The 69,948-nt window shown below is 53.8% G+C and overlaps 2 protein-coding genes across 2 annotated transcripts; both read right to left on the bottom strand.

The window, feature by feature from the left end:
- Positions 1–15,607: 15,607 nt before the first annotated feature.
- Positions 15,608–33,247, bottom strand: LEMD2 (LEM domain nuclear envelope protein 2). Its single transcript, XM_060109150.1, has 9 exons — positions 32,424–33,247; positions 30,661–30,701; positions 27,377–27,452; positions 24,195–24,271; positions 23,224–23,303; positions 21,417–21,562; positions 20,333–20,434; positions 20,153–20,255; positions 15,608–16,966 (listed from the first exon to the last, which is right to left on the bottom strand). The coding sequence occupies exons 1-9, from the start codon at positions 33,193–33,195 to the stop codon at positions 16,816–16,818; spliced, it is 1,548 nt and encodes a 515-aa protein (XP_059965133.1). The 5' UTR covers positions 33,196–33,247; the 3' UTR covers positions 15,608–16,815.
- Positions 33,248–33,474: 227 nt separating this feature from the next.
- MLN (motilin) lies at positions 33,475–46,516 on the bottom strand. Its single transcript, XM_060111456.1, is given in 5 exon segments — positions 33,475–33,488; positions 40,900–41,008; positions 44,315–44,382; positions 44,385–44,427; positions 46,400–46,516. Coding segments are annotated over 5 exon segments (351 nt in total).
- Positions 46,517–69,948: the final 23,432 nt, after the last annotated feature.

Genomic DNA, 69,948 nt, shown 5'->3' with positions numbered 1-69,948 from the left:
GGAAGGAGGGAGGTGTCATCCGGTCCCCCCATGGGGACACAGGGAGGGGACCTGGCACAGGGCTGGTTACGTCCCCAGCTCACATCTGGCTGGGACTTTGTGAGGACGCCTTCGCCAGACAGTGCTCGGGGGGCGGATTCTTGTGGGCTGTTAATCCGAGCAAGAGCCAATGAGTAGCACTGAGGAACCGGTTACACGTCAGGACTGCAGCATCTGCCTCCTCTGCCCCTTAACTTTTATGAGGCCTCCCCGGTGGCTGACATCAAAGGCCATCAGAGGAAGGACCATGCCCTGCCCTGCCCTGAAGCCCAGAGACTTTGCCACCGTTTCTAGGGTGGAGGACTGCCCTCCTGGAGGACACAGGCTGCCACCTGCTTTCTGGGCGTGAGGGAAGGGGCACCGGGGGTGGCCTGCCCCAGAGCAGCTCCCCAGGAGGTGAACCCACTATTCGCGCCTTTAGTTTTCACAACTTTGTTGGTTCCGCTGGTCAGAGCAATGCTTTATAGAAAGAAATAAACTCTCAGAACATCTGAGCTGACGGGACCCTCAGAGGCCACCGGCCAACCTTTTCATTTTACAGGAGAGGAGAGAAAAAGCAAGGCTGCAGAGAGATGAAAGGACTTGCCCAGAGTCACACAGCGGCCAGTGAAGGAGCCAGACTTGAACCCTTGGCCCGCGCTGCACGCGATGGGGGGCTGGTGAAGAGTGTGGACTGAGATGTGGACACACCTCAGTTCGGAGTTCCAGCTCTGCCATTTCCTGGTGATGTGATCCTGGACAAGCATGTTAACCTCACCGAGCCTCAGTTTTCTCATCTGTGAAGTGGGGATAATTTTCTTAGGGTTATTGTGACATTGCAATGACGTAGTACAAGTAAAAAAATGTTTAGCACAGTGTTTGACAAAAGGCCCCCCCAAAATGTTGACTATTATTATTATTATAAATGCCAGCAAGTCCTCGTGTGAACTGGGCCTCAGTTGGGGAGGGGAACCACAGTGGCCACACTTTCCAACCCTGAATTCAGTCTCATGCCCTGACATGGTTATATGGGGACAGTGGCCCAGAATAGTTGAATCTTAGGCTGTACCCCCAATGCAGGACCCATGGGTACCACAGAGACACATATGAGGTGCTGTGGGAGTGTAAGGAGGGAGAGATTAGTCAGCTTGCCATTGGGGGGTGCCCTTCAAGGCATCCAAGCTGGACCTTGAAGGGTGCATAGGAGTCCCCAGGCAGAGAACTGAATGAAGGAACAGCAAGGGGAAGAGCATCCACGGAGGCTCAGAGGCCTAGAAGCGCATGGCATTCCCAGAAGCCTTCAGAGTGGCTGGAGTAGGGGTGGGGGCAGTGAAGAGAGGACCCTTCGTCTCTCCCCACTTTAAGGGGTGCTGCATTTTGACTGTGAAGCCAGGACCATACTTCCTGGCAAGGGCAACCCTTCATAGCTCACACAAACTTTTTCTGTCATTTCTCAGATAAGGAGCCAGAGGCCCACTGAGCGGGTGGCCTCCTGGGGACCCGCAGCTGGGTGGGCAGAGCCAGGTGGGAGCCCAGATCCACCTGCTCTCAGGCCAGGGATTGACTAGCAGACGTGGGTGGTGGGAGCTGGGGAGGATTTAATTGGAGAACTGGGATGCACAGGGTGATGGTGTGGGGCTTGCAGGAAGGGCCAGGCTGGGCCTGTAAGAGTGATGGGCAGGGGTGACAGCTGGGGGGCGACTGAGACACATTATTTATGGCTGACGCACATTATTTATGCCTGTTTCTCCGCGAGTCCTTCAGGGCCGCAAAGGTAATTGAATAAGTGAGCATGAGCAAACGTGGGCGATCATTTAATTGTGGCAGAAAATGAAGTTGGTTGCAGCTGGGGGCCGCCAGCCCATTGCCGTTGGCCCTGGTTTCTGCTGAGCTGGGCAAGTGGGGCTGGAGCAGCCATCCATCCTTGGCCTGCCCCCATCTGTCCCTGGGCAGCCGACCCCATGCCAGCAGGGCCCAGGGAGGCTGGTGGTCAGGGAGTTTGTTCTTTGGGCAGCCGCTCCCCAGGCCCGCTTCTCTGCCCCAGGAAGGCCCTGGAGGCTGCTACAGACAGTGAGGGGCCTGGGAGAACCCAGGAAGGCAGGTTGAATGCCTGGGGCCTGGTGGCAAGAACAGGGGTTCAAATCATGATATTTTCACAGCAATGTCAGCAGACACGTGTAAGGCCCTTGCTAAGTGCCAGGCACTGTTCAAACCACTAATTTTTATCAACTCCGGTTAATCCTCCCATCACCGTATGAGGGAAGTGCTATTGTTGTGCCCAAATTGCACAGGTAAGGAAACTGAAGCTCTGGCTCCTGACTCCTGGCCCTGGATTGAGAAGCTCTGAGATTCTGGGGAGCCCTATGGGGGGCTACAGCAGTGATCAGGTGAGATGTAGCAGGGGCCTGGCTACGAGGATCCCACAGGGCCCCGTAAGCTTTCTCTCCCTCACCTCTTGCCCTATTTCAGCCTGGGTGGCCACCTACTGCCTGTCCCTCTGGGCAAGACCAGGGCGGAAGACTGGACCCCAGGTCCTGAGGCAGGAGGAGGCCCTTGTAGGCCTGGGCCAGCTCATCCCCAAAGCTCTGGCCCTCTGGGCTTTGTTCCTCTGGTGTCCTTTCCAGCCCTTCTGAGGAAGCAGAGAAAATTAGGCCTGAAATGTGAGAAGCCAGTTCACCTTCCCCAGGCAGGGCAGCCACAGCGGCCCCAGGGCGATGCCACAAAGGCCCAGCCCAGCTGTCTGGGGGGCCAGAGCAGGGCTGGGGGCTGGGCTAGACCAGGCAAGTCCCTGCGCTTCCTGCGTTTTATCTGACGACCCTGCCTGCTTCTGGCCCCAGTCTTCCCCTCCATTCCCCTCCACTCCCACGCTGGCACTGGCCCTCATGTCTCACGTGGAGGGCATCCCCATCCTCTCTGTGCACCCGGCCTTCTTGGGGCACAGCCGTCCTCACGCCTCCACCCAGGCTGCAGCAGGGCCGAGCAGTGGGGCAGGGCCGATTGTCCGCCTTGCACTGGACCTCCCTGCCGCCCTGCCTGTGCCTGGAGCTTGGCTGCCCAGATAGCCTTGACCAGCCACCCCTTCCAGCCTCCTCTCATGCCTCCTCTGTCCTCCCCGCTGGTGCAGGTGGCGTGCTCGACCTGGCAGCCGAATTCCCATAGCCTGTTGGCTGCATGGCCGCCTGCAGAATCCGTCCCATTCTGAGTTCTGGTGCAGGGATTTGTCTATCTGCTTTCCCCTCCCTCCAACCTGCATCCTCCACCCCATGGGGCTGTGAGGTTTTTGAGAGTAGAGGGTCGTGTCTCTCTGCCTTTCATTCATTCGTTTATCCAGGTGGCACCTGCTACATACCAGGCATTGGGCTGGGTCTCAGGGGGTTTACAAAAACGAATCAAAGATGTCCTTGCAGTTAGTCCACATGGTAGAGTGAACACTAGGTCCACAACCCCTACTAAGTGATAGCAAAGGGGTCAAAAAGAAGGAGCCACAAGGACAGAGAGGATGAACCAGGAGAGGGCTGTAGGGGAGAGAATCAGTTTTGGGAGACGGAAAGAGACAGACGAGTGGTAACCAACTAATGACCAGCTTTCTCCACTTTGGGGAAGGCCCGCAGTCAAGGGATTCAACAAGGAACAGGGCGGGGGGCCTCTGAAACGAGGCAACTTATACACCTGATGCAGGAGGATGGGCTGAAAGCTGAGCAGTGGCAAGACCACATCCCCTCCCCAGCTGGGCTCCAGGGGCTGGCGATGTCCTACTTCTAGATCCGGGCTCTGGACCAGGCCCTGCCTGCAGGGTCAAGGCTCCCACAGACAGAACAAGGGAGAGGCAATACAAGGAGGTCCAATGACTCAAAGCCAAGTCCAGAAGAAGCAGTCATCATTTTCACATGTATTCCAGTGACAACCTCTTGTTTCATGCCACTCAACTGTGAAGGAAGGCAAGAAACACAGTCCAGCCAGGTAGCCCCGCTAGCACGTGCAAGGAGGGAAAGCAGATCTTGGTGGTTGCCAGCAGTCTGCTACAAAGGGGTCAAAAAATCTAATTCCCATGCAGCCTGAGTCAGAAAGCTCTTAAAAGATGACCTCTACCAAAATGAGGAAAGAAACCAAGAAAGAGAGCAACCCAGCACCTGGCAAGCAGGGAATCTAATGTTGGAAGGTGGTGGAGGGGAGGCCCAGGGCCTCAAGGTTCTGCAAGCTTGGAGAGCCTTGCAGGTCAGATTACCAAAGGGATGTGACCACCTTGAGAGGAGATGTTTCTTCTGTTTGTTTGTTTCGTTTTGTTTTGTTTTTTTCTGTGCTGCATGGCTTTCAGGATCTTAGTTCCCTGACCAGGAATTGAACCCAGGCCCTGGCAGTGAAAGCGCCGAGTCTTAACCACTGGACTGCCAGGGAATTCCCCTGAGAGGAGGTTTAAAGTCTGGTCAGAGAGTCTGGCATAGACTGATGACAGTTACACAGAAATCTCAAGGAGTAAACAAACAAAAAGCCTCAAAAGGCAACTTATTAACTTCAGGAAACAAGAAGTTTCCTAGGAGAGAAAATGTAATCCTGAGGCACTATAGGACTCAGATTCAATCATATGTACATGTTGTGACAGGAATGTAAACAGGAGATGCTGATTTAATAAAAATGGCAATAGAAGTATGAGGCAGGAGGGGGAGGGGAAATAGCAATAGATTAGTTAAATCTTAACGGGAAGTAAAATTCTAATCTACAGTAAGAAATCAATAGAGGGACTTCCCTGGTGGCACAGTGGTTAAGAATCCGCCTGCCAATGCAGGGGACACGGGTTCGAGCTCTGGTCCGGGAAGATCCCACATGCTGTGGAGCAACTAAGCCCGTGTGCCACAACTACTGAGCCTGCATGCCACAACTACTGAAGCCTGTGCACCTAGAGCCTGTGCTCCCCAATGAGAGAAGCCACCACAATGAGAAGCCTGTGAACCATAATGAAGACCCAACGCAGCCAAAAATAAATAAGTAAACAAATAAATAAAAGAAATCAATAGATAAAACCTAAAATAGAAAAATCACGGACTTCCCCGGTGGCGCACTGGTTAAGAATCCGCCTGTCAATGCAGGGGACACGAGTTCGAGCCCTGGTCCGGGAAGATCCCACATGCCGCAGAGCAACTAAGCCCGTGAGCCACAGCTACTGAACCTGTGCTCTAGAGCCCTCGAGCCACAACTACTGAGCCTGCGTGCTGCGACTACTGAAGCCCACGAGCCTAGAGCCCATGCTCCGCAACAAGAGAAGCCACTGAAATAAGAAGCCCGTGCACCACAATGAAGAGTAGCCGCTGCTCGCTGCAACCAGACAAAGCCCACATGCAGCAACGAGGACCCAACGCAGCCAAAAGTAAAAGAAAGAAAGAAAGAAAGAAAGAAAGAAAGAAAGAAAGAAAGAAAGAAAGATCACAAATTTGTAATATCTGCACATAGTGTAGAAATGAGACAGAAGCAGAAGAAAATGGCCAACAAAGGTGAAAGTAGGCCTGGGGGCGGGGCAGGGGCAGCTTTCTTCATCAGCCATGAAGTACTATTTGATTTTTACAATTATGTCCATGTGTTACTTTGATAAAAGTTAAATTTACTTAAAAAGGAGGGGAGGATGTTTTGCCACAATAAAAAAAAAAAAAGAAAAGGAAAGGAAAGGAAGAGGTCTCCCGGCATAACGACCTAATGCACCAAGGTGGACCCCCTTGCTCAGCTGAAGCCCGCAGGTGGATCCGGGCAGGGGGGCGGGGCTGTGGATGCAGAGGGCAAGGACGAGGGAGGTCCCAGGCTGATGTCAACGTGAGAAGCTAATCCTAGCTAATGGGTTAATCGCTCCGCCTCTCAGATGTCACAAGGGCCTTCAGCAGCTTCCTGCATACGCTCCAAAAATATTCACTGGCTGCAATCAGTAGCTCTAAATCAGAAAGCAGCTCCTGGGGGATGCAGCTCAGGGCAGCCACCCTGGAGAGGTGTTGGGAGGGGACGGTAGAGACCATTCCATCCTTGCCTTCCCCGGAGGGTCATCTGGGCCCAGAGCCTTCTCTGTTCTGTATTCCATGTCACGCACAGGAGCTGGAGGGTGAGAGCTGGGGGTGGGAGCATGTCCGCACATGTCGTTTCTCATACACGCACAGGTGTGCACAAGAGCCCATGGATGTGCGGACGTGCGCACATATGAATGGTGTCTGGTTGGAGGGCTGTGAGTCTGTTCTGTCTGTTCTCACTCCCTGAACCCAGGAGCAGCACTGGGAGGCTTAGCTTCCCTCCCCTGCAGGTGTCTTTAGAGCTGGCCCTCACCCAATGCTGTGTAGGCAGGGAAGTAAATCGTGAGAAACCCACTCCCCTGCTCTCTCCCTTGGCCTCCTCACATTTTTTCTTCTCCAGGATGCTATGCATTCTCTCTCTTCTTTCCTTTGACAAACCTACTCTTAAGTGAGGCTCTGATGGGTTTGCATTTTTAAAAAGGACAAAGTGTTAAGCTAAAGGAATGAATTTTTAATGGTGGAATTTTAGGCCTTTTCCTCTTAGGAGAGGTTTTATTTGTTTTGGCTTTGGTTTGGTTTTGCCAGGGAAGCTTCCCTGTGTCCCTGGAGTCACCCTGAAGCCCCAGGCTCCCTCTTGGATGCTGCTGGACAGGTCATTCTCCCCACGAGTTACCAGAGCATTCCCTGGGGTGGGGGTCATTAGTTTCCTCTGGCTCCAAGTGGGCCCCCAGCCAGGGAGGATCTGCTCTCCGGTCCTCTGCTGCACCTTCAGCCCGCCCCTTTCCCTCCTGCTCTGCCCAGAGGGAGGTGAGGGGGGCTCTGGGGGCCAGGAGTGACCTGCACGCCCTCCCGAGAGGCAGGGGCTGGGCACCTCTGAGTCTGGTTAACAGCTGTGACAGCCGGGCCTGGCTTCCCTACCTCGGTCTGGGGCGGCAGCTGCCTCCTCTAAGGGGGGAGGCCTCAGCAGAGCCAGTGAAGGAATGAACCCCTCACATACCCTCAGCCCCCAGCAGCCCACCCGGGGGCTCTGTGCACCAGAGTGGGCTGCAGGGGATGTATTGGGCTCCCCCTCCCTGCCCACTCTCAGAGCAGCCCAATTGCGGGCTGGAGGTCAGGAAGGGAGATGTACCATCTTTGGGTACGTGGCTGAGTCCCTGCCCCTCCCTGGATCTGGTCTCCTCATCCTCGGTCTCCTGGCCCCGGGAGGCCCCCAGTGGAGCTGAGGGAGGGCTCGACACAGGGCGGGCATGACGGATCCTGGCAGCCCCCACTTTGGAGATCAGAACAGATGGCCGGGTCCGCTACCCGAGTGACCCTTCTGGTGGCTGTACCCAGAGCTTCGTCTCCTGGGGTGCCAGCACCACTGTTCTGGTCTCCCCAGTCTGCCCAGAGCCCCCTAAGGTCCACTGTGTGTTCAGCTACGGGGCTCCTTATGGGAAAACTTAGAGCCCTCCTTTTCCCATCACCCCTGCCCAGACCACTGGGTGTCAGGACTCTGGCCTGACCTGCTGGACAAGCCTCAGCCTGGGCCAGAAGCAAGGCTGCCTGACTCGGGTATTGCTGCTGTCCCCACAGCTGTTGGGGAGGTTAGTGGTGACCTCCCTTATTCCTGCTGTGCTGCTGACCCCTGCTGGCCATCCTCACACACCTGGGAGGCCTCCCCTCCCTGCACAGGCATCAAGCGCAGGGTTTGAATACTTCCCGGGAGGGGGGGCTCATCACCCCAGGCAGCAGCCTGCTCCAGGGCAGAGATGTTTCTGCTTCTTGGACAAGTTCTTTGTAATGAGCTGAAGTCTGAATACTGGCGAATTCCATCTGTTTATACGTTTTCAACATCCTCATCATTATCAATACTGTCTATGCGCCAGGCACATTGCAAAATGTCATTTAATCCTTTCAGCACCTGTGAAGTTGGTGTCTATGTCATCCCCATTATATAGATGGGAAACCTGAGGTCCAGAGGAAGTGTGTCACCTAAGTATGTCACACAGCCAGGAAGTCACAGAACCTGGGTTTCCAATCCAGAGCCCAGGCCCTTGCCAGCTAGGGATGTGCCCATCCCACCCCCACTGTCCGCTTGGCCCCTCTCTCCGGCTGTTCTTACTTCTCTGCCAGGTGCTGCTACCCCACATAAACTCACACCTTCTCCCCCAGACCCTGCAGCTGGATTAACTCCTTCCACAAAGCCCTCCCGAGACAGACAAGGGGTATGGAGGGAGCCCTCTTCCCCAGCTATCTTCTAACAGTGAGAGGAGGAGAGGTGTCACGTTCAGGAGGATTCCCATGGATCAAAAACCTTGGGTAAGGGCTTCCCTGGTGGCACAGTGGTTGAGAGTCCGCCTGCCGATGCAGGGGACGCGGGTTCGTGCCCCGGTCCGGGAAGATCCCACATGCCGTGGAGCGGCTGGACCCGTGAGCCATGGCCGCTGAGCCTGTGTGTCCGGAGCCTGTGCTCCACAACGGGAGAGGCCACAACAGTGAGAGGCCTGCGTACCACAAAAAAAAAAAAAAAAAAAAAAAACCTTGGTTAAGCTTTAACCAAGAGCTTCCCTAGTGTCATGCCAGCTCATGTAGGGCAAGACCTTCAAACTCATCTAGTTCCATCCATCTATTCCATGCTAGCATCTCTGTTGAATGCACGTGCAGCCTCTGCTTACATACCTCCAGTGATGGGGGGCTCATTACCTATCAAGGCAGCCCAAGGCTCAAAATAACAAGGGCCTTCCTTCTCCTACAGAGCCGAGGTTTGTCTCCTTGAGGCTTCTGCTCACAAGGCCCAGCCCTGCCCCTCAGGGGTCATCAGAACTAGCCTAACCCTTCCCTTATGATGTTTGGAGCAAGGGACCATCTTCCTGCTGAATCTTCTCCCAGTCACAGCCAAGAGAGGGGGCCAGTAAGAGACCCCTCAGAGAAACTGGGAGGTGCTGGCCAGACAGGAGAAAGACATGTCACTCCCAATCCTCAGCTGAGCTGCCAAAACTCTGAGCCTGGCCCTGTCAGCTTTGGGGTGCAGGGTGGAGAGAGTTCTTGGAAGAAGTGACCTGAGTCTGCCCCCACCCCGACTTTGACCACTTTGGGAAGTCCCAGGCCTGTCTCTTGCTGGGACGGGTTTGAAGGGAGAGGCTGCCTGGGGGGGCCCTGGCCATAGGAAGGAGAGATGGACATGGGGGCCTGATTACCAGGTGGATAGCATGGAGGGAAGTTGGGCTTGAGCTGCCTGAAAGGTACCTGCCCAACGGGACGGCCTGACCACATGGAGCTTCAGACTCAGGTGCTCTGACTCACGGTCCCCGCTAATCTCCTCAATCATGGGTGCTATACCTTTATTGATGCAGCCACAGACCGACCTCCCCATTGCTTCCCATAGAACTGACCATGATCCCTAAACCCCCAGTCCCCTGCTGGAGCTCAGCCCCGGCCCCTTCCCCACCCCCAGGTCTGCACAGTCAGGTCTGTGGCCCTGAGTGCAGGCATTTCATTGCCTTCCTCCTGTGAGCCACTATTCCTCCCCCATTCCTTCGTGCATGGAGGCAGGGCACAAATCAATAAATAAAACAAACTAAACATGTTTGTCCCTGTTAAGTTTCATCTCGTTAGATCCACCCCATCGCTCCGGCCTGTCATCTTCCCTTTAGATCCCAGCTCTGTCATCTGACCTATTTGCCATCGTTCCCCCCAGCTATGTGGCATCTGCAAATTTGATAAAGTACATTGAGAGTGTCTGTCTCAGATGAAGCCCCCTCCTCCCATTGGGTGGCTGGAGCACAGCCGTGCATACACGCCTGTCCACACACACACACACACACACACACACACACACACACACTTCCCTCTGTCTGGGTCCTGTCAGCCCTGTCCAGCCACCTTCAAGATCCTGGTGGGGACACTGGGCACCTGTGCCCCACAGAGGGCAGCCACTCACTGTGCACATGTCCCTTTGGGGGATGGGACTCTCTGGGAACATCCACACCTTCTCACTCTACTGGCCACTGTTTAAACAGCCTCTGACCTGGCCACACCCTATCAGCCTCTTCCACCAAGCTCGGGGCAAGGCTGGCCAGCCAGCCTGGGTCTTGGCTCTCTGGGACGGCTGTGTGGTCCTCCCTCCCCTGCTAATCAGGCAGCACATCCTCCTCTAGGTTGTGGCTGTCAGTGTAGAGTCAGCCCAACTGCCTGGGGTGAGGACTCCTCGCATGCGCCTGCTGTGCACGTCTCTGTGATCCTTCTCTTCAGGGGACCCCAGACCTTGTCTTTGGAGTAATTGCATAGCAGGGGTAGCCAGCTTGGAAAGATCCAGATTCTCACTACAGAGCCTGCCAGACACTGCTTTAGCAGAACGAAAACAATCCCAGGGCCTAAACTGATCTTCCAGAATCTTCTAGTCCATTCCCAGCCTCCAGCGTGTAGAGGACTCAGGCAGGCTCCTCCTTCTCCCCTACTGCAATACCAGCCGTTCGTTCTTCCCTCTGGGCAGGTGGCCAAAGTTAGTCGCCTGCATCTGTCAGCTGATGTTAGTAACAAACACCCCCAGATTCTGGGTGGCCTATGCCAACATACAGTGATTTCTCACACTACTGCACTGTGGGTCCGCTGGGGATTCCGATCCAAGCCGTCGTTGCTCCAGGACCCAGGCTGCAGAGGCAGCCCCAGCAGCAGCCCCACCGCAGAGGAAATGAGGCAGATCGGTACCAGCTCTCGAAGCCTCTGCCTCCTAGGGCCATTGCCACTTCCATTTCATTGGCTAAAGCAAGTCACATGGCCAGGCCCAATTTTCAAGAGAGTAGGGAAGTGTGATCTTTTCTTGTGGCAGGAATTTTGGCAAATGGCCTCAGTGACACCTCTGCATACTAGCCGTTCCTGTCCCTCAGTCACTGGAGTTCCCACCGTACCACTTGGATGCTGGTTCTCTGAGCCCAGCGTGGAGGGCTCGTACACCTCCCTCCCTAAGGTCTGTGTGCCCAGGGTTTGGCCCTTGTCTCTCACATTTCTGCTCTACAGTGCGTGTATTTTCTCTCCTCTTCCAGCCTCAGTGTTCCACCCCTTCCTTTGAGAGGCCCTCCTCCCACCTCCTACCTTCAGTACAGGATGTGCCCTGGCCCAGGGGAGGCCCAGGTTCAGTTCTGAGCAGCCTCTGGTTCCATCCCCAGTGACTGGCTGGGAGGCGGGCCCCCACTCATGTCCGTCTGAGCCCTTCCCGTCTCTCCTTCCCTTCGATGTCCTCAGAGCGGTAGTAGCCAGGTGGAGGAGACCTCTGAGAACATGTGGCCACACCCAGGCCCTGATGCTCCGCCTGCACCTGGGTGGAGCTGCGCTGAGACCCGCCCACCCCTGCCTCTCAGGGGACTGGCTTACCTGAGCCAATGCTTGCACCTTGTGCTGAGGTTTGTCTGTGTTTCTGTCACTTCTAACTGTAACACACACTCCTGGAGATCTTGTCCATACCTGTATCTGTTCTATCACAAGCAACAAACCACCCGAAACTTAGTGATTTTGTGTGATAAAATTTCATAGAAACACACATGAAGCACATGTCAAACTGGTGAGACCTAAATAAGGTCTGTGCCCGAGTTAATAGTATTGTATCAAGATCAGTTTCCTGGTTTTGACAATGTACCATGGTTCTGTGGGGTCATTGGAGGAAGTGGGTGAAGGGTACAGGAGAAATCTCTGTACTATTTAAGCCTCTTTTCTTGAGTCAAAATATTTCAAATGAAGAAGTTACAATAATCATACAGACTTAGTAGCTTAAGACAACACCAGGCGTTTACTCCTGATCCACTGATGTGCCAGAAGCTTCTGGATTTGCCCCTGGGGTCTGGTCCAACCTCCTTACTTGGGATGCGGGGATGGAGGCTGGAGAGGGGAAGGGGGTCAGCCACACGGAGAGGGCCATGGGTTTAGGGGCAGAGCTGGACTCCCAACCAAGGGCTCACCCCACGTTACCCCAGGGAAGCCCCAACCTCATGCCGGGCCGCTTCACCAGTCTGGCATCGCTGCTTGGGATTCTGCTTTGCACATGTTGGTGTTTGCAATCAGAAAGTTCAGCGGCCCTTCCAGTGTGCTTAAATTAGTCCCCATGCAAACCAAATCATTTCATTTGCAGAGAAGGGCTTAATTGCAAGGGGAATGAGGCAAAGGGAATTCTGTTGCCTGTTTTCATTGAAGAAAATTACTGCACTTTCCCCTGTCTCCTTACTAAACAGAAGCAGCTTAGAAATCGGGCTGTAATCACCAGTGATACCTCTCCTACCCTTTCTTCTCAGAGCCTGCTCAGTAATTCCGCGCTCCTGAGACCCTGCTCTGAGCTGTTCTTGCCCGTCTGCCTGGCCTGAGCAGCTGGTTCCATCCCTGGTGCTGGGTAGCACCTCCCCGGTTTGGCTGGAGTCTCACCTCACCCCTGCAATGCTGAGAGGATGGCCCGAGATGTCACAGGGGCCTCAGCCAGGGATCAGCCCACACTCTTGGCAGGAAGAAACATCTCATCACTTTCGAAACACATGAAATCTGCTCCAAGCCCCCACTCACCAGGGCTGCAGAGAAGACACATTTCGGACGAAGGACATCCCCAGTCAATATCTTATACAAATCCTGGGGCTTGTCTGCTTTGGTGCCTGGCAAAAGGTAGGGGACCTGGACCATCTTCACCACAGCTCCTTCTGTCCTAGGATGCTGTGGACTGGCAGGTCCTCGGGGCTCTGTTGGGTGTCCCCCAGGAGGAACTCCAGCAAACAGACCCCCTCCTGTCTGGGGAGGCTGGTTCCTTCTCTGCTTCTCTGCCCAAGAACCCCACCCTGGCTCTGATAGTCCAGCCCGATTCCCACTGTGGCCAGTGTTTCCCTAGGGTGGGGCTATGGACCCTTCAGGGAGCCAGGTAACAGGCTGGTAACCTGCAGGGGGCAGGTGCATGAAGAAGTAAAATATGTAGCACGTCTAGTGTTAAGAGAGAAATACAGGAGGACTGGGCCCTAGAGGGTGTGCAGGGTGGGAGGGCAGCTACAACTCCCCACGGGGATGGTGGTCTGGAGGAGGGAGTGAGCCACGTGTAGATTGGGGGTGGGAGGGATCAGCAGGGTGGGTGGAACAGCTAGCACAGAGGCTCAGAGGCAGGAGTGGGCCTGGTCAGGGCGAGGGCGGCAAGGTGTGTGGCCCGAGTTGGGGGAGAGCGAGAGGGCAGGTCAGAGGAGCCTCCCAGAGCCTCTGTGAGGTCCTGGCTGTTTGTCTGGAATGAAGTGGTTTTATTCTGTTCCGGCAAACCCACAGCAGCACAACAGATCTGAGGGCTGCTTCCTCTTCCTTTCTTTGGAGAAGGGAAGAGAGCTGGGCTGTCTGGGTTCAAACCCCGGCTCCATTACCTTCCTGACCTCGCCACTCCTCAGTTCCCCCCCCAACCCCAACCAGGAGGGGTAACAACAGCACCTGCGGCATGGGGCCATCCTGAGGCTTCAGTGGGCTACGGTGATCACGCTATACTGTGTTGAGTAATTTTATCATCTTTTAAAAAAAAATTTTTTGGCTGCGCCATGCAGCGTATAAAATCCTAATTCCCTGACCAGGGATCGAACCTGCGCTCCCTGCATTGGAAGCGCAGAGTTCCAACCACTGGACCGCCAGGGAAGTCCCTATCATGCCCTTCTTAGTAACTTCCCCTGCTACAGGGATAAGTTGATTTGCCCAAGGTCCTTGCCAATAAAGGGCAGAGTTGGTCCTGAGGATGCCGTGTCCCCACCCCCACCCCCTGGAAACACGGCAGCACCATGCAGCATCGTGCCCCCCACTCACCCCTCTGCCTCTCTTTTCCCGGGCGCATCATGGGACACTCTGTCCAGATTCTCTTCTTCTCTCTTGAGCTTTCTCTGGGGATGGGGGTGCAGAAGCTGTCCTGGCTGCCCAAGGAGGGCTGTTTTGGAGCAGTTGGGTTGACTTCCTGCATAACTGCTCCCCTGATCCCTCCCTTTGGGGGCGGCTGACAGGATAATGTATTTGAGTCCACACACCTGCCTCAACGAAAGGATTTTTTTTTTTTTTTTAAGGCTCAAAGTCAACGGTGTATTAATTAAGGGGGAGCAGCTGCTACAGCAGTTCTTATGATAAGTCAGTGACAAATGGCCGTGTTTACCTTTTTCCCAAGCAGAGACTCCGGAAGGTGGCCTGGAGCTCCTGGGTGGACGTCCACGGGCGAGATTTGTGGGGTATACCTCTCCCTCCCTCAGCCCTCAAGCTTCTTTATTGGTGCCCCCCAAGTCTGAGAGGGCGTTTGTCACAGAGGAAGACAGGGCTGCAGCTTGGGGAGCCTTGGAAGGGACTGGGAGGAGCAGCAGAAACTTCTCAACAGTGGCCGCCACCCAATGATGCCCTCAGACCCCTTCCTCGGGCAAATCCCACCACCCCACGCTGTTCCTTCTGAAATCAGAGTCGCTGAAAAGAGGGCTTGGCCCTTCAAAGCTGAGAAAGGGTGCAGAGTTGAGCCGAGACGCCTCGCTCAGGGCTTTTGTGCCAGGCACTCTCTACCATAAAGGAAGAGGCTGGACATTGGGGGCCTTTTGTTATTTCTTTATTTTGATCTCCCTCCTGCTGTCCAAACAGCGTCACAAAATAGAGCCTTGCGTTAACTCCCTTCTCAGCTTAAAACGAAACACGGCAGCGCAAAAATCTTGTACTGAAAACCAGAAAAAGGAAAGATGGGCTCATTTTTTTCTGAGTTGTGTTTCTGGGTCCTTGACTACCCATTTACCCACCGAGTTTCCAGCTAATGGGAGGATAGCAGGATGGCGCTCACGTACCAGTCGGACCTGTGTGGACGGGCCGGCAGGGTGGTGGAGCAGCCTTCCTCCCAGGCTGAGAAAACGAAGGCCCCGCCACATGGGGCGCGGACCCCCAATGCCAGCAGTTCACTCGCTGCGACCCCAGGGTAGAGGCAGTGCTGGTGGAAAGCGGCAGGACCCCCAAAGCACTCCCAGCAAACCCCTGCCTCCACTGCAGGTGGGGGACCCCCATGTGTCCCCCGGGCTGTGCTGTTCTCCCCAGTGACACCATCAGCTGCCAAGAGGCCCCGTCCAACCTCACCCGCCTCCTCCTTCCTCCCCCTCCCAGGGCTGGTGCTGAGCACCTCCAGGAGCCTCTGGGGCCTCGAGGGAGGCAGAAATGGGGCCGGAAGAAAGAGGCTCTATTGGCCCCCACTCCTTGCCACCCACAGGAACCAGGCATGCATCTTGCGAGTTCACCCTGCAGGGTAGGTCGTCACACCGTGTTATAAACGTGGAAACCAAGGCTCCGAGGTATGTGGTTTGCCCGAGAACCCGTCACAGGGAGGCCGCTCCCACCTTCTCTCCCAGCTGACCTCTCCTGGGCCAGCGCTTAATGACTCAGGACGTTGCCTCTCCTTACACATTGCTTTGAGGGGAGAGGAAAAGAACCACGGACGAGAAACACATCCATTTTTAATAAATAGTTTATTTATCCAACAGTTTCAGCCCTGACAGTGAAGCCTGTTGCAGTTTCTTCTTCTGGCTGGAGCCTGATTATGAGACTGTTGCGTTGCCACGGCACCGGCGCTCGGATTCCAGCCCCGCCGATCACCCAGACATCAGAGGAAATGAGAGAGAGTATTGCTCAAATGAGAAAGACTGGCGCTTTATTAGGGAAACAAAAAACCAATAAGACCAGAGAGAGGTGCTTAATGCCTTTTGGAGGCAGCTGTTCCGTCTTCTCGGCTCGCCCCCTCTCCCGCCCGCCGCGGACGAGAACTTGTGGAGATGCTGCTCTGATGGAGAGGCTCTCGGCCCTTAACTAATAAGGTCCCCGCGGAGGTTTCCGGAGGTCGCTCCGCCTGGCGGGGAGGCGCTGGCGGGCGGGCAAAGGTCCGCGCAGCGGGATCGCTCCCGGCGGCCAGCATGGGGAGGAGGTGCGGCCGCACCCCGCGCACTGAAACCGCTGGCTGAAGTTCCCGCCAAAGTGCGCGGGATGGGGAGGCGTGGTCGCCGTAAACGAGGCGATCTTCGCCCATAGAAGTGCGCAGATCCGCAGGTCCTGGAGCGCGATCGGGTGACGCGCCGCGGCTGCAGGCCTGGGCTGGGGAGGCCGCCTCCGGCGGGGCCGCCCAGATAGGGGCTGGCGGCGGCTCGACCCTCCTCTCTGCTCTGGGGGGGCGCGTCGTCGCCGACTCCAGGTTCCTCCGGGGCCACCCTAGCTGCTCATTCCTCCTGACCTGAGGCCCCGTGTGCCCGGGGCCGCGTGTCTAGACAGTTCTCCTACAATACTTGTTCTAATTTCTAGCACCTTACCCCTCCGGGATAAGAGGCCCAATCCAGCTACAGGACAGGCTTTCTCCCCTCACCCTTGAGCTCCCACGTAACACCCCCCAAAGGCACATGACCGAGCTGCTCCCCAACCCCTGCTGTCCCAGCCGCCACCCCGACCCACCTCCCACGGGCGCGGGGCCCACCTCCCTGCCGCGTGCTCCGCACACCCAGCTGCACACTTGCTCTGCAGGGGCTCATGGCTGCTGAGCTTTTATCTTTTCATGAAAAACCCTTCTCCCCTTTCTGCCAACAAAATGGGGCAGGGAGGAGCGGACCAACGCAGAGGGCAGCTGCCCACCTGGCCTTCTCCCCTGGCCTTTCGAGGAAGCCCACGCTTTCCTTCTGAAAGCTCGTCTCTGAAGAGTCTCACAGAGACACCTTTGGAACCAGGGTCAGGAGGAGGGTGAAAGTCAAGGCAAGTGTGAACTCAGCACCAGCAGGATGGTGGCCCTCTCACGTCCCTGGAGGGGACTGGCCGGGGACAGGCTGATTGGGAACAGGCCCCTGCCCAGGGTTTATCGCTCTGAGTCAGAGAAGGAAGAGGGCTTAGTCCATCTCCACACCAGCATGTCTTCTCCGGCCACGCGGTGGGACTCTGTCTGGATCCGGGATTCGTTGGAGGCCAGGAACTCCACGGCCCGGTCCCAGACCCGCTTCATGCGTCTCCTGCAACGAGGGATGGGGGTGCAGGCTCAGCAGGCAAGCGGCGCCCTTGGCCGCTGTGCCCAGCGCTGCCAAGAGAGGCAAGCTGGTCTCTGGATGCCCTCTGTACAAAAGGGGGCACAAAGCTCCAAGAGCCCACACAGAATTTATCTGTGGGAAGAAGAGCAGTCAGGTACTAACTGGACTCCTGCAGAGGAGAGAAATTTCATGGGCCCCAGAGAAATGATTCCTCAACATTCTCTGCTTCAAAAGCGTTCAATTAAAGGGAGCTGAAAAGGGCTGGAGCGCTGCGCCCCCCCCCCCCCCCACCAACCGGGTGTCCAAGTGGGAAGACTCTTGCTGGGACCCATTACTGCTACAGCCCGGCCAGGCGGCCCCCCCCAACCCCCGCTTCCAGTGCAGGCTGCATTTTAATGCCTCGTGTGGGCTAATTAAAGAGTGGCCACTGGGCTGTTGAGTCCAGACTCCACAGCACTTCGGGATGGGGATGAACTAGGCATCCAACCGGGGAGGCCAAGACGCCGGAGCTGCTTTTGGAACCTGAGCCACCAGGTAGGGCCCCTCCGCAGACACCAGAGTTCCTGCTCTGCTGGATCCCCGGGGCATTGGACCCCTCAGACAGCCCCCTATTTCCTCGTTCCCCCTCCAAACTAGACAGGAAGATTCCAGGGCAGTGGGGGAGGGCTGCTTTGACACCTATGCTTTGGTGAGCCCCGGCCTCCTGTCTGACTGCAGACCACTCCCCAGCACCCCACATGTGCCGAGCGAATATGGGTATGTGTGGAAGCAGGGGGTTCAGCTGGGGGAGCGCAAATGGAGGGAAACTCCCGGGGTGGCCCGCGTGTCAGGAGGCAGAGTCGGGTGGTGGGGCTTTCTTCCCGGGGTGGTGAGGTCCTGCTGCCAACCAAACTCCACGGCTGTTCAGCAGCCCCCACTTGGCTGGTCTAGCCCTGCCACACAGGCCCTGGGGGCTGAGCCCCTCACACCGGGTCCCGGAGGTGGGGGTATTGGCACCATGTGGGGGCCACGGCCTCATCCCCAGCCCCCTTCCCAGGCTGCCCATTACCAGGTGATGTACAAGCCACCCCCGTGTGCCTCCCTGGACAAGCTCTTCAGATCTCCCCCAACCTCCCACAAGTGGGCCCTCATGCACAGGACAGTGTGCCCACACAGGGCCCACAGGAGCTGATGGGTCCTTACGAGTCGAGAGCTCAGCTACACTGACCGGGCGGCTGAGCCTCCTGGGTTCACGGACAGGGGTCCAGACCCTGCGGGGCAGCTGCCCGCCTGCAGTCTCTGCTGATGCACAGGAGCCGAGGTGTGGTGGCTCAAACCCCTGATAAGCTGCAGTGCCACTTCCTGCTCTTATTAAAATGATCATGAGTGCTGCCCTTTGATGAGGGCTCAAGTGCTCCGTGCTGCCTCGGTGAGGTGGGAGGCCACCTCTCTGACACCCTGCTCCCCTTTCCTTAAGACCTGCCACTACCTAGTGGCAACACACTTTCCTTATGCGTCTTGTCTTCTTTCTCCCCAGAACCAATGCTCCAGCAGCGCAGGGATTTTTGCTTCTTCCTCTCCCCGTCTCCCCATGACCCAGTAGAGTGTGGCATGCAGTAGGTGCTCAATAAACATTTGTTGAGAAAATGAATGAATGATGGCCTCTCTTCAACACAGCCCTCTGCAAGGCAGTGGGATTATCTCTGTATTACAGCTCAGACATGGCGTTACCCATGGTCACATGATGATGAATTCTGGCAGGTCCAGGAATTAGGGGGGAGTCTGGATCTACCAGTGGCCTCCCCTCAGAGCTGGAGGGCTGTGTGGCAGACTCATGCTGGGGACCAACAGCTAGCACAAGCCCCACACCGTGGCTGGTCTGCTCTAAGCTTCCTGCCTGCCACTGTCCAGGGGGTGGGGTGGGCATGAGCGTTATTCAGCATTTTCACATTTAAAAGGGGCCCTTAGATGCTCTACTCTTCCAGCTCCTCTTGGGTTGACAGAACGGGGTGACCTCGACCACAGAGCCTGGCACTGGGAACACAGAAGGGGCACCAGCCCTGGGTCTCTGAGCACGTTCTTAACCTCCCTGTGCCTCAGTGTCCTCATCTGTACAGTGGTGTCCTCAATGTACTCCCTCCGAGGGCCATGCTGAGGGTGGAGTGAGCGAGCCTCACCTGTGCAGGGCTCAGAGCAGTGCCCAGCTCACAGCGAGCATCCAGCGAGGGTGAGTGCTTAGCACCATCCGAGAGAGGATGGCATCTGGCCGGAGACTGCGGCAAAGTCCGAGGTGACACCGCAGTGGGCCCTGCTGGCTGCCTCCTGGGACTCTGTCCCCCAAATCTACCCTACTCCTGATTTTGTCAGGGATCTACCCAGCATCCGCAGCCCATTTGGAAGGTGGTCCTGGAGTCGGGCATGACAACGGCCTGCCACCCCCTCCCATGAGCGGTGCACCCTGGAAGCTGACCCCATTCCCTGCTGTGAAACCATGTTTCCAACTACGTGAGTGTGCCTTCGTGCATGGGAACTAGACCATGACAGCTTAGGTAAGATGTGTTTCTGACTGTACACCATGGTTTAAAATGTTTGAAAAACAATCTCTTCCTCCTTGCCAGCGACTGATTGAAGAATAGACAAGTAACCAATTCTGGCCAGCGGAGCCTCAAAGAGGTGTGTCCCCGGTGGCTTCTGGGAATGTTTTCCCTTGCTCATGAGAGCAACAGGTAGCCCGTCTCTCCCCTGCTGGTTGTTGCAAGGCAGGTGTTGCTCCGGCTAGCTGCTGGCCACCATCTTGTGGTCACCAGGAACTCCAGCCAGCCAACAACATCCACAGAGGGCAGGACCATGAGAATCAAGAGCAATGGAATCAGAGCCCTTACTGTTCTGTGCCTGGACTTCCATTCATGGAAACCCATCAGGTCCTTCCCTGCAAAGCCCCGCGGGGAGGGGAGGGGTCGGGTCCTAGGGCTTGTTCCCCAAAGCACCCCAAAGCGCCATCTCTACAGAGGAGCGGGACCATGCTTCTGTACCTCTTGTCTGCACTCTGCCTTAATAAGCTGATGGCAAGAGGTGTGGATGGTGCCCCACCTCCAGCGATCCTGGGGCTGAACTGCCCCCCTCCCCACATGACTGACTCGAGGCTCTGGGCCTCCTTCCGTGGCACTCAGTGGGGTCCGACCCGGGTCTCACCGGCTCTGTGGCGGGATCAGGGTGTCACGCACGTGTAGGATGCCCACGTATGGGTAGCGCTCCATGTCCTGCTCCCAGTCCACGTAGTGGTCCTGGACCACATCTGCAGGACAGAGGGCACTGTTTAGGGTGAGGACCCCCTGGCGGGAGCCAGCAGCCCTTTCACTGGGGGCCACGCACCTATAATCTTCTTCACCATCTCATACATGGCCTGCTCTTCCTCTTCCAACTTCCGCCACCGGTATTTCAGGAGGATCAGGAGGCCCCACAGAAAGGCCAAGCCTGGGAGGGAACAAAGCACTGTTAATCATGCACACCACCTTCCCCGGCCAGGCGCCCACTGGCTGTCTCACTAGGGCAGGTCACTGCACTGGAGGCTGAGAGGGTTCTGAGTACCTACTGTGTGTCAGACCCAGGGCTAGTAAGCAGGTAATGAAGGACTGGGAAATGCAGAGGGAGGACAGGCTATTAAGTGATCATCTTTCTCCCTCCGGCTGTCACCACAGAGGCCTCCCCAGCTGTCTGGATCTCGGCTCCTCCCAATCTCATTCTGGGCTTTCATCTCTTCCCTTGTGAACCAGAACATGGCATTTCATACATACATACATGCCGGGCCCTTTGTATTCCAGATGCTGCTGCCGATAATGATGTCTGTGCCTGCCAGCGAGGGGGAGGGAGCCGTGTGCACGCCCAGACGGCCTGTGATTTGTAACCCAGCTCTCTGCAGAGCTGGTGGTTTCTGTGTGGCGGCCTTTGGCCTTCAGAGACACCCCGAGGCCTCTGCTCAAAGGCAGCCCCTCATGTCGGGAGACTCTGCTTTGCCACTCAGCACCCTGGGCCCTGCCTGCTTTCACTGGGCGTCTGTAGCTCCTGAGGAGGTGCTTACATTGTTCAGGGAGTAAAATTAGGCCAAGCTCCTGCTGGGCCTCCCCCTCGGAGCGGCCTGCGGTCTGGGGTGCCGGAAAGGACAATGCCCACCTCCAGCCCAAGCCAGCACCCTCTCGGGGATGCTGATGGCCCCCGGCCCCAAATCCAGGATGTCTTCTAGTTATCTTCCTGCTCCAGCCACCCAGTCTCCAAAGGGAAAGATGACCCAGGGCAGAGGCTGACTGGTTCATCTCCTCAGTTTCGTGAGACAGACCTCAGGTTCACTAGACAGAAACGAACTCCGAGAGACCGCATCACCCATGCCCAGAAGTGTTGCTGAGCTGGGCTCCCCGGAGGCGCAGTGGGAGGGACAGGGTGACACGGTGGCGGGACTTACACCAGAAGAAGATGAGCACATTGGTGACAGCCGTGAGCAGGGCGCGGCTCAGGCGGCAACCGACACCCATGCGGGGGCGGGTGGACTCCAGGCAGACCACCTTGTCCACCGTGGTCACCAGCTCAGATGGGTCTTCCCCTTTCAACCTGAAACAGGACACAGGGCTGTAGACACGGTCAACAGCTCTGAGGAGCGGCTGTATAAGCCTCACTATCAGCAGAAGGAGGAGGAAGGCGGGGCTTTGAGGTCTCCACTTGCTTATAAAATGGACTCGCTATCCTGGTTGCACTCTTCCCAGAAATTTCCCACGTTGGCTACTTAGAAAGAATAAAACTTTAAAGACGGCAGCAGGCTTGAACCCCTGCCGCTGAAGTGACGCATCCCTCTGTCGGGCGGAAGATTAAAGTGTAAATTGGATGCCCCCCGCCCAGCACAGAGAAACGGAAATGTTTACGGAATCACCGGCTTTGTGCAGCACGGCAAGAATGGAAACAGAATCTGGGAGGGGGTGCCTTTCCTCGGTGATGAGGAGGCACATAAGCTGTTTACGTGCACAGACCGTGGGGTGCCACGAGACTCAGGAGCACGAACACCGCCAGGCTCCTGGAGGCCAGACCCCAGCCCCAGCGAGGAGGCACCAGGACGCGTGGGGACACTTGCCGACACTCCACCTTCTCCCAGCGAGCCAACAAGCTCCTGCTCTGGATTGCACAGCCGAATGGCTGGTGCCCAAACTGTCCGGATTTCTCATGACCCACTTCTTTTTTTTTAAATTGAAGTATAGTTGATTTACAACGTTCTGTTAATTTCTGCTGTACAGCAAAGTCTCACGACCCACTTCTAACACTGGTCGTGGGAGCCAGGCTCAGCTCCCCACAGGCCACCCTCCTCAATGTGAAAAGGCAGTGTCATCATTCCTCTGCGTTAGCAGCTTCAGTGCATGCTGCCGAGGATAAAATCCGTGTTTTTTGCCTTTCCAACACACAGGAAAATCGCTCAGCCACTCAGGGAAGTTTCTTTTTTTTTTTTTAAGCCAACGAATTTTAATCGTGCCATGCATCCAGTTATCAAGCTTTAGGCTGAGCTGCCCGAGGGGCTTCTGCTGGATGCACTGCTGATGGAATCAGTAATTTGGGTAGATTAGAGAGAAAGAGAACAAAACCCTAGAGTGTGCTTTAATATCAGCAGCTGTAACCTGAACAGAGACCCCGACAAACCCTGAAGGGTGGGAGGGGGCGATGAAGCGAGTGTCTCTCCAGCAGGGGACTCCGGTATCAGGCAGTGGCTGGTGCCCGCCCACCCCTGGGCCGAGCAGCCAGATAGGGCCTTTCAGGAGGGTGAAGGGCACGCTGTCTCTGCTAACCGTGCTCGCCAGAGACAGAAACAGGTGGAACTGCCCAGCTGGAATAAAACCCAGTCTTTCCTTTTGCAATTTCCATACTGAGTGAAACCAACATACGGAATCATTTCATCTACAAATGAAAACTAGCACCAAGGAAAGGAAGTGCAAAAAAATGCCATCTCCAGCAAACTGTGCGGGGCCCGTGAAGGAAAGGGGCACAGACTATGAGTTACCTGAAACAGGTTTAGCTGGACTGCTAGGCGATCCCCGACACCTGGATTTTTGTGTCTCATTTTGAAACTGCTCTGTACACTGCATTCCTAATGCTTCTCCTTCCGCTGCCCAGCTTCAGGCCTGGCCCAAGACGACTTGGCTGGGAGACCTGCCCTCTACCTCCCGGCCTGAGACACCTTGATGGGCGATGACAGGGCCTCAGGTACTTCCAGACGCCCCGCCCACACTCACCAGATGCCCACGTCCTTGTTACTGCTCAGTATCCAGGTCAGTGCGGCTTCAAACTTGGCGGAGGAGCTGCTGGTCACATTCTGTGGGAGGGGGCGGGAGATTAGTCTTCCATCTGGGCGGAGCAGTTGGAGCGACATTATTCTGCTGCTAGAGTAAGGAAGCCCTCTCCATGTCCTCCGCCTGCCCCAAGGCCCTGTTCTGCTAAATGCCCAGCACACTGGCAGGAAGGAGGCCTGTAGCTGATGATACCAGGGAAGAGGCTATAACCAGAGGAGGTGACGCGGAAGCACACACAGGAGCACAGTGCAGGTCTGAGACAGCAGAAGCATGTCATTTTCTCAAGGACTGAAGCACCAGGCCAGAGAGCTGGCAGCTCATCTGCAGTGAGATGAAAGCAAGTGTCGGGGTGGGGGCCCCGCGGCCAGTCCCGGCTGTGTGGCCTTGGGCAAGTCCCTCCCCTCTCTAGGCTCCAGGTTCCTCATCTGTGAAATGAAAATTGGACGAGGTTTCTGCCAGTTCCAAAAATCTGTAATCCTGTCACCCTGAGGCCACAGTGAAAATCAAATGGACTCAGAGCAACCCCGACGGTAATCCTGAGGGGAGAGAATGACAGGTTAAATGTCTTAAGGCTGCTGAGAAGGGGGGAAAAAATGAGCCAAAGGAAGAGCAAGTCACAGGGCCACTTAAAAAAGGGGCAGCGGCAGCAGCCCACGCCGGCTGGTCAGGGAGCAGCAGGTCAGGAACGAGCTGCGGCAGGCCTGGCTCTGGCTCACAGCTCACCTTGGGCCCAGTCACCCCGTCACTGCCTTAACTTAAGGTAACCTAACACTCAACTGAGTTAAAAAAATTTTTTTTTTTTAAAAAGGAAAGCAAACACAAAACAAAAAGGGGGAAAAAAACGCAGGGCTTTAAAGATCAATACAAAAGCACCAGGACCTTCCGGGAACGGACGCGCACTGCAGCCTACTTACTGCTATATATTCCTGGGCTTCCATTACAGGAATGCATTTGCTTTTTAGCTTCTCTGGATTTCCACATTCAAAATTACCTAGGAGGGAAAAAACACACATTCAAATACAAAGAAGAGGTGAAAAAAATTTACCCTGAAACCAACTAAAAACTGCAGCAAAAATCAAGCCATCAGCTCTGATGCGGAACATGTGGCCCGGCGGCTCCAGCTTCTGTGGGGCATCTTCACTCTGCAGCAAGATCAAAAGCCACTTAGCTTGGATCGATTCCAGATCATTAAAACCTGACCTGCAAAGCAGTGCAGCGATTTGCATTAAATGACTAAAAAGCTGCCCAATACCAAGGTCTGTTTGCAACTGATCCCTAAAAGGATCAGACAGACAGCTTCAGAAGGCACTGGGATGGCACTATAAATAAACGCAGCCTGGGAAAAAAGAAAGGCAGGGAGGCTGTTGCATTGCAGGGATTTTGACCCATGACACAGGCAGGTGACCTAGAATGCCAGGTTTTGAGGGGCCCTAGGGAGGGATGTCCAAAATGCTCCATAGAAGAAGGGGTGTCTATGTGCTGGGGCCCCGATATGGTGCTCCAAAGCTCTCTTCTGAGCACCCTGGGTGGCTGGCTCCCACCTAGGATGGAGCTGGGAGCCTCCCCCTTAGTCCTGCCCAGGCTCCCAGGCCCGGCCCAAGGCCCATCCCCTCTGAAAAGCCCCCAGCCCTAGGGGTCTCTTGTTTAGCCAAATCGGCTGGACTTGGGGCCCTGCCACAGCCCTTGGCTCTTGATCACCCACAGTGGCTCACCCACCAGGTGCTGCTTCACCACTAGATCCCTTGGAAGCAGGGACAGTGCAGGGCTGGGCCCGTACAAGATCCTTAACCCCCATACACAGCCTGACTGCCCTTGACCTGGCACAGCCTGGGGGCTGTGATGGCCAGTCTGTGTGTGTGCTGGGGAGGGAGTGGCTGAAGATAATATTTTAAAAATCTTGAGAATGAACTGAAGTCTGCCCCTCACCCCCTAACACAGCCAAATCCTCCTGTTTCAAAGTTGATCTCATCCTTCTGGGTCCCCTGAGAGTCAGTTGGCTTCTCTTGTGCTCCTGCCCCACCCAGATCACCCTGCCCTGCCTAGGCCTGCCAGGACCACTGCCAAGGTCTCCTGGTTTCCTCCTCTCCCCTTTCTCATCCATGTTTGGTCAACAAAGCTTTAAAATGATTCTGCTTAAACTGACACTGCTCCACTCAAACCGCTGCCCCATTTGCCTCCCTGGCACCTGGCTCTCTGTCCATCACCCGCCTGCTCAAAAGCCTTCCCGGCCCTCACTGCCTTCAGAAGGGACTCCTGGAGGCCTGGCAACCATGGCCAGCCAGGGTGGGACTCAATTGGCCTTTCCAAACTCCATTCCCTCTGTTTCTCCTTCCTCGTAAAGCTGCTTCCATCTCTGACCCTATAATTTCCTGCCTCTCTGGCCCCACCTTTCCCCCACAAATATGTAACTAATCCCACCTGGGCTTCAAGGCCTGGCACAGATGCCACCTCCCCTGTGACGCTTTCCTGACCACTCTAGCTAAAAGGCATTGTGCCTCCCAGAAGTTCTGGCCTCTTGGTTCTCATCCAATGGCATTTTATACCACTCAGTGGTCAGGGGGGTAGGTGGCCTATTTCTTCTACTAGACCACAGGCAGCCTGTGGGCAGGATTCTGGGCTGAGTCACCTTGTATCCCGCAAAGGCCAGCCAGTGCCCTGTCCATAGCTGACCTCCAGCAGGAGGTGGGGGGAGGGAGTATGGCTGAATACAGAGCCTGCACGCCCCTGCGGCCTGTCTCACTGAGATGCGTACCCTCAGGGCTGCCCCTGCCTGGCTTGTGGGAAGACGGTGGGTACTAGGCCCCTTGATGGCATGAGCCAGGACCACACAAGGAGGGTGGGATGGAGGAGAACTGTCTACTAGGATCCACAGTTTAAGAGCAGAGCTTCTCGACTTTATATCCTGGGGGTCTTAGTAAAATTCAGACTTTGATTCAATAGGTTTGAGATGGGACTAAGATTCTGCATTTTCCAGTAAGCTCCCAGGTGACACTGATGTGGCTGGACCTTGGACCACAATTGAGTCACAAAGGTTTCAAACACCCCCTCAGGCCAGAATTTATATGCCAAGCACCTGGGCCACAGATGACTGTGATGCTGTGAGCCCCAACTCCTACCTCTCCTCCGAGGAGCTCACAGAGGCCTCCCTGACCACCCCAGTCTCCCAGCAGTCAGGAGGGAGGAGGTGGCAGAGTTGAGGCCCACAAGACTGGCCCTGAGGACTGAGGGCCCAGTACAGGTCCACCCAACCTTGACTTCCCGGCGACAGCCTTAGACAAGGGTTGGCCCTACAGGTGAGAGGCGCCCCTTGAGCCTCCCACAGACTGACGTCTGGTTCTCGCGTCGAGTACACTTAACACAGGCACAAGCCCTGAGCCGTCACCCACGTCATCAGTGATTTGGAGAGCCTCCTGGATGCCAGGTGTTGGGCAGGACACAGTATAATGCAGGTGCCATCTCTGGCCTCAAGGAACATGTTTACCAAAGAAAACAGTGGGGGAGCCTTTTGGATGGAGATTTCAGGGGGGCATCTAGAGAACAGCACTTGGCTTTCATTTGGTTAAGAAAAGACAGACCCAAGATCATTCAGTCAGATGGGGAGACTGAGGCCCTGAGATGTCAGGGACTTGTCCGGTGTCCCACAGCCAGATGGGGACATGGGACACTAGGGCCCAGGAGGGCGGGCTGGGCCTGAAGGTGCTTGGCCCACCGCTCAGACCGCTCCACCTGCAGAGGCCTCTGCACCGAGCTGGGCCGACCACCTGGTACAGGGAGGCCCTCCAGGTTCGGGGACCCAGACTCTGAGAAGACCTGAGGCCTGGGCCCTTCCAGTGCAACACTGACCCCCAGAACATTAGGTGGGGCGCATCCCAGAGAAGGAGGCACATCTGCTGAAAGGCCTATGCACGTGCCAGGACCCCTGGGATCCTTCAGGAACCTATGCGTTTTGCCCAGATGCAAGGCTTAAACAAGATGCGTCTGTGGGGAGGCAGGGAAGGGGAGACTGGGCTTCTGAGCGTGTCTTCTGGGAGATGACACAGCATCTCAGCCCACAACCCGCTCATGAGGAGTCGTGGGCCTCGGGAGACCTACTCACCGGCTTGGATGGCCAGGAAGTTGTACAGCTCGTGCAGCACCTCCAGCAAGGCCGCCTTCTGCTTGGCCTGACAGAACTGGAAGGGCACGGGACAAGCGGTCAGCAAGGAGGGGTGGGTGAGGGGGGCCTATCTGTCTGATTTTACCTCTTCAGCTACACCGTCAAGGACTCAACAGCAAGGTACACCTCATACTTTAAAACAACGACAACAAATTCTGCAAAGGGGTGGGCCCAGGAATAGGGCCGATAAATACTGGGTTAACTGACTGAAAAGAACACCGTAAAAGCAGAGGCAGATGGACAGCAGACACAGTAACTAAGGGTCCACCATCCTGGAGGCTCCTGGGCCTCTGCCCCGTGGTCCCCATTGGAATAAAGGCCATTGGTGGGGCAGTGGAGCAGGGGCGGTGTGGTTGTGGGGAAATGCAGGAGCCCAGTCTCCTCGGAGGGAAGAGCAAACGCTGCACGATGCAGTCTGGTCTCCCACGTGGGCCATTCCTGTCCGTTTTTGGAGAGCCAAGTGTCTACGGTCTGCCTGTGGATTGTCTACTTTGTGGATTATCTGATGCAAATGTTTAATCTTAGACTGCGTTTCCCTGGAAATGGAAAATTTCGAGGAATCTTGCAACTGTAGGGAGAAAATAAATGTCACCTGTCTGAGAAAATCAGAGTATCTGCACATTCACTCCTTCAGCACCTGTAACAGTGGGGACACCGTTTTGCTAGACTTACTGGATTTGGGACATTTAAAAAAGACCACTCTTCCTTGAGAGTGGACGACAGGCCAGGTGCCATGCTGAGTGGTCTATATGTGAGGGAGCACTGCATCCTCGCTGCTCTCCTCACTGTACCCCAATTTCTCAGGCGAGGGGTCCAAGGTTTAGAGACCTTAAGTGGGCCACCAAGAACCCACAGTTCATAGTAGATGGTGGAGCCACTTGAGTGTGGCCAGTCGACTCCAAGCCCCCACCCCTCGAACTCCAGGCCTCTTGGGGGTTGTCACTGGGCAGAGTCCTGCACTGGAAGTCGAAGGTCTGGGTTCTGGACCTGGCTCTGCAGCTACAGAAGGAACCAAGGTCGTTTTCCTTCTCGGGGCTCATTTGTTGCCCTGACCTAATTTGGTTTCTAACAGTCTCAGAGACCAAGATTTGTCCCTTCACATGGCCTAAAGACCCTAATGCCTTTACAAGGTATGAAATGATGCGACCAAGATTTACGCACACGACTATAAATGTCCAGAAACAACTGACATGCCTCCTAGTAGAGTGAGAAACCCCAACTACTTTTTAAATGCTATTTAACAATATGGGAAAAGTTGATAATTAAGTGTCAAATGTAACTAAATATACAGAGATCCCAATTCTACAGACACACATACACAGAGAGATAAGGTGAGAAGGAAATGCTCCCAAAACGTTAATGGTGATTATCTCTAGGTCTCAGAAGCACGAGCGATTTTTGTCAATATTTTTCAAATTTTCTAAATATCTATTATTGTCGCAACCAGGAAAAAAAAAAAAAAAGCAGTAGCAATTAATACTGTTCCAAACTCACAGACATTTAGGCAAAGCAGGGCTGATATCACCTAAAGGACAGAAGGTACCAGACAACTGAGACAGCCTGATTAAGACAACACACCCACTCCCAGCCCATCCCCAGGGTTTCAGCAGGACAAAGGCAGAAAGAAAAAGAGTCACAGTCAGCTGAGAAGGGAAAGAATGCGTGTATCTGAAACCCAAATGCCCCTCTGGGTTCTGGGTGAGCTTGAGCCACACAAGGAATGAGACTCAGCAAGAAACTCACCCAAGCTGAGAAGCACCTCCCAACACGCCTGTTCCTGTGTCCACCCACCATGAAGGCCAAGGGTACCCCAGCTCAACCGAGCCCAACATTGCAACTGAAGGGAGCCTGTGATGTCGTGGCACAGGCCCTGCCTGTCTGTGCTCGCTGAGCAAGTCTTTAGTGAGGACCTGGATGGTGCCCGACTGGCTCACTCAGGTGGGGCCGGGTGCGTCCAGCGCAGAGGAGCACCCCGGAGCATATCTGTCATTCGTCTTGGGCCTGATACACTCAGAGGTGTGAAGGACCAAGAGACAGAAACCAGGGAACCCGTTTCTAAATAAAAGACAAATGAAACTAACATCACCAGAGAAGTCTTACAGAAAAAGTATTTTTGGTCCCTGTTTTTGTTTTCACTCTTCAAAATTCTAGTTTCCCCTTCTGGCCATGTTTCTGGGCCACTTCCTTCAATCATCAACTGCAGTTTTTATGATAGAAGGCAGATTATAATTATTATGAGTCTGTTTTTACAAAACAATAGAGAAGCACAGACATCTGGTGGATGAAAGCAATAAATACGTGTACTAAAAACACTCCCCAAATATGACACAGCAGAAGCCAAAGGGAAATAAAACCGGTTGTCTGCGTCAGGATGCCCCTTCGTTAACACAGGAAAGAGTCAACGCAGGGGCCTGGAAATGACCGTGGGTGGTTCCCAGCCCCCAGGCTGCCAGAGATGTGCACTCAGGGCTCAGGAGGCCAGGCCGTTGCACACTTAATAATTAGACTACTAAATCATGCCCTCTGGCAGCACAAGGCTCCTCCTGGCAGGATTTATGACCTGAAAATGTACTGCCTCGTATCTTCCCCAGATTACCACCTGTACCGGAGCACCCCAGCTCCTCGGTAATGCTGTTTTCATGACTCGTAAATGGATGGGGCTGCTCACCTTCCCCAAATATTATTTGTAGGGAACATTAAAGCTTCATAAAACAAATCTATAGACTAAGAGGGCTAACTTCACTTCAGATGTGTTTAAAACAACTCCCCGATGACGTTTCAAATCAGAACAGCATTTTCAGAGCCACAGACGTACAACTGGAGAACGTGGAATTGAGAACCTGGCCTCCTGACGCTTAAAAAGCCGCCAGCCCTTCCTCCTGAAGCAAGGGGAGCGTGAGAGGTCCCTTGACTACAACCTACTGCATCCCCCCAGATCGACTTAGGCAGAAGACCAAAGTCCTTAATGCTGCGATTGATGGGAGAGTTCCCGTAACAAGCCGGGGGTTGGATCTTGGAAGGTCAATCCTCTCTGTTTCAAGTACTCCTTCACTGCGACAACTGAGTCTGACACATACATCACAAAACACAATATGATTCTGGTACATTACAGGAAGCACTCCTGAAAGCGATCCTATTATGATGTTTTTCTGGGCAAGTTTACCTCCTGATGGAGGCCGACATCCTTGGGAGGAAGAGCAAAAGCTAGAGAAACTCGAACTCACCTCATCTGTTTTTGTCTCACAGTCCACTGGCAATAATTTCACTGAGACCAAGAAAAGAAACAGAGGAAATTAAAAGTGCGGGTTGTGGGAAAGGGTACAAAAAGGGATCACTCTCAAAATTCAGGGTAAGTAAAACATTACCAACATAAGGGGGGGGGATATAGAAAGATGTCATCGAAATGAGGCATTTTAAAAATGCGGACAGTAAAAAACGTAAGGGGTTCTCGGTCTTGGATTAGGGATTAGTACAGCTGTGTTCTAATCCCAGGGGAAAATGATTAGCCACAGGATAGTAGGCAACTATTCACTTAACCACTCTGAACCTGTTTCTTCATCATAACATGGGATCACTAAAGCCTTCCTTGCTTAACTCAGGCTTAGTCTCAAACAAGACAACACGTATGATGGTTTTATAAATTGTACACGTTATGTTAAACAGGGGTTAACACTATCGTGGGAGGGGAATTCCAGGTAAATCCCAGTATTTATCCAGGAGCTATTGTCTTAAAGCATCTCAGCAGTGAATACGACAGTATACCGATTTTTTGACGTCACCAATGTAAATAGTTATAGTTAGTACCAGTACAGTACCATGACACTCCTGGGACTGCTTAATTTCTCTAGCAGGTGGATTAAACTGCTCTCATAGACAAGAAATTATTTGGGTGTGTGCACGAGCCTGGGATCCCTGTGCCCACAGACGTGTTCATCCACCCAAATATCCATCTGCTGCAACAGCTAAGACATAATTTCGCCTTTCCCTGCATTTTGGCTGTTCCTGCTAGGCGTGGAAAGATGTGGCCTGGGCTAGAGGCTGGGAATAGTATTAATCACAATCATTCTTTGCAAAGAATATTAAAGGTCAGTGAACTAGAGTCATTTTATACTTAAATTTATAAAGAAATGGTCTCTGTGCTGTTTCCTATTAGCCTAGAGCCCAGAATTATGGAAGAAGCAAATTTTCCTTTTAGGAAACACAAACCCTTAACTATTCGTTAACATACTGTATCCTGCAGACTTCTTGTTGGCATGTCTTATCACGGAACTATCTGTGGACAGAAGCATGGCTGGGAACATCCTTGAGTCACGGGACCCTCTCTTTTAACACACCCCAAGAAGGTGCTGCAGTGATAAATGCCATCATTTACATCAGTTTAAACTCTTTAAAAGGCTCTTCCACACCTATCTCAGAGGCAGGGCTAGTATAATCTTTTGACAAATGAGGGTCCTGTGGTCCAAAGAAGTGGAGTATGTGGCTTTTTTGGTGCTGCGAAGTTGCACCAAACCAGAGCCTATCTGTGAGCAGTGACACCTGGGGTGCCTTCAAACGGGCACTAATGTGTGAAAGAGCAAGAAATCAAAAGGGAAGAAAGAACTCAAAAGCAATGGGGGTGGACCTTTGCAGGGGTGTGTTAGAGAGCTTTCTTTGGAGAGGGAGAATAAAAGTGACCACAGAAAGATTGCTTCCAGCACGTGGTTGAAAGGGAGCTTAGTAGGGAGGGCTAGGGCAGAAAATGAGAATAGGAGGAAGTGAAGACAGAAATTATTGCAGATGCAGGAATCCCAGCCCTCTCCTCCCATAACTGGAGGAAGGAAAGTCAAAGTCTGGAGGGAAGAAGACGGCCATAGACATCTGACAAGCCCCGGAACTGTTCAGCCTGGTGCTGAGAGGACCGGGGTGGGGGTGGGGGTGGGGGTGGGGGGATTATCCTGGTGGACACACGCGCGCTCAAGGCCCTCCCCTGCGCCGGCCCGGGACGTACTGTTGTCCTCCGCCTCCTGCGGCGCCGAGGGCTTGCCCATCTTCACCCAGAGGATGCCCAGGAAGACGAGCAGCAGCCCCAGGCTGGCCCAGAGCAGGAGCCGGGAGAGGTAGCGCTCCAGCCGCCGCCCCACCTCGGGCCGGGCCCGCGCCGCGCCCGCATGGCCCGCTCTCGTCGCCCGCAGGCCCGGGCGCGGGTCGGGACCGAGGAGGGCGGAGGACGGCCGCACCGGGGCCGGAGACGAGGCCCACCACCGACGGACTCCGTGTCCGGGGCCCGGCGCGGCCCTGTCGAGTGGCCGGCAGTCCTCGTCCTCCTCGGAGCTGCCCCGGACCGAGGCGCGGCGTCTGAGCGGCGCGGGGCGGGGCGGGTAGGTGAGGCCGCGGCTCTTTGACCAGGAAGCGGCGGAGGCCCCGATGTCGCCGTAGGCCCCAGTGGTCGCGTAGGCCGGGCCCGAGGCCAGCGAGGAGAGCCAGGGCTCCGACCGCAGGGAGGACGCAGCGGGCCGGGCGCGAAGCGGAGCCTCCTCGCGCAGCCGGGCCTCCTCGCGCAGCCGCTCCTCGCCCCTTGCCCGGGCCTCCTCGCGCAGCCGCTCCTCGCCCCTTGCCCGGGCCTCCTCCCGCAGCCGCTCCTCGCCGCGCAGCCGGACCTCGCCCCGCAGGCGGCGCAGCTTGTTGCGATAGACGTTCCGGGTGGTGTCGGTGATGGGTCCTGGCTGGAAGCCCAGGGCCTGCAGCTCCCGCCGCAGCTCCAGGTCCGAGAGGCCGGCCATGGCCAGGACGCCACCCCCCGCCTGCCCCCGGCGCACACCGCACCCGGAACTGTTCCCGCCGGCGGCCGCGGCGGAGCAGGCGGGGCCCGCGCTGGAGCAGGCGGGGCCCGCGCCATGTTGAGAAGGTCGTTCTTAACCGCCATGTTGAGAAGGTCTGCACCGCCCTATGGGCGGGCCATGATGAGGAGGTCAGAATCAACCTCCAAGGCTGCCATGTTGGGGAGGTCTGGGGGTTATTGGCGTTTTGTTTTTGTTTTCCTTTTTTCTTTCCCACCTTGCTCAGTCCTTCTCGTCTGTAAGAGCAAGTGGTGTTTACCTCTGAATCCTCCTCCCCTTGCACAGTCCCTGGTACGTGGTAGGCACTCGATAAAGTCACGTTGATTTGATGGATGAATTACTTAATGGTAAGAAAATATTGCCTGCCATATCAGTAAACTAGGGATCTAGCCACCACGTTACAGTCACCCCAATGATGAGCCCTGAGGGAACTCAAGAAGGAAACAAGGGATGCCCGCCATCTAGCAGCCACTCCCCACAGTGCAGCTTGAGGAAACTGGATGAGAAAACACAGGATACTGGCCCCAGATAGCTGAGGTGCATGTGAAAGAATGGTTTAAGTGAGCCCAGACTCTTGCATCTTTCCATACATAGAAAAGTGCTAAATTCCTTAACTTGAGTTATCTGGTTTTCTTTTATTGACAGCTATCTTTTGTTCCAACTACCTGGTGTTATTGCAAAAACTCCTATATATCCTGACTGCCCCTCTTCCCCGTCGGAACCGTTTTCTCAGTGTTATCTGAGAGGCTCTCTCCCGGGCTTGAAGTCCTAAGAATGTCTGCTGAATAAAACATAACTCTCAACTTTTAAGTTGTGCATTTTAGTCGACAATGGTGAAAGACAAGCACTGCCGAGAGCGGGGAGATGGAATCCTTTGCCTCTCTTTGCGCTTGGGGACCAATGCGTTCAGGGAAGGGCTTTGTTTGGGTTGTGGCATAGACCCCAGGCATGCTCTGGGACCTGGTCTGAACTAAGGTCATGGTCGGCAGGCCTCTGTGTTTTCCTGGCTGTTCACTCATTGACATTGAGCCCCAAGGGGCTGCAGGGCCTGCCCTTGGCCAGATGCTGGCAGGAAAGGATCTCCCGCCAGAGGAGGACACTGCATCCCATCGTGGGGGCAGAAGAGGCAAATGCCCTTGGGCTCCCCTTGGGCTCTTAGGGGCAGTTTGAGCCTGTGCGAGGAGGCCGTGTGGCCGGATGGTGGGATTTTCTTAGGGAGAGATCGGTAGGAGAAGACCCCAAGACGTAGTCTTGTGTCACCTGTGGATTTAGGTAGGGTTGTTTTTTTTTTTTTGCGGTACGCGGGCCTCTCACTGTTGTGGCCTCTCCCATTGCGGAGCACAGGCTCTGGACGCGTAGGCTCAGCGGCCATGGCTCACGGGCCTAGCCGCTCCGCGGCATGTGGGATCTTCCCGGACCGGGGCACGAACCTGTGTCCCCTGCATCGGCAGGCGGACTCTCAACCACTGCGCCACCAGGGAAGCCCAAGTAGGGGGTTCTTGAATCCAAACTCCACCACTATTAGACGTGCGATCATATCCAACTAACATTTCTAGCCTGTTGGCCAGTAAACCTCATAGGATTGCTGTGAGGATTAGAAGAGGTAATTTGTATAAGGTGCTCAGGACACATGCTCCATAGTGTTTGCACTTAACCCATTTGTGTGCACCGTCAGTGCTGTGTAGAACCTCCCACCCGACAGAGAAACCCCTAAGGAAAGCATGGGGAGTGGTGACAAATGGAAGTAATACTGTGGTCTTCGCTCTGCCTCCCACTCCCTCTTTGTATTCCTTCCACATCGATCATCAACTGCCTTTCCCAAACACTTATTGCTGGTCTCATAAGTCCCATTCTCTTTCTAACCCTCCAATTCAGTTCTCGCCTTCCCCCAATCTCGCCTCCTCCCCTATGGTCCCGTTGCCCACCCCCACCTTGTCTCCCCACCCTGGGTCCCTGGACAAGGCACCTCTGCCAGCATTTGCATTCCTGCCACTTGCTCTATCACGGAGCATTTATCACTGGCCACATTACGGGGGAAATGACAACCTCCGCTTGGTCAGGCTTCCGAGTTAGCCTCGCCATCTCCCCCGACTTAGCTGCTCCCATGTGGTGCAATTTCTCTCACCAAGTGTTGTTTTCCTTTTCTCTGCCTGTGTTTGCATGGAATACCATGAATTTGATATAGTGATTGCCTAACACATATACCACATAATAGTATTTTCTTTCTTTCTGAAGCACTGTTTGCATGACAAATGAGTTGGTAACATTTGTGCTTCTCCTTGCAGCTGTGCAGTTCAATATATAAAGAATGAGCCTTTCAGCATCAATACTGGCCCCATGTATTCTAAGACGGCTTGAAACTGATGCTTAAACAAAGCTAGCGTTACAGCATTTCGCAGAGTTACAGTCTATTTCCACACAGTGGATCTCGGACGATTTAAAAAAATACCAAAACGGGGCCACCCCTGGGGTGGTCCCCAGTGTGGGCTTTGTCAGCTTTCCTTGTGTTTGGGGTCCTGGCTGCTGCTACATACACCCAAGGACAAATGACCCCCAGCCCTCCCCCAGCCCCACCCGAACCCCGTTGTCTTCCCTTCAGCCTCGAACCCATCATGTTTGCAGCAGTGCCTTTCCTCGCCCCATCCCCCAGCGCTCCACCTCTGCCTCGCTGGGTCTAGCAGGCCTTTGGGGTAATGTGCCACCACTTACAGCATATTTGCCAGTCATGCTTCCCTTCCCCATCCCTCCAAGAAGAAGCCTCACAATCTGTTTGGAAAATCCAGTCAGAAAAAACCTCATGAGGGACCTCCCTGGCAGTCCAGTGGTTAAGATTCCGCTCTTCCACTGCAGGGGGCGCGGGTTTGATCCCTGATCAGGCAACTAAGATTCCTCATGCCGCACGCCGCAGCCAAAAAATTTTAAAAATTAAAAATAAGAAAATCAGAAAAAAGGAAAATTTTAAAAAAAGAAAAGAAAAAAACCTCATTAAAAAAAAAAAAAAGAATAAAACCTCATGAGTCAATCATTCCTCCCAGGTCTCGGGCCTCTACATTTTCCTCCTGAACTCCCCGATCCAGTCCACCCCTTCCCTGGATTGATAACCCTTCAGGGTCCTCCATCAACATTCTCCACCCTCAAAGCACTTTTACCAGCTTCAGTGAAGTCAGTTTGTTGCCCATCAGCTTTTTTTTTTTTTTGCGGTACACGGGCCTCTCACTGTTGTGGCCTCTCCCGTTGCGGAGCACAGGCTCCGGACGCACAGGCTCAGCGGCCATGGCTCATGGGCCCAGCAGCTCCGTGGCACGTGGGATCTTCCTAGACCGGGGCACGAACCCGTGTGCCCTGCATCGGCCGGCGGACTCTCAACCACTGCGCCACCAGGGAAGCCCCGCCCATCAGCTTTTATCCATGTGACCATCCCCACACTTCCGACACTGACCCTTAGGTCTTCCCCTCTGAAGGGCTCCATCTTAGTGCCTCTTTGCCACCATTGCCTGTGTCCTGTTGGGAGCTGCCCACGGGGCCCCTTTGGGTCTTCTCAGATCTGCCTTTCTGTGTCTCTTCTAGTTCTGCCGCTGGGCCTGTCGAGTATGGGAACACACATTTCCAAGAAGAGGGCAGTATTGCAAAGTCAACGGCTGTCCTGTGTGCCCTCCTTTCTCATCACTTTGTTGTGGTTTTTTTTTTAAGGTGAGCACCTCAGGCGGCGGTTGGTCTTCCTGATTTCTTAAAGTCAAAAGAGGGAAAACAAGCTCCAATATCTAAATCTACTTCATAACCACATCCACACATTTAGTAGAGATGAGGGGCCGCTTGGAGGATGCTCTGGATTCCCAAGGGGCTGCCATGCTGCCTGCTGTCCTGCCGACCTCTCTCTGTCTCGGCAGAGCCTTATAATAATAACAGCCATAAATCTTTTAGTGGGTTCCTTTCACATTCTCTTCCTGCGAAAAGCCCTGCACACATTTATCAGGTCCTTAAAGATGCTCCAGACCATGGACTTGCCCTTGATCCACCTTGTCCCCGGCCTCGTGCATCTCTCTTGGCTATTCTGGGCTTCCTTCGAACCATAGCATGGGTGGCGTCACACCGTGGTGAGGGCACTGGGAGAGTATGGTTGGAAAGGGGGACGATGTAGGTGCAATTTTTGGCTCAGATTTGGACTGGAATGGCCCCAGCTCTGCCCAGCATCTTGCTGTCTCATCTCAGTACCCTGCCCTATCTCTCTAGGTCAATGAAGGGGCAAATAGAGTCACAGAAAAGTGTCAGAATGGGTTTATTGAGCAGTTATGTTACCTGCTTTTCATCAGCAGCTGAAAATTAAACAAAACTCTCACTCTTTTGGCCACTTTCACACCTTGATATCTGTGGGTAAGAGTTCCTTTAGAGGCATGGAATACATTCCCCAATGTCAATAATGAATTGTGTATGAAGAAAAATGTAATGCTTTCAGAACATTTTCTTTTGGGCTTTGTCCATGATTAGATTACACTAAATTATAGAGTACAGATATCAGGCAATTACTCTTTGCTTTTAAGTATTCAATTTCATGGCAAATCCACGTAGCTCAGTAATTATAAAATCACACCGACGTGGTTACCAAGAAAATACCTCATCATCTCCATCTTGTGAAACTAGGCTCAGGTTGCCCTATAATTACCCGTGGTCCTAAGTGTAAAAGTACATTCCAGATGAAAACGGGTAATCTGTAACTCTCTGTAATTGCCAGGTATCTGGAGAGACTCGTAGATTTTGCTGGATAAATCTCAGCCAGATGTTGAGAAGCCGCATCCTCGCCCCGCTGGTTCCTCTGGGCACTTTCCCTGTCTCTGATGCTGGCTGGGTCCTGGTCTAGGCATCCTCTAGCTTTAGTCAAGAGTGTGTCTCTCTTTACTTCTGTTTTGTGAAAACATGGTCATTTTCTCCTTGGCTCAGCTCAGAACCTCCCCAAGCTACCCCCCTGCCCCTGATCCAGTTTTAATTTCTTCCAGGGCTGTGCATGTCCTGTAAGCAGTCGAGTCTGCTGTCCTGGAAATGGAGGCGCTTATTGGAGAAAAAGAATTATTTGAGCCGATGATGAGATATCGAACCAGTGGCAGGAGGAGGAGGAAAACGAGAGAAGAAAGGGGCCGACATATCTAAACAGGCAGCCGGGGCGCTGTGCATGCAGAAGCAGGTGGTGGCTGGGTCCCCATTGTGGCTCATTACTGGGAAGAACTTCAGAGGCCACCGGGTGAGGGTGGGGGACAAGTCGGCTGCAGCGCTGAGCTTTGAACCGGGCTGTTCTGCGGAACCGACAGCATCCTCACGCTTCCTAGGTGCTGTGCTTGCTGAAGCAATTTCCACTGAAAAAGATGCAAACCATCCGGGGTGAAATCTCCTAGGTGTCTCATTTCCCTCCATAGCACCCATTTCAATCCTCAGAAGCTTCGGGAAAATTCCCCAGAGGATGCTGGGACCCCCCCCCCTCGCCCCAGAAATGGGCGCCCCCTGCTGGGGGTGGGGGAAGGTGGTCTCACTGTAGGGGCAGATCTCAGCAGAGGGCAAGGAAAAGACGCGAAATCTGTGTTTTCCACAAGGAAAGAGACAGTGAACATTTTATTTTTTTGCTTCTTGGAGAGCGTTACTGATAACGGAGGAACTTGGTGAACTCGGAAGGGCGAGGAGGAGTTCTGGATCCAGTTCCTCCAATCGCACGCTTTATAGCTAGATTCCTGTGGCTTTTCCTCCCTTCACGTGCCCTGCTGCAACCCTCTCTCCCCGTTTATTAGCGGGTGTCTGGGCAGCATCTCCCGGGATCCGGCAGCTGTGCTTGGGTTGATCAGTACGTGCACTGGAAACTGTGTGAACATGCTGTGTGCAGGCTCTGGGTCCCGTGTAAGCTTCCTCGAGGGGCATTCAGAGCACCCCAAGCAAGGGTCCTTTTTAAGGGCTGAAGTCGTCTTGTTCTGACTGTTATCCACGGCTAAGCCCTTGAAGTGGCTGGGGCGGGTGGAGATACGGAATGGGCACTGTCGTCTAATTGTTGGTAACCTATGGATGGAGCTTGGGTTCCTAAATGGCCCCAGTTTATAAATAAATGAACAGTCATTAGCGTAAAATTAAATTAGAATGAAATTTCCCATCAAGTTTTGTTTAGAACGCAGAAATAAATGGGTTGGCTGTGTAAGTTTGCCATAGATGCTGGAGCATGTAGTCACAAGGTGATAATAATAATAGTAATGTGCTTTTTGCTGGTGCCTCCGTCCCCAGATCTCAAGGCAGATATTACCACCTTGCTTTTGCAAAGGCTCATTGAGGTTAAAGGGCTAGCTGGAAGTTACCCAGCAAGGGGTTGAGCGCAGAGGCCTTAAAAGGCTCTGGTCCATTAGACCTCGAGTCAGTAAACAGAAAATGGACCAGGATTCAGGAGGCCTGAGCTCCTGTGCTTGCTCTGCCACTGACTCAGCACATGGGCAAAAGATGCCATCTCTCCGGGACTCAGTTTCCTTACCTAGAACGGAAGGGCCAGCGCAAATCTTCCGATTCCGTGGGTCTCAATTAATATTTGCACACAGAACTTACAAAAGGCACATGCTTTGCTAATATACGCACCATTTATGGCCAAACTCTCTCTGAGCTTTATTATTTCCCCCTTTATGGCATGACCTGACTCTGACCTTTGGAAATTAAAATATTAAATAAAAGAGTCATTTCTGTATATTTCATGATTTATTTGCTGGAGGGGGATTTGCTTGGGAGAGGGTGTTTTCCTTCCAAGCCCAGCAGATGGGCCGTGCACATGGGCTCCCGGGGCCTCCCGGGGGGGTGGGGGGAATCCGAGTTCCATCCAGCTTCTCCCCCAGGTGACCTGTCACTTGGCTGCTGGAGAAAAGCAAAGGAAATTTGCAGCTCAGAAGTGTCATCAGGTCCATCTGTGAAACCACCTTCTAAACCTGCCTGCAGGTCTGAGGAACGTGGGGAGGTCTGGCCAGACTCTCCCTCTAGCTTTTTCCATAGCCTGAGGCTAGTAATTTAACCTCTCAGTTCCTCCGCCCCAAACATTTTCCCCTGGCCTTTCTCCTCTCCTCCTGTGGACTAGGAGAAGAAATTGGTGGCTGTTTGTCACATAAGACCTAGCTTTGCACAAGTAACTCAGGCCAACCTTGACCCGGGGAAGGCCAAATGGGGCTCAGGACTTCGATTTGCAGAATGGATGGGGGAAAAAGAAATGCAGGCTTTTGTGGCCAGACTGCGCCAGGGTTTCCATTTGAGTCACCAACCAGCCTCAGTGGCGTTTGGAGAGGGAAGGAACAGATCTGTGCAGGGGGAGGGGTCGGGGTTGCTGTCATTTGTGGTCCTCTGCCAGAAAGGCCTTAGGGAAAGGGGTCTGAGCCCTGGAGGCAGGGCCTGGAGATGCCACTGGCTGGGGAATTGGGCCTCCCCAACCACCAGCAGCCATCCGAGGCCCGCCCCCTCGCCTCCTCCCCGTACCCCCACCAAATCTGTGATTAGGCTCCCCTCGGAGATGGGGTAGGGTGTGGAAGCTTGTGGCAGAAGGCAGCTCCAGGTTCTCAAGAGCAAAGCAGAAAAACAAATCACAGCCCCCAAACCCTACTTGGCTACGCTGCAGGAATATGAACCCGGAGGCGCCCTGGCTCCGCTTACCGTTCTGGCTGGACAGCAACACCTCACGCAGCAGACCTTTCAGGGTGGCCCAGTACTTTTCCAGCTGCCTGGAGTTCATCCTCATGCCAATTTCCACGGGAGCAGTCAGCTGTGAAATAAGGCAGAGTTAACAGGAAGGCAGAGTGCGCCGTTGACCCCTGGGTGCCCTACAGGTGGTTGGAGGGACCGCGGGGGAGCCGTGCCACTCTTCCAGATCCTCTGGGGTCCTCTGGGAATTCTGGCCCCTCTCCCCAATTCTCTCCTGGGGGCTGGATCCTGGAAGTTGCTGAGACCAGCAGGGAGGGAGGAGGATCAACCAGCCTCACCCTGGTGGGGGAAGCTGGGATCAGAGAAGGAAAGTCCCCTCCCCTTCTCCTGAATGATAATAGCTAACACGTGGGAGTGTACCAGGTGCCAGGTGTCACTCTAAATGCTTTCCATAGGTTAAGCCTCTCAATGACCCTATGATGTAGAGACACTAATGGGGATTAGTATACCCATTTTGCAGATGAGGCAACTGAGGACAAAGAGGTCAAGTAACTTGCTCAAGGCCACACAGGTACTAAATAGCAGAGGGAGAAGTGCACCCAGAGGGCCTGGCTCCAGGGTCCATTCCCGGGACCCATAGGCTACGCTTTCTCTAGCACCTTGGGGACACACGTGAGACCGTGGAGGAGCTGTCTGGAGGCTCTCCACCAAGAGAGGTTGTTGGGGCAGAGCAAGGGGCACCAACTTATCTCCCCCCCTCAGAGCTTCCTGGTTCAATGGTCTCGCTGCACAAGCCAAGAACCCCTGACTCTCCAGAGACCCACGATGGAGGAGTCCCAGGCCTGCTCCCCCACCTCCCACCCGACACACCGGGGATGGGAAATGGACTCAGGAGGCCTGAAGGACAACCTTAGGGGCGGCTCTGCAGGCTGGCGGTTCCAGCCCTGCCTGTGCTGTTCCCTTGCTGTGGGAATGGTTTCCTTACTTTTATTTTTTATTTTTTAATTTTAATTTTTTAATTCTTTTTGCGGTACGCGGGCCTCTCACTGCTGTGGCCTCTCCCATTGCGGAGCACAGGCTCCGGACGCACAGGCTCAGTGGCCGTGGCTCACGGGCCCAGCCGCTCCGTGGCATGCAGGATCCTCCCGGACTGGGGCACGAACCCGTGTCCCCTGCATCGGCAGGCAGACTCTCAACCACTGCGCCACCAGGGAAGCCCCAGTTTCCTTACTTTTAAAATGAAGAGGCTGGACTGGATGACCCAGAAAGGACCTCCTGGCCTGCATGTCATGGTTCTAAGGATAAGGAGAGGGGACAAGAGGTATCCACCCCAAGCCTCCTGAGATGTTACATCGGATATAACCTGTACCGTGGGAACCTCAGAGTCAGTGCCATAAACTCTGTTTCAGGTGCCTTTCGAGGGCAGTTCTGAGTGAGCTCCCCCTTTGCCAGGCGGATGACTCCCTCCCAGGCTCCCTCCTCTAGAACCCAGGGAGCATGCGGGAAGGAAAGGAGTGCCCCCCCTTCCTCCGCTGCAGTGACAGCACAGAGGTCACACTCTGTGCCACATGTGTGACCTCACTGTCTGTGGACAGCATGCTGTGGGGACCCAAGGGGGTGCAAAGATCACTGGCCAGTGTTCACTGGGAGGCAGGAGGTGTGGAGTCCAGCTCTGTTCTGCCTTGACCACTGCGTGACCTTGGCAAGGCCCCCACTCTCTCTAGATATCAGTCTGCCAGTCTGCCCCACCCCCTTCCAGACCCCTTTACAGGAAAGTGTTCCACACTCAGTCCTGGGACTTCTTCTCTCTCCATCCACCCACCACCCCCACAAGGATCTCGCCTTGTCCTGGCTTGAAATTCTATATAATCGCTGATGACTCCCACATTTATGTCTCCAGCCCCAACCTTTCCTAAAGTCCAGACTTGCATATCTACCTGCCGGTGCAACATCTCCATCTGGGTGCCCAACAGGCATCTCACAGTTCACAGGTCCAGTCTGACCTCCTGATCTTCCTGCCAACCTGAGCCAACCACAGGCTTCACCAGCTCAGTAAGTGGCAAATCCTTCCTTCTAGGTGTTCCAGCCAAAAGCCTTGAGGTCAGTTTTTACTTTTCTCTTTCTTCACATCCTATATCCATTCTTTTAGCAAATCCTGTGGGCTTGTGCCTCCAAAATATTTCCAGAGTCTGACCACTTTGCTCTGCCTCCCCCATGACCACCCGGGGCTGAAGCGCTCTCTCTCTCTCTCCTTCCCCCTCTCCTCTCCCTCCCTCCTTCTCCCGCTCTCCTCTGGGCCCACTCCTGCCTCAGGGCCTTTGCACTGGCTGTTTCTTCTGCCTGGAAAGCTCTTCCCCCAGATATCCTTATGGTTCACTCCCTCCCTCTCTTCAGGTCTTTGCACAAACACCAATCTACTCACGACACCTGCTCTGATCACCCTATTTAAAATTACCACCCACCCCATCTCCTTTCCCTGTTTTATTTTCCTCCACATCACCTATCCCCACGCGACCTACTGTAAAGTTTGCTTATTTACCCTGTTTGCGGTCTGTTGCTGATGCTTCCAGTACCTTGTTTCTGTTCTCCCTGGGAGTATGAGCTCCATGAGGGCAGAGGATTTATCTGTTTTGTTTGACACTCTATCCCCAGTGCCCAGAAGCGTGCCTTGCACGTAACGGAGGCTTAGTAAGTGTTCTCCGTCTGAATAAATGAGTCTGTGAAATTAAAGAGTCCTACTAGACAAACTCAAGGCTCTCTCCAGCCCTGACAATCTGTGCATCCTCATTGGGTGCTCAAGACCCTGGACCCTGGGTCCTGACACAGTAGCTGTCTCCCGGCTCCAGTCTAGGGCAGGAAACGGCACCCCCGTCGCCTCTCCCTGAGGACCACAGCTGCCTTCTGAGCGGCCTCCTGCCTCCACTCCTGCCGCCCCCGTTCTTTCTGAGTCGGAGCAGATGACCTCCCTGCTCTGAACCCCCAACAGCCTCCCAGGCATCTTGCCTTGCCCACCAGGCCCTGCTGGCCTCTTGACCTCTCTCAGCACTCCCTGGGCCTCGAGGGCCTCCGACCCACCAGGGGCTTCCTGAGCCGGGCCTTTGCACTCCCTGCTCCTTCTTCTGGGACGTTCCTTCTCAGCTCTTTGCATGGGTGGCTCCTCCTGATGCTTCAGGCTTCAAATCAAATGTCACCTCCTCTGAGAGGCCTTCCCTCCACTCCCGCAGCCAAAGCAGTGCCCCCAGCCCCACCATCACTCTCTACTCTACCTCCTTATTTGGTGCCTAAAACGGTTTATTGTCTCATCTTTGGTATCTGTTTCTCCCTCCTAGGATGGAGCTTGTTGCCTCAGTGTCTGGTTCACAGAACATTCTGTGGTGGCTGGGGACCATCCCCCTACTGGGTTTCTCTGCATTGCCCCCCTGTCTGCTCGCCTTGGTAACTTCCTTTCTTCTTCCTCCGAGGGCTCTGCGGGGTCCAGTGGGCCCACCTCCTCTGCTGTACACTCAGGGATTTCTTTTGCCCTTCGTACTGCTCCTTTGCCTAGGGGTCGAGCACAAAACAGTACAAAACTCACCCTCCCTCAACCACCCATATGGCCCCTTGGAGTCTCTACCCAGAGTGCTAAGTGGCCGGAGCTCCCGCTCAGGCCGAAAGAACCCCTTTTCCCAGGCACCTCTCACAGGGTGTCTCAGACACCCAGCAGCTTGACAATGGCCCTCGATTTGCCCAGCAACAAGTCAACACGAAGAGGAATCCGTTCCTTTGTAGTTCAAACATTACACCCAGGTTGTTACTGTTAATTAAGTTAAAATGCTGAAAATAATGGCCACCCTTCTTGCGTATTAAGTGTGAAAATGTGTTTTTCTTAGCAAAGAGCCTGTAAAAGAGATGGTGAGGGCGCCGTGGGGTGGCCCCGAAACTGGAGTCCCTGGGAGGTGATTTATGAGGCAAGACAGGGAGATGAATTATGGAGGAAGGAGTTTGCAGCTTCTTCATAAAAATGCCAGTGCCTGGCAATTATGAGGAGGAAAACCACAGAGCAGATTAATGCCAAGTGTCCTTTGGTTGCCATTTTGCCAGTTCGTGTAATACTGAGTTTGACTCTTTCTGTCCAGCCCCACATCTTGCCGGGCATCCTGCTTGCTAGGTCCCTGAGCACTGAGATCAGATATACCCCCATTCCTTTGGTTTCTCTGAGGACACTCTGGGGGTTCAGCTCTGGGCCTGCCCTGGGACATGGTGATTCTGGAACAGCTGGTAATCTTTCCTGCAGAGGGAGCCAAGTGGTGGACGAAGGTAGGTTTAGGGGATCCTCTGTATCTCCTCCATCACTTTTCATGTCCACCCCGAAGAAGGGGAGCTGGGTCCAGCCTGGCCTCTGTAAAGGATGCTGTTCACTGGATGTGTGGAAACCTACCCCAGGACAGAGCACGTTGCTACAGAGGCTGTGCCTCAGGGCCACGTGACCTCCCAGAGAACTGACTCAGTCATGGATCGCTGTTGGAGCCTTGGTCTCAGACACGTGGGACATGAACGTCCATTACTTCATCCCACTTAAAGAGAAACAGGGAATTCCCTGGTGGTCCAGTGGTTAGGACTCTGTGCTCTCACTGCTGAGGGCCCGGGTTCAATCCCTGGTTGGGGACCTAAAATCCCACAAGCCGTGTAGTGCGGCCAAAAAAAGAAAGAGAGAAACAAAGGTGGCGAGACACTCAGAACCCCTTGATGTCTAAAGTAAAAGGCCCAGGGAGGCAGGTCCAGCAGCCCAGTTTTCCTTAGGCTCCGCTGCCTGAGTTCCATTAAGCCTGCCCTGTTTTCTTCTGGGCTCTAAAGAGAAGGAGGCTTTGGCCACCACTCCCTGGAAAGGCACCTTCTTTCCTGCTCAGACATTTGCACCCACCTGTTCCCCATCCTTCTCTCTCGAGGCCCTCAGCTCAGGTTCCCCTCTTCCGCACCAGCCCACCATGTTTTCTCCTGCCCTGAACTCAGCGCATACCAGCAGCATTACTTACTGGACAATTAATCACGTCCTGCCTTGTGACATCTCCCTTTTGTTTTCTGTTATTAGTGAATCTTTCATATGTTTGTGTCTTGGCTCCCGAGCCAGCTCCCTGAAGACGGGAGGTTCTGAGATTTCCTTGCGTGTCTGGCCTCTCACCCGGGGTGGCCCTTTGTGCTGCAGAGATGCTCCACAAATATTTATTGGCTTGTTAATTGAAAACTTCCCCTGAAGGATGGGCAGGGGTGGGAAAAGATGTCGCCCGTAGGAGCCACTGATACCTTTGTGGCACTAGTGTAAGAGTGGAAGTGGCCGTGGGGACGGCTGGGGTCTGGGGTTATCTGGGGTCCTGGTTTTGCATATTCGCCTCAGTGTCCCTGGCATAGCTGATTAAACGTGGGTTTACTGAAGGGACACTTATGCCTCAGAGAAACTAATGTGACTTCAGTGCTGAGCAGGGCTGTGGGTCAACTCGGCCACACTGGGGAGGCGGGCACCCTGGGAATATCTTACCTGCATCCTCTGGACTTCGCCGTAGGTGAAGATGGGAATGTAGGCTTCCGTCTGGGAAGCCAGCATGGTGGCTGCATGCACCACCAGCAGAAAGGCCACGGTCTCGCGGGACAGCATCCTGGAGCTGGACGAAAACAGGGAGCTCCTGTCACCAGTGTAGGGTACAGGGACACGCTGCTGCGTTAGAGGCAGGAGCCCTCAGCTCTGGTCCATGGCCCACCTGGAGCTGTGTGATCTTGAGCAAGCCACTTACCCTGTCTGGACTTGGGTCTGGTGTGGGGCTGTACCAGAGGAACTCAGAGCCCCGTCTCTGCCCTAAGCACCTGGGAGAGGCTGCCCTGCCCCCTGCACACACCGGGGAAGAATCATTCCACTTGGCCCTTCCCTTTGTTACTGACGAGGTCTCCTGGGGTCAGCTGGGCTAATGAAGCAGGAGGGACCCCATGTTGCGATTAAAAAACTTTTAGATTGTCAGCAGAACCAAGCCCCAAGATCCAGAGAGCCCTGCCTGCTCCCTGAGCCGATTAGGTTGATAAAAGGGATGCACCCAGGCCCAGCTGATTCCAGCTCTGCCCTGGGAGCACTGGGCCACGACCCCAGGTCTAGAGAGGAAGGGCGGAGACCCTCTGCCCATGCGGAGGCAGAGCCAGATGGAAGACGTCAGCTTGGAGCAGCTGAGCAGGGTTCCCACCCCTCTGGGCCAGCACCGGCTCTGGAACAAACCCTTTCCCAGCTCCAGCGAGTCCAGCTGGCCACCATCCAGAAACAACTTCCTCCCTGTGACAACCCGCACCAATGCCACCAGTGCTGGCGAGGTGCCAGCGTAAGCATGTGTGAGGCCCTCCCACATCCTAGAAGTGGGTGTGTCAGGAATGGCTGGCGGGAAGGAGGGCTGCCAAGACACCAGGGAGCAGGTGGGTGTGAGGACCTCAGGAGTGCAGGGACTTGAGAGAGGGGCCGGGGCAGGATGGTCCTGTGGAGGGGGGCGTGGCCTGCTGGGCACTGGCCTTGGTTGATTCCTTACCATTCCAAGCCCTCTCCCGCACACTCCTCATGCCCACCTGGGAGCATGTGTGATCTAGGGAGTGAAGGAGGCCTGGGGAGGTGAAGGGACCCATTTGAAGGCAGTGTGGGCTGGAGGCCTGGCCTTCTGAGGCCCGGCGCTCGTCCTAATACCCTCTCCATGTGGCCTCTGCCCACAGAAAGGGGAGGAGGGCACCACAGGGGGCAGGACCCTGGAGCAGGGAAGGGAGACCGGAGCAGCCTCTGCTGCAGTGGGGGTGGGGGGATTACAGGGTTCAGATAAAGAGCTTCTGGGGGTCACCTCAGGGCTCCCACAGCCCTTGGGAGGGCTGGATTCCATTGGGAGGAGAAGGTCCTGCCCCAGACTGGCCTCCAAGCTTCCCTGTAGGTCCAACTTCGACTCTCCCTTTGGAGAGAATCTTCCAAGGCTGTGGGCTTGCGTCCTGCCTCTCTGCTAGGGCCCGTCTCCTTGGTTGTGTGAAGGCCCCTCTGTCTTCTTGCTCTCCCACTGCCCTGTCCTACTTGGTCTCTCCATGTCGCTAAAACTCCATGAGAAAGAACACGAGAGCTCAGACAGCCAACGCCCCCTATGCCGGCTGCATACAAATTCCCAGGAGGGTGGGAAGGACCACCCACCCACTGAAGACCACGTCTCAGAAACTGAGGCCCTGTGCTCTGTCGAGGTAACAGAGCCCGGGTGAGGGTGGGGTGCTCTGAATCACTGTTCCTCCTTTCCTTTCCCTGTGGAGTCTCTGGGGCCCCAGCTCCCTTTCAGAGGAGACAGCTGTGTGACATTAATGGTGTCCCATTTCCTTCACGGAGATGCTATGGATCCCTTTTCATTCTGGTGTTCACATTTAATTCACTCCATAAGAATCAATAAAAACTTTAAATTAAAAAAAGGCAAAAATCCAATTGCTGCTCATTTTCGTGCTCCAACTGGCAGCCGGCTTGTCACCTACATTCATTTGCGTTCTGGGGAGCTCAGAGTAGGAGCGAGGGCTTTTAACTGTATGACGAGCTGCTGATTTTCCTTTTCCGTTACCGGGAGTGGGGCTCCAGGCTTCAGGCGCTTGGCTCTGGCTGAGGGGACACCTGTCTCTTCTCTCTCCTTTAGGAACCCTGGGCCCCACTAGTCTTGCCATGTCATCTCCCTAGGGACCCAACCTTTCCCCTTAACTTCCCAGAGCCAAGATCCCATGCCAAGTGGGATGGCCCTGCATCCAGGCTGGGCTCTGGCTTGGGTTCCCGGCCTGCAGTCGATGGCACCACCGACCACAGACAGCTTCACTTTTGCCAGGATTTGCACCCCCTGCTGCTCCCTCCAGCCTGCACGCCTCCGGGCAGCCCTGTGCTTGCCCACTGTGTGCAGCTTTAACCCGTATGCTGGAAACCAGCTCGGGGCACTCAGTCTGAAGCCCAGGTGGGCATTTGAAGGTGGCAGAGGGCCACAGGAGCGGGTCAGCTCACCCCAGAGAGCTCTGGATGCGGCTAGCTCGGCTTACATCCCATCCTCAGGCTACTGCTGATACCTCCCCCGCCCACCTTCTCTGGCTACTCACAGTGTGAGTGAGGTCTGAGTGGATCAGGCGGAGCCTCTATCTGCTTGTCCACTGGTGTCTGACTGGTCTGATGGTCCCTTATATACCTCCTGCCCTCCCTTTGGAGCCCATTAACCTTTGGCCATACCTTTGGGGGCTCTGGGTGGGGAGCCTGGATTCTTGAAGCTCGTGGAAACAATGGGCAGGGCCTGCCACGCTGTGGACGTCAGGGCCTTTCCTGGAAGGCCTTTTCCTTGAGTGAAAGTCAGGGTTTGGTGGAGGCCAGCCCCCGCCCAGATGGCACTCTTCTGTCCACTTAGAGCTCGACTGCCGCTCAGAGGGTCATTTTAACAAAAGCCCTTTCTTTTTGTTACTTAAATATATAATGTTGACCGTCTCCAGGCAGCTCTATTGATCAGATTCTCTGTTGGCCTGTCAAAGCGCTGTACTAGGAAGATAACTTGTCTTCAGCCTTTTCCCCTGAAGCCCCTCACAAAAGAAAGGACACCAGAGTGTGTGGCAGCATTTCAATAGATTAGGGAAAAGCAAATGACAGTCCAGACCCAGGGCCGTGGAGGCCCAGAGTCTCCGTAGAGCGCCAGGGAAGGTGTAATGCTTTCAGTACAAAAGGTTTGTAGCCTAAATGGGGAGAAGGGACACCTACCCTGGAAATCTTTTGTGGTAATTGTGTCATTCAAATGGTAACTTAAAAAATATTCAAAGAGGGAAGAGGTGAACGTATTCTGCAGTCAGACGGGACTGGCTGCTGCTGGCTGGTGACGTTTCCAAATACAGTGGTGACCCTGGCACCACTCAGGGAACGCTCGACACACGTGTTCTAATTAAATCTCAGCAACCCCGTGAGGTTGGTGCTCTTATTTTCCCCATTTTACAGATAAGGAAACTGAAGCACAATTAAATCCCTCTTCTGTGACCCTACTGCAAGATCTCTTCATATAAAGGCCAAGGCTGGATGTGACCAGGTGTGGCAGAGGGTGGGAGCGGGGGCTTCTGGGATGCAGGACACACACAGGTGCAGAGGATGGTGGTGTTCTGGGAGGTCCACTGTGTGGTTGGAAAAGGGTCAGTCTGGGACCCTTAGAAACCAAGCAGAAGGATTTAGATTTGATGGAGGAGGAAGCCGGGGGTCCTCACGGTGTCTTGAAGGAGATACAACAAATGTGTCATGGTGGAAGATCACTCAGTGTCTGGGTGTAGGCGTTGGAGCAGGGAGAGGTGGGGCTGGGAGACCAGTGGGGAGGTGGCTGGGCAGACTGGTGTGAAGTCCCGAGAGTCTAGTGGGCAGAGGCCTTTCCCCAGGTGAACCTTGTTGGCCGTTAGTGTCTTCCAGAGAGGCTGCCCCAAACATTCAGAACCCCTGCTCCTCACCCAGGAACACCTATCCTGTCGTCCTTCTATCAGCTCTGGCTTTTGCCCTCTGAAAGAAACAAATGTTTGCAGTGCTTCAAACCCAACCCAGATAACCTCTAAATTCCCTGCTCAGCAGGGCTTCCCACCAGCTGGGGCTCCGTGTTCTATTCCAGATGCAAGGTTAGACCTCTTCCAGTGCGCTGGATTGGTGACACACTTGTGCATTGGGTCTCTGGAGTCTGAAATTTATCTATCTTAGAGGAATTAAAGCTCAAAATGCCAGGGCTTGGAACTGAATTGCCATTTCTTAACCCTGGCCTGATCAGAGTCTCAGTGTCCCCGTTTTGAGAGAGACTTTTAAGACAAGGTCAGAGAGCTTGGTGGGGGCATAGTAGCCTGAGGGCTGTGAAGGAGCCCTTCCCAGGCTCAGGGAAGCTCATGGGCTCCTACGGCAGGACATAGTATCTGCAACTCCAGCGCCTCGACCAAGGGTCAGCCAATGTGGGTCAAATCCAGCTCTCCCTCTATTTTTATATAGACTTTGAGCTAAGAGTAGTTTTTACATTTTTAATAATTAAAACAATCAAAAGAATAATAATATAATATAATATAAATAAAATAATATAAAATAATATAATAATAAAAATGTGAACTCATTAAAGCAAAATAAAAATCAACAAAAGCGTGTAATGTTAAAATTGTGTATCATATTATATATGTATATGAATTTTACACATAAAAAGATAAAATTAAGAGGACTCCATCTACACCATATTGTTGGTCACCTATTAGAAAGGAACTAAACAGTGTTTGGGGATTTTTCAGTCTATGAGATAAGGTTTGTTAATAAATCAAGCAGTATTAAAAAAAAAAAAAAAAAAAAAAAAAAAAAAAAAAAAAAAAAAGAATAATAATATTTAGTGACAGGTGAATTGATATGAAATTCACATTTCCGTGTCTATAAATAAAGTTTTATTGGAACACAGCCATGCTCATTCTTTGCTTATTGTCTATGGCTGCTTTGGGGCTATAGCAGCAGGGTTGAATAGTTGAGACATTAATGCCCACAAGGCCAAAAATATTTATTATCTGGACCTTATAGGAAAAGTTTGCTGACCCCTGACCTCGACAGTGTCTGGAGTGTGAAAGCTGTTTGATACGTAATAAATATCAGCCAGACATCATATGTTTTTAAAAAATCTCACAACAATCCTCTGAGGCTGGTGTGGCTACTATCCCATTTTATAGGTGGGAAAACTGAGCTGAAACAGCTGGCCTAACGTCACACAGCTATTAAAATGGCAGGACCAGGGTTCAAACTCAGGAGTCTGGCTTTAGAATCCACTGTGGTTTTTTGCCTCTCAGTATCTGATGAGTGAGCACATGAATGTTTACAGCTGGGGAAGGCCCACAACAGAGGCCAGGTACAAATTCTCCAAACCTGTGGCTCTCTCCCTAAGCCATCTGCCTGGAAGGCATCTGACCGTGACGCAGTCCCAGATGACCAACTGGGACACGCATAGATGGTTCTCATATGTTCTTAGGTTTGGAGAGACCAGATCTGGACCCAAGAAGGACTGCAGCTGGCGGGGGGTGGGAGGGCGCGGCAAGCCTGTCCGCCAAGCACGGGGGAGATGCGAAGCTATTCCCGCCCCCCGCCCCTTCACACTCTGCTGGGCCAGTCTGGGCTCTTGTCCAGAGACACCTTCAAGACGCTCTGTCTGAGAAATGATTAGGAGCCTGGAAAACGGAGACAGGCCTGCAATGAGGGATGGGGAGAAGGGAAGTGCTGGAAACAGTAAATAACCTGGGATCAATTTTCTGGGCGTAAATAGCATTATCCTGAATTGCTTCTGTGATTCAGTACTTCTGATCCAAGCAATTTGCAGTGCTACGCTATGATATCTGCAGTTTGGTGTGGAAGGAAGGCAAATCGGGGTTCATAAAGGGCTACTCCTCATAATGCAGAGAGGGATGTAGACTATGGGGGAGGGGGCGGGCGGGGGGGGGCTCAAGGTCACAAACAGGGTTAGTGGCACCAGCCACAAGGACATGTCCCTCTTGGTGGCAGATCTTGTGGGTCGGCCCTTTAGGAACCGACTCAGCAAGAACAGGCCTGTTTTCCCCTAGCTGTCAGGTGCCTTGGCTTCAACGTGTATTTTCCACTGTCACGGTTACTCCTTCAGGAATGGAGAGGTGGACGGATAACAAGCCTGATAACGACAACTTTGTCTTTATCATGTACACCGTCTCTCCCTCCAAATGTTCACTTAGTGGCTGTTTCTCCTGCTAGAAAATGGACAAAAATAAGACGAAGGCATAATCTGATGTTCTTCATTCTCCAAATGGGAATTGCCCTGGATGTGCAGCGGCTGAAGCTGAGGGGAGACATAAAAACCTAACGCAAGTCAGAGAAAGGAAGTTCCCAAAACCCAGAGGAAATGACTCAAACCACATGTGGGCACTTGATTGCCTCTTTCCCCCGTGTTGGGCAGAGGTATTAGCAGCTTAGCTCTCCTCTCCTCATGACCTTGAAAATATCGTTTGCGGGGTACCCAGGTAACATCTCCATTAATGGCCTGGAACAGGGAGGCAACGGCATGTTAATTACATTTGCAGCTGAGACTAAATTGGGAGATGTAGCCAACAGCAGGATCGACAGAGACCTAATGCAAGAAGACGTCAGGAGGTTAGAACTATGAGCTGGAAACGGGCAGGTGAGCTGCTGGACATATGTCATCAAGGCCCCGAGGACACAGCACGGAGGATGTGGGTGACAGGGAGGGGCCGGCAGAGAAGGAAAACTGCAACTGGGGGCTCCTGGGGGGAGGTGTGGCGGCTTGAACACTGTCTTGTTTCCCCTCAAAGAGGCAGAGGGCGTCTAGAGGATGACGGAGTTCAAATGAGCAAAAATAGCCCGGGATTGCTGGGAGTGCCAAAGCTTATGGCATCAAAATGAAAAATGAAAGGTTTCCAAAGGTCAGCTTGCCCAGAACTCTGGGAAGAATTAAACGTGCACTGCTCACCTTATGCCAAGGCCAAGGAGAGGCAAAGAACCCGCTTCTCAAGTGCAGGAGCTGTGGGGGAGGGGGAGGGATAGCTGTTGCTTCCCCTTCGGTTCCAAGCCCTTGATGCCCCCCACAGAGCTGGGGGTGTGCGACTGGGTTCACAGGCAAAACTCCTAGCCCATGGGGATGGCATTTAAAACTAGGGCAGGCAAAGCACCGAGAGATGTATTTTAGGCAATGACTGTGCCCTGGCCCAGGGGACACAGGCTTCGGTGACCTGTGGGGTATTTTTACTCTTTTCCTTCTATGGCTCAGGGTCCTTTTTCAGAACACAAATGATTCATTGAGAAATGATACACAGCAGACACCACTGTAGCCCAAGAACCCCTGGTAGAGAAGCAGTGCCAGTGGAGAGGAGAACACAGACATGCAGATGGGTCCACCCAGAATTAACTTCCAATTTGTTGAGCTTCTTGTTTGTGTGTTACATCTTCTACATGTTCAATGAACATTCCTGTGTCTCCGGTTTCCTGTAGAGTCCATCCCACACTCGACCACAACCTGGACCCGAAACAATCCGATAAGATCTATTCGGTTAAGCCGCCTGGACTGTTGACCGTGTGCACAGAACTTCGGGACTCGGCCGAGTTTCACAATAGCATTCCTGCCGACTTCCCGGTCAATACATCCCTGGGTGGTTAATATATTCCTAGCAATGTCCCAGTCACCAACTTGCTCCTGGGTTCCCTTTCTATTTATGGGGGTTTATCACGAAAGCTGCTGCTATAAAACTTTAAGAAGAAGAGGTCACATAACTTTTCTTCCGGGGACAGGACGTGGATGCTAAGAGCTGGGTCTGTGGCCCAGGCTTTGGTGAGATCTGTTCCTTCTGTGAATTGAACTGATGACACCGGGTCTCCTTTTCATTGAATTTTAGTTATATGTATTTATTTTTATGGAGATGATAGATGTGTGTGAAGAGAAAGCAGATGGCTTTGCAAGTGATGAATTAATGTTAAGGAAAGTTTGGCCTCTCATAAGCTGAAGCACCTCCTTTCTCTGCAACCCCTTCGGGGCAGGCAGCTCCCAGCTCCCTGATCCCAGGGCACGAGGTGCTAGAACAAGGAGGCAGAGACAGCTGACACATCTTCATAAATGATCAGGGAAGTTGGTGCTTGAGAAAAATTCATGCTTTCATGTTTAAGAAGGAGAGAAGTCTTGGTAGAGGTTTTATGCTGTGTGGATGGGAGCCAAAGTCATTTCAAATGTTAGCCTAATCCAGGGTAGATTCAGGTAAAAGGCGTTAGCTGTCCCAACTTCTTCTTTTCCATGGCATCACTGAACCTCAGTCGCTGACCTTCCCACATTTGCTGGGCTGACGCGTTTTGGATCTGGGGGGCTGCCAACGGCTCCTAACGGGGGCAGCGGGCCACATGCAGCCTCTGCCATTGACAGCCGTGGCAGTCACGCAGGCTCCTTCACACCAGCCCACTCTGGAGGCGAGTGGCGGGGAAAGGGGGAGGATTCTGTTTCCTCTGTGGTCCAGCGCTAGGGTTGGGTGGCCCAGTGGGGTCTGGGCAAGCGTGGGGGGCAATGGAAGAGGGTGAGTTTACCCAGGAATTCGGGGGCATTGTTTGCTGCTAAAGGGGCCATTCACAGCTCCGGCCTCTTCATGAATGTCTGGCTGAGCAGAGACCTGGTCTCCCACCACAGTAAGCGTGGTCCTCAGGTCCTGAACCATTGTGGTCTATCGTGCACCACATCTAAGTGAAGGAGGTGCCAAATGGGCAGGTCCTAAAATCCCAGCTGGGATAGCAAGGCAAAACAGAGGCATGATCTTGTGCTCACACCATAGGATCCAGGACATCAGCAAGATGAATTTGGAGAGAGCAGCTTAGATAGTGGCAAGCCTTGACTATTCTCCCCTAGACCTAACACAAGAAAGAGCTGCCCAGAGCAGCCCTGAAGACGGGGGCATTAGAGCTCACCCTCACCGCCCCTGGGAGCACTCATCTGCCTGTTTCCTTTTCCACTTCTTAGAATATGATTTTTCTTGAAAGAGCAACCAAGTTATTGGGAAACTGCAGCCCCAAACACTGCAGGACTTTGAGGGAACACCCCCCAGGTCTCAGGCAAGACCCAATCACAGAGATAATTCGTTTAATCGTTATTCACCCAGGGCCTATCGCATGAATGTTTGACTGTCAGAACTGAATTCCACCCCAAAGAAAAGCTATCCTCAGAGAAGATTTGCAGTTGTTCTTTGTAAAAAGGAGAGAAAAAAGAGGGAATTTATTTAAAATAGACACGAGTAAGCTCCCAAGGGACAGAAGGCATAAATTGCAAGAATAGCTCCTATCAAACTTGAATCCTTCCGGTTTAGGGTTCTACTGAGGAGGAGGGAAAATGAAAGGGAACCGAGTATCCCCACTCACTTCCAAGTCACATCAAGGCAGTCAGCTTGTGACAGGAAGATTACCTGCAGGAAGGCTTTATTTGATGTGAAAAGGGTTAACGTCATTTTAGTAGATTAGAAATTCTCTGGGTCTCTTAGGGGTGAAAAGCAAATTCAGAGCTTTTACATGAAGGGATGTGCATGAGCCCTTTCCAGATACTGGCAACAAAAGCGGGGGAAATGGCCAGACTTGCTTTGTGTTTTAACACACAGGCTCGTGAGGATCACGGTTTTTATTATTCTCAATTTAGGGATGGACTTGCTGGGTTGTGGGGAGGTGATAGGGTGCAAGGGTGGGACTATGTTAAAAGCTTCAGCCAGGGCTTCCCTGGTGGCACAGTGGCTGAGAGTCCACCTGCCGATGCAGGGGACACGGGTCCGTGCCCCGGTCCGGGAAGATCCCACATGCCGTGGAGCGGCTGGGCCCGTGGGCCATGGCCGCTGAGCCTGCGCGTCCGGAGCCTGTGCTCCACAACGGGAGAGGCCACAACAGTGAGACGCCCGCGTACCGCTAAAAAAAAGAAAAAAAAAGTTTCAGTCAAAGACACTGGGTGTGGACTGATAAAGTAATCACAGTCCATATCCACAGAAGCACATGCTCTGGTTGACAAGGAAGACGAATAGCCAGGAATCAATGCTGAATACCAGGAGAGGGGAGTCAGCTCTAGAGGACTCCAGAGGAGAGGACTTCCTTAAGGCCAGTCATCAGGGAGGGCTTCCAAGGCAGGGTGGGATGGGAGTGGGGTGAGCAGACTTTGGCTATGTGGTGGGAAGGCGTGTGAGACTCAGAAACCTCCGTTCCCACGCCACCATTTTCTTCCTTTCCGACTCTTTCTCTTCCCTCGTCGCCGCATTCCTCTGTCCTCAGCACCTCCCCACACGCCACCTCCACCCTCCCCAGAGACTGAGGACACATTTCAGGCCAGCCGTGTTATTGGATTTTAAATGATGCTATGGCTTTTTAATTCTTGCTTTAATTGCCTTTCCATGCAGGGCACCGAGAATGGTTGATTACAAGGCATCTGGGCCTGGTGATGACATTCCTTATCCGATGTCCCTTCAAGCTGCAGTGAAAAGGACGAACTCTCAGGGCCTTGAGGATGGGGTTTTCTTATGCCTCTCACCGCCACCCCCCCTCCCCCATCCTCCAACCTGCAGGCACCGGGTGGTGGCTCGGGACTGAGGCGCTGTCCGTGGTGCTGACGGTCCAGGCCGTACCCAGTTAACCAGGCTCTCTGGCCAGCCCAGGGCACACCTTCAAGCAGCTTTGGAACATGGAGGGCCGAATAATTGAAACGAATGGACTTGGACATACTTCCCTTTTCCCCTAAGGGCAGAAAAACATTCCCTGCTGCGTCTCTGGAATGACTACCCCTCATTCAAGGGTACTCAGCGGCAAAGTGGGGTTGAGTGGCCCTGCCGGGAGCTGGGAGAGCAAGAGATTTGGAAGGATGGGGAGAGGAGTGTGGGCAGGCTCTGCTACAACCTTCCTGCTGTGCGTGGGGGCCCAAGGGAGAGGAGCCCTGAAAATAAGACCCAGCCTGGCAGCCATGCCCAGCTCCTTCCCTCAGCCTCTGGCCTGGCCAGGCCCATATGGGGGGTCCAATTTGTCTCCTCATCATTTTCCCTCAACGCTCGTCACAACAGGCTCAGCATTGTGCCAAAGAGAAGGCTCCCACTTTGTCCTAAACGACTCACAGCTGCTTAGTGAGGCCAGGCTCCCACGGATCCACACGGGCAGATGCTGCGTGGGGATGAGACAGCTCATTAGAGGATTAAACATTCTGGGTGTGGTGGTAACTGCGTGGGGTGGGCAGCAGGCCTTTCCTCAAACTCACAAGCTGCTGCCCAGAGGTCCTGCATGACAGCTTCCGGCCTGGGCCCAGCTCGGGTTCAAGGGAGGGGTACCCTGGAGGTACCCAGGGAGGGGTACTGCTCCATCTCACTGGCTGCTGCTCTGGGTTTCTGCTCTCTTCTCCAAGCATTCTCTGTTTCCTCCCTCACACCCCGTCTCACAGCCTAGCGGTGAGTAGCTACATCTGATGGGTCCCTCTCCATAGATGTCACACATCTCTTTCTCTACTTTTCTTTCCTCTGAGAACTTAATCCACTTGGAATCCTCCTGAGTCCGGTAGATCCATGGTCATAGTCAATGACCAGGGGGCTATGTATCCAGTGCTCTGGAAACAGGAATGCAGTCCAGTTCCTGAGGGCTGAACACACTCTGGGACAGAGGAGGGCAGGAGGACCACTTCCCATCCAGGGGGGTCCTGAAAGGGGTGATTTCTAAAAAGCCAAGGAGGCCACAATTTCTTGCTGAGTCCACCTTGGCACCAGCTGTATTTTTTCCAACACCAGCAAACAATTCCATGTCTAAGGATACAGATGGACAGCCAGATGAAGAGATACATAGGGCGAGGTCTGGGAGGGTCCTGAGTGCAGGAGCTTCTGTCCCAGGGGACTGGGGTTCACCACCCTCTCAGTGTGTGAGTGCATTCACCAACCCAGAAGCTCTCCAAACCCTGTCCTTTTGATTTTTTTTTATGGAGGCTTCATTACATAGGTATGATCGGTTATATCATTGGCCACTGGCAATTGATCTCCATCTCCAGCCCCTCTCTCCTCCCTGGACTGGGGGCAGGGAGGGGCTGAAATTTCCAACCCTCTAATCACGTGGCTGGTTCCCCTGGCAACCAGCAACCAGCCCCCAGGCTTTAGGGGTTTTCCAAAAGTCACTTCGTTAACATAAATTCAGGTTGGTCGAAAGTGGCTTGTTAGGAATAACATGGTACAGATGAACCTGTTTGCAGGGCAGGAATAGAGACATAGACGTAGAGAACGGACATGTGGACATGGCGGGAAGGGAAGGGTGGGACGAACTGGGACATCAAGATTGACATATATACACTACCACGTGTGAAATACATAGCTAGTGGGAACATGCTACGAAGCACAGGAAGCTCAGCTAGGTGCTCTGTGACGATCTAGATGAGCGGGATGGGGGGGAGGGAGGTCCAAGAGGGAGGGCATATAGGTATACATATAGCTGATTCACTTCATTGTACAGCAGAAACTAACACAACATTGTAAAGCGATTGTACTCCAGGAAAAAAAAAAAAAAAAAAAGACTCGCTTCACCTTTCTGGCTCGGGCGGGGGCTGTTTAGGAACAGGGGACAAAAGGCCAAATATTATAACAAACGATGCTCTCCTTTCTCTTATCACTTAGGAAATTTCAAGGGTTCTTGGAGATCTGCGCCAGAAATGGTGGGTGGGTGGGGAACCAAATACGTATTATCATAAATCAATATCACACCACCATTAGGGAGCACTCTCCTAAATGACGAGGGGTGTAGGGGGCTTAAACACGGCGCGGTGGTGGGAGGGGCTGACAAGAGAGCTCCTCCAACCCATCCTGTATGAGCTGGAGGGCTCGACGAGGAGGGGGAGCCACAGGGGAGGGAGCTCAGGAGACTGCAGAATGGGGGCGCTGACGTCAAGCCTCACAGCCTGGCACTGCCTGCGTCCCCCACCATCACCACACTGTCACTGTCAGCGCGGGTGTGACAGGCTCCACCCAGCAGTCCCACTTTCATCTCCGGCATTTCAATTCGCTGATTTAACATTTCCCCGGAACGCAGGGCTGGGTTCCGCACCGCCCCCCCCAATTGATTTCCGAGGGTTTGTCTCTTCGTTGTTTTTCTTCTTAAAAAAATAAAGCCAAAGACAAGCACCTGTCTTTTATGCTCTCCGCTGAAATTTTGCAGCTGTTGATGGTGAAGAGGTGGGGGGTGGGGGCGGAAGAAGGCGCGTCTGGGGAGAAGGGACTCAGAGGGACCGGATTTCTGTGCCCACTGAGGATGGGCCCTGCCTCTGGGAGAAAATGCTGGGCCTGGAGGAGGGTGCGGCTGGCACCTGAGGGTGCTCCCTTCCAGGGGGGAGGCTCTAAGTGGCCCTGACAACATCCCCATCTCAGAAAATATGCTGCCCCAGAGGCTGGGTTAGGATCACTCACCACAGCTGACTGCAGCATGGCCTGGGCACCTACCGGATACAGGATTAGCTCCCTCACCCCTCACACCCCTCCAGCAGGGAAAGTGGGGGGTGCAGGAGGGCTTCAGGGCAGCCCCAGGGGTCATGGGGCACTGCTCCTCTGTGAGGGGCAGCCCTGTTAGAGAATATAGAGACAAGAAAGAGCTTGACTATGTTTTAGAAACTGACAGGTCAGCATGGTGTGGAGTGAACCCCAGAGGGGAGGTGGTGAGGGGTGGATGAGCTGGGGATGAAGAGGAAGCAGGAGCTGGATCATGCAGTGCCTGAAGTCCACCTGTGGATATTTATCATGCTTTGCTTTGGCTGCCCAGCATTCATCCTCCCTCTCTTTTGGGGCTGAGAGAGGGAAGCCAGAGAGTTAGATTCTTTCTCTCTTGGCTAGGATATGGCACTTGAGCAGGTTTGTCTGACACCTCCCTCCTGCCCTGGACTTTGAGTCTCAAGTAGCCAAAGATGGGAAAAAGTCAGGCTCCTTCTGGGCAGTGATGGGGGATGTGGGGCCTAGCAGCCTTGGGCATGCTCTGTCCTGGTTGTCCCTGCCAAAAGATGCTTCTTGCCTGTTTTCCAAACCTAGAGTCTCCTGCCATCAATTCTGAGGGCCCAGATATCTTTCAGCAGAGCCTTTTTTTCTTAAGCCATCCAGAAACAGGTGATATTACATATGAATGGACACATCCTGATTGAGTCTGGATTCAAATGGGATCCATTGAGAAGTTTTAGGCAGGGGGCAGTGGTGGGGGTGGGGGACAGGATCTGAGTTTTGTTTTTAAAAGGCCATTCAGGGTGCTAGGTGGAGAAAAGATTGTGAGGAGGCAAGAAAAGAAGACTGGACACCAGTTGGGAGGCTCCAGGCCAGGTGAGAGATTAAGACGGTGATGGAAACCAAGGATTCAAGATATATACTTGCAAAAGGATTTGGTGATAGACTGGATATATGGAAAAAAGAATCAAGGATGGTGTTTAGTTTTCTGACTTGGGTGCTGTGTGGACAGTGGTGGTATTTACAGAGCTGGAGAAGACTGAGGAAGGAAGAGATAAGTGTTGGGGGAGGTGGAATTAATAGTTCCACGTTGAACATTTTATGTGTGAGTTTTTGTGTCAGTCAGGGTCCAGGCAGGAAAAGAGAACTTTCCCCAGGTAGTTTCAATAGAGGGAATATAATATACAGAACAAGTTACAGAGGCATTGGAAGAGCTAAAACAGGAGACAGGGAAACAACCCAGAGACTGCCGATGGCAGAAATCTGCCCCAGCCTAGGATGGAGGTACAAGGGAAAGAGGTGATGGTACCAGCCCAGGATCTGGGGCTGCTTGGTGGGAGCTGGGATATGGGGAAGGGGTTGCGCAAGGGGCCTCCCAGGCTGGAACTGGAACTGTGGAGGACACAGCAGAGATGTGACCAGTGCCAGATAAGCAACCACAGGCAGGGACCACAATCAGAGAGGGAAGAAATACCCTGGCTTCTCCTCATCTCCCTCCCACCAGTCTCCAGCCAGAGGCTTCCACTGGCCGAACCTGACAGGAAGCCAGCAGGTGAGGAGCCTGGGAAATGTAGTTTTCTGGGGGCAGCTGCTGTGATACAGAGCAGAGCAGGAGAGGGCAGGCAAAGCAGGCAGGGATCAACACACGTGCCTACTGGAAATCACAGGGGCAGTTTAGTCTCCCTCCAGGAATATTTGTATTTTTAACATGCCCTTTTCAAAGGGCTAAATCTCTAAGGAGGGGATTCAGGCATCAGGGACAGGTGAGTTGTGGGCTGTGGGGTCATAAATGTCTCTCCTAGTTTCCCTGCCGAGAGACTGGATGTGATCTTCTATTCCATCTTGGACAGCTCTACCTTGGAAGTCACACCGGCCTTGTCACATTCTCAGAAAGCCACCCCACACCCCTGCAACCCCCAGTCTCCCTCTCCAACGGCCTTCTGCCTTTTTGTGCAGGGAAATGGAAAGAGCAGACCTGTCAGAAACCTGCCTCCAGGATAAAGAGGAGAAATGTGATTAGGAGAACCGTGAAGCGGTGATGACAGCAGCTGCTTAATATGGAAAAAGGGATCCTAATTATTGCTTGGACAAGCGGGGAAGTAAAAAATCAATCAGAGCTGAGGGAGAAGGCAGACACGTGTCCAGGCAGGCTGCACCCCGCTAGGAACCAGGGATCCCCTCATCAGGTGGAGGAGCCTCTGACCGAGAGGCAAGGAGGGAGGGAACTTGGCCAACCACTCACTTGGCCCAGTGGGAGAACTGATTCCAATGAGGAACAGGGAGGGCTGAGGCAGGAGAACTGCCTTCTTATTTCAGCCAGGAGAGCAGGGGCTTTGAGGAGTCTTGTAGTAACCAGACGCCTCCTGCTCCTGTGGGGAATCTACAGGAACTGGGCTTCCTTCAACACCCACACGATACTCTGAGCCCCTTCCCCTGTGCACAGGAAACTCAATCTTTCCCAGGTTCCCCTCCAAAGTGTCCTGCACGTCCCCCAAATCCATGGCGGCAGGTCCCCCAGCAACTTACCGGATGGTGCTCTGCCTGCCACCTCCCCACTGTGGGCATTTTCAGGCTAATTCCTTCCTTCCCAAATCCTGCCCCTCCAGGCTGGAACGGGGTCCTAATTCCTATGATTCGCAAAGCCTGGCTAAGATTAAGCTCCGGAGTTTAAGCAAGCTTTCCTTGGGGCTTAGCCAGCGGTAGAGTAAAATGGGTTAGCAGGTGCCCCGATTCTGGGGTCTGAAGGTCCCATGCCTCCATGGGCACCTCTCCAAGCCCTCTCCCTCTGAGCGGCTCTCACCTTTGCTTGGACTTGATGCCCTGGGGTCTGCTCATACCCTTAATGAGAGTGCCTTTGGCCACAGCCCTGTTATCCAGAGCCCAGGCCCTGACCTCTGCTGGGCTGGTGGAGAGAGGGAGGGGGAGAGAGAGAGAGAGGGAGGGAGAAAGGTCATATTGCTTCCAAAATCATGTCCTTCTCATCAGCTCTATCCTCTCTAGTCAAGAAGAGAAGTTTGGCTGCACTTTTACACCAAAAACCTGCTAAATTATTTCCCACAGAACAGAAGAGCTCTCTTTCCACAACATGGATGGGAGAATTGGTGACAACTTTGACATAGAAGTTTGTTCCCACTTCTGGCCATTGAGATTGCAGAAATACTGGGGCTCAGCTTGGTTAAAGTGCCTTTTCATGTGAATGATGGGGATCATAAGGTCTGCCCTGCTGGGGCGTTGTATTAATTAGATGATGGATGTAAAGAGTCTGATGTATATGGAAGGTGCTCAATAAAGGCTGAGGCATTTCCCTATCTTGGCTCAGTTACTTCAACTGTAATATAAGGAGTTGGGGGAAAAGAAGGCCATACAGCAGGGTTTTGGATGCCCCTCCCAACTCTCTGATACCAGAGACAGGAAGAAGGAAGCCTTTTCCAGGTGATGACAGGCGGGCATGGGAGGGGCCGGACCAAGCATGGTGGATGTGGAGCCAGGTCTCTGCTCAGTGTGGTCCCTGGAGGCCAACAGTGCAGGCCGCTGAAAAACCGTGGACACCTGGGTTTACGTCCAGGCTTTCTCCCTCCCTGCCTTGTGTGCCCCTTGGTCAAGGCACAACCTCTGTTTCCCTTTCATCAATCGACAGCTGGACCTGTTAACCCCATCAAATCCCACTTTACTCCCGGGTTGGCCTGAGATTTAATGAGATGTGGAAGTGAAAATGTTTTTCCAATTTAAGTGTCATCTCTTCCAGGATGGGCCTGAGTATCCGGCTTTGACTTTCCAACGCCTAGATGTGTGGCAGATCCAGGCCTTGTGGGGATCGTTGGAGAAGCTGCCGGCAGTCGTGCCTACAGATGCGTGACATTATCCTCATCCCTGCACCCCGCTGACCTTGCCTCCTCCTCTCTCTGAGCCCCGAGGGCTTGGCCCTGCACCAGGCACACAGTGGTGCTTAATTAGAGTTTGTGAAATAAACAGATTTCTGGGTGAGAAGCCTGGTTTAAAAAGTGAGAAAATGGCCAAAGGGGTGGAGAGAATCAGTAAGGGTGGGAGGGAGAAGTAATATCTGAGTGGAAAGTGGGTCTGCTATTTGTTCAGCTGTAAGTAGTTACCAAGAGCTTACGGTGGGGGAGAGGGAGATGGACAAGGCACAGCCCCTACCCTTCAGGAGCTCACAGCGAATGATCCACAGTAAAGGGTGGGCCAGGCAGAGTCCAGAGGATGAGAGGACAAAGGTTGGTGGGCTTTTAGTGGTAGGTGGGCTCCTGGAGGGCTCCCTGGAGAAGGTGGCATTTAGACGCAGAGTGGAGTAGGGTTCTTGAGAATAGCTTCTCACAAGGCCTGAGGGAGTTGGGGAGAGGTTTAAATGGGTGAGGGCCCCCAGGACAGTGGCTGGGGATGCGACCCTATTCTGGACAGCAAGGGGGGAAGCTGACTCTGTCGCCCCACCCCGTGTCTGGACCTGGATCCTCTCCTGGTGGGTGTGCTCCTGATAAGAGGTAGGGTGCCCACTGCTTGTCACTGCCCACCAAGCCGTGTTCCAGCATAAAAGTGCAGCTCAATGCAACTGAACATGTGTTTATGGAGCATCCACCGTGGAGCCCTCAGTGGTGGTCCCGACCTGCCTCTCCCCTGCGGGTTTGGAGGGAGAAGAGGATTTTGACCTGGTTTCTGGCCTGAGGTTGTTGGGGGGTGGAGTGGGGTGGAGACTAAGGGGCATGCCCAGTTACAATCAAGTGACAGGAAGACATGAAGGCTGTGGCAACCTGACTTGACAAGTATAGGATCCATGTTTCACATAAAAAACTTCCAACAGGGCTTCCCTGGTGGCACAGTGGTTGACAGTCCGCCTGCCGATGCAGGGGACATGGGTTCGTGCCCCGGTCCAGGAAGATCCCACGTGCCGCGGAGCGGCTGGGCCCGTGAGCCATGGCCGCTGAGCCTGCGCGTCCGGAGCCTGTGCTCCGCAACGGGAGAGGCCACAACAGTGAGAGGCCCGCATAACGCAAAAAAAAAAAAAAAAAAACTTCCAACAGCTTTGAACGTGGACTAGGATACGAAAGAATTACCACTAAGTTTGATGACGGTATTTTGACTTTGTTTAAAAATGAAGGGTCGGGGCTTCCCTGGTGGTGCAGTGGTTAAGAATCCGCCTGCCAATGCAGGGGACACGGGTCCAAGCCCTGGTCTGGGAAGATCCCACATGCTGTGGAGCAACTAAGCCCGTGCACCACAACTACTGAGCCCACGTGCCACAACTACTGAAGCCCATGCGCCTGGAGCCCGTGCTCCGCAACGAGAAGCCACCGCAATGAGAAGCCCGCGCACCCCAACGAAGAGTAGCCTCCACTCATGGCAACTAGAGAAAGCCCACGTGCAGTAACAAAGACCCAACGCAGCCATAAATTAATTAATTAATTAATTAATTTAAAACAAAACAAAGAAGGGTCCTCATCTTCTAGGGATATACAGTGAAATATTGACAGATGATATGATACTATGGCTGGGATTCTCTTGAAAATAACTGGGGGGGCGTGGCTGGGGGGTATAGATGCAAAGACTGAGTCGATGCTGGAGGATGAGTACATGGGCCTTCATTAGACTATTCTCTGCACTTCTGTGCATTTTTTAAAATTCTCCGTAACACATAAGTTATAAAAAAAAGAAAAGAAAAACCAACAGCACCACTTAGCCTGAAAACAAAAGCTTTCAACTGTACTTTCCAGTCACTGTGTAGGAGTTCAAGATGATGAAATAATCCACCACAGCGCTTTGGATGCATTTGGGTTTTATTCATCACAATAGCATCAAAATGGTAGTGCAAGCATGGGGGACATTAGGGTCACTGTAGGCTGTGCTTGCCTGGTGTGCGATGCAGGAAATCTCTGACATAATTTGACAGCTTCCTGGGGGCTGGGATGTGCAGGCTGAGGATGGGCCTTGGGGGACGGATAGTTGTGAGGGTGACGTGACCCAAGGCTCCCTAGGAGGAAACCAGGGGCTCGGGCACTCCCAGAGATGTGGTGGTGGGGGGGCTGGGCCAGACCCTGCTGAGGACCTGCCACATGTGGCTACTATGTGTGGTGGGGGTGGGCAGTGGGGGCCACCTTTGCACCGTGTGACCTAACTCCACCTGCTGCATCGCATTAGGCAGGCGACAAGGTTCCCCCAGGCCCAGGGACAGGGAGGAAGATGGCTCTCCCAGGTGCCTGCCCCAACCAGGACGGGGCTCTGGGCGCGCTTGCTGAGGGGTTGAGAGTTGGAGTCAGCCCAGTTCTCTCCCTGCCCACCCTGACTCTTCCCTGCGGGCTGGGGATGACACTTTCTCGGCTTCCAGCCTCCCCTTTCTCTGTCCCTTCTCCTCCTGCCGTTGCAATTCACAAAGCAGGGTCCAAGGGGGTCAGTGGGAGTCCCCGCTGAGAATGGGGGTGTTCTTCACCTGTCCACCCCTTTCGTGTTTTCACTTTCTTCCTTCCAGGACCTGCCTTGCCAAGGTCTCTTTCTGTCATCAATGGCAGTGGCTGATATTCCCTGAGAACATCCCCAGGGGTATTTAAAAGGAGGTCAGAGGAGGAGGGTGAGGCTTAACCCACAGGAATAACCTCCGGGGAGGAGGAGGGAGGAGGAAGGCAAGGAGGGGAGAGACAGGCGGGAGGGGGAGGGAGAAAGAAGGCAAAGACCCATGGGGGTGGAGAGTCGGGGTGGGAGCAGGGTTGGTGAGAGAAGGATGGAGTCGGAGCAGCATGGGGAGTGTGGTTTGGGGAGAGAAGAGAGTTTGGTACAGAGGGAAGCAGAAAACAGAGGAGCTGGCAGTGTTTTCTGCAGCCACCCAGGCCTGGGTGGGGTTAATCCCGATTTTAGGGAGACTCATCTGCATCCTACTTCTGCTCCCGCAGTACGCCTGTATCCACCTGATGTTGATGGATCTATCTGCAGGTCTGGACGCCTGGTGCCTGTCATGCTGTTACTTCCACTCAGATCCCCGCCCACCGAGGAGAGGTCTCCCGCACTCTGCCAGCAGAGCATCTGGCAGCTTGTGGCTGACGCTCTGGAGGGAGGGTTCAGAGAACCACCAGGCCAGATGGGTGGTCACTAGAATGGGGGGTATGGAGGCAGGGCTGAGGTTCCTGAGGTCTCCTGACCTCAACCCCAGGCCCAGCCTCCTCTTCCGGCCTCCAGGGGCCTGCGGCTGGAGCTGAAGGGGTTTCTGGGCAGCCTTGCCTCAGGTCTGCAGAGCCCCCCGGGGCTCTGGACTCTGAGTCAGCATTTCTGGGCCAGTCCTTGGTGTCCCATACAGGCTGGAGATTTCATCGCATGGTGGTGGTGCTGCTGGGCCAGATCTGACCACCTCCGCAGGGGAAAGAGGCCTGGATTTGAGGTCCTGCAGGGCCACTAACTGAAAGTTTGACTTGAGGCCAACTGCTGCTCCCCCTGGGCTCATTTCTTTAGCTGCAGGGAGGCCACACTCCTTGCCAGACCTGCTCTCAGAGAGCCCAGGCCCCACGGGCAAAGGGGGCAGGCAAGTCAGAGCTCCTTCCTAGGTGTAGGACTGCACTGGGGCTCCTCTCCTGAGAGGGCTGGAGACGGAGAGATGGCCTTTAAGGACCTGCCTGGCCCTGTGCTCCTGCCATGGCTTCTGCCTTTCCCTCTGCCCATCTAAATCCAACTGTCTCCTCCAGGAAGCCCTCCCTGATAGCACCTGCCCTTTCTGCCCTCCTTTTCAATGAGTATCATACTGAGGGCCCAGTCCTGTGCTGGGACCAGGAGGGTGGCAGGGGTATCAGGGCTGAGCCCTTAATTATACATATTTTGCAAAGGAATATTCTGGAGTAGGTCTCCATCCCCCCAGGTGTTTCCCCCACCAACTGGATCATATGCCTGGATGCGGACCGAGTGGCTATGGGGAAATAGGGCCGGGTCACAGGACACAGACCGTGGCGCCACTGCAGCCCCGTGTCCAAGCTGGAGCCTCAGAGCATGTCTGCTCCTCCTTTTCGCTCTCCCTCCCCGAGGCCAGGCATCCACACCCACACTGTCCCCCAGCCCAGGGCCCCATTATCCCTCTCTGGTCTCCAGCCTCTCTTTTCTGCCTCCTCCCATCCAATCTACCCGCACAGCCTCTGAGACGTCCTCCTGAAAGAGCTGAGGGGCTCACCTTTCTACTTCAGCCCTTGGAGGGCTCTCTGTGAAGTCACAGCCACTTAGCCCCATAGACAGCGACTTCTGCCACCTCCCCCCCATCCCACTTTTTCTGGCTTGCCTCCAGTGCCTCCTACCCCCCCATTCCTGGAGGCCTCCCGGCACCCCAGCCTTCTGGTCCAGTTCCCTAAAAACTCAGGTACCGGTTTCTTCAGGCTCTGCTCATGCTGGTCCCCTTGGCTGGGGTCCTTAAAGGCTGAGCGAAAAGCTACCTTCCCTCTGGGAGCGTCCCTGCTGCCTCAGGGGGGTTCATTGCCACCTGCCTGCCCACTGTGCCTGTCAACGCCTCGAGCGAGCTCCCTCCTTCTGTCCTTAGCGCTGTTCTGTCTGTCTCACTCCCCATCGTGACCCTTCCGTGTCCAGACAATGGGATTCTGGGTCTTATTCTTTAAGATTTTGCCAGGCACACAGTAAGCGCATAATAAATGCTTGTTAGGTTGAACAGATAAATGCCGTTTCACCATGCATGAATCACTTCTTTTCCTTAAAAAAGTTATTACAAAAATCATCCCTACGGGCTTTTTTTCTTTCTTTTTTCTGTTTTTGGCCATGCCATGTGGCATGCGGGATCTTCCCCAGCCAGGGACTGAACCCGTGCCCCCTGCATTGGGAGCGCAGACTCATAACCATTGGACCACCAGGGAAGTCCCCTACAGGCTTTTAAACGTCCATGACCGTACCGAAGTGGATAAATAAAAAGCAGAAATCCCTCATCCTTCTCTCCCTCCAGATCTAAACCCCTAGCTCGAGCCTGTGAACGGAGGGGAGAGTTTTTGCCTGGCTGGTAGTTCTCAAGAGATGGTGCCCCTTCCAGCTGCGTGGGCCTTTGTTGGAAGTGCAGATTTGGGGCCCTGCACTCTATCTGTACGAGAGAAGTACTGGAATCCCAGCCTGAGAACAAGCTCCATGAGTCCTGGTCCAGGCAGGAGTGGAGGTGAGGCAGGTACAGACCCCATCATAGGAGTCTGGAGCAAAACCCCAAGTCAGCTAATTTCCTGTCTTTTGCCTCCTTCAGCCTCAGTGGGTGGCAGAAGAGAGCCAGTGGGCTGGTGGCCAGCGCCCTCCCCTGGGGGTCCAGGTTGGGGTCGGGGATGGGGCTCTGGCTGGGCCACTAACTTGATTTGGCAAATCATTGTACTCCCCTCATCTCAAAAAGGCAACGACTCTCTAGATATTCTCCCACGTGCCCAAGCAAATACATGAACGATAACAACAAAAATCTGTGCTTTGAGCTCTCTGAGTGCTTGCGGTCCAGATACAGGGAATTTTATGGGGAGATGCCACCAGTTTCCAGATTTTCAAGGGGAGGGGCAAGACCCGGAAGTGACACGAAAGGGCTTACTTCTTCCCTGCGCTGTCCCCGTGTGGACACACCCTGCCCGTCATAGCCCATGTGCCCGTGTTCCTGGATCAAGGCAAAGAAAAACTCCGCCACATAAATTCACTCTTTGGAAAGAATAGGATGTAACAAACATTTCTTCAGCACCTACTATGCGCCAGGCACTAATGCAGATGCTATGGATACAGCAGTGAAAAAAAAATGGGCAAAAATAGCTGTCCTGATGGAGTTTACATTTTAGTCTGGAGAAACAGATAATAAACAAATAAAGAACTATGTAGAGAGAGTGTGGGGGAGAAGGGTGGAGGAGGGGAAGAGAGTGGGCGGGGTGGGCTGGGTGGGAGCGGCTCTCGGAGCACAGAGCCAGCAGGCCAGGCCCCCTCCTGTGCAACTGGAGGAGGCAATCTCCAAACATTCCTCACCCGAGCCATGGTGAGTGTCAGGCTCTGCCCTTAAGGGGCTTCTGGTGTATTTAGACAAATACACTAGACTGGCCTCAGGGGCCTGTGGGATTCTCCCCTGGACAGGATTCCCTACACGAGCTGGCTTCAGACAAGTCGGGAAGGAGGGAGTCAGGAGGTTGGAGG

Source organism: Mesoplodon densirostris, chromosome 10 (assembly GCF_025265405.1).
Source record: "Mesoplodon densirostris isolate mMesDen1 chromosome 10, mMesDen1 primary haplotype, whole genome shotgun sequence".
NCBI classification, from domain to species: domain Eukaryota; kingdom Metazoa; phylum Chordata; class Mammalia; order Artiodactyla; family Ziphiidae; genus Mesoplodon; species Mesoplodon densirostris.
Note: the sequence above shows the minus strand (reverse complement) of the source record. Positions and strands in the feature narration are given on the sequence as shown.

What these genes read in the sequence shown, in the direction of transcription:
- LEMD2 (XM_060109150.1), bottom strand. Translation starts at nt 33,195, where the DNA reads ATGGCCGGCCTCTCGGACCTGGAGCTGCGGCGGGAGCTGCAGGCCCTG. An exon ending in AACAAGGACGTGGGCATCTG is followed by an intron (nt 21,563 to 23,223) that starts GTGAGTGTGGGC and finishes GTCCTGTTTCAG; the next exon opens with GTTGAAAGGGGAAGACCCAT. An exon ending in CTGATCCCGCCACAGAGCCG is followed by an intron (nt 16,967 to 20,152) that starts GTGAGACCCGGG and finishes CCCTCGTTGCAG; the next exon opens with GAGACGCATGAAGCGGGTCT.